The sequence below is a fragment of the Cryptomeria japonica genome, chromosome 6 (genome assembly GCF_030272615.1).
Source record: "Cryptomeria japonica chromosome 6, Sugi_1.0, whole genome shotgun sequence".
NCBI lineage: Eukaryota > Viridiplantae > Streptophyta > Pinopsida > Cupressales > Cupressaceae > Cryptomeria > Cryptomeria japonica.
In genome coordinates, this window is record NC_081410.1 from 542833791 (window position 1) to 542905879 (window position 72089).

Consider the following 72089-nt stretch of genomic DNA (forward strand, 5'->3'; position numbering starts at 1 on the left):
GAGCCATATACTGCTGTGATGATGTAAGGACCAAGCCAGTTTGGTTCAAACTTGCCCTTCTTCTCTCTGTCTTGTTGATTCTTGGGGTTTTCTCTGAGAACCAAGTCACCTACCTCAAATGTGCGAGGCTTGACCTTGTGATTGTAGCTGCGACTCATTCGTTGTTGGTAAGCCTTGAGATGATTAAAAGCAGTTTGTCTCCGTTCATCCAGTAATTCTAGTTCTTGTAAGCGAGAGACCCTGTAGTCTTCATCAGTAATGATGTTTTGCAAAGAGACCCGTAAAGAGGGTAACTCGACCTCAATAGGCAAGATGGCTTCAGAACCATAGACTAGTGAATAGGGTGTAGCTCCTGGAGGTGTACGGACGCTTGTGCGGTAGGCCCAGAGTGCAGGATTGAGTTGGATATGCCAATTACGGCCAGCGTCGTCGACTGTCTTCTTGAGGATTTTAAGGATTGTTTTATTAGACGCCTCAGCTTGGCCATTACCTTGGGGGTAATATGGTGTGGAGAAACGATGGGAAATATGGAAGCAGTCACAGAGTTCGCGAACATCCTGATTTTTGAAGGGACACCCATTATCAGTGATAATGGAAACCGGAATACCGTATCGGCAAATGATATAGTTAAGGATGAATGTAACAATTTGCTTTCCCGTAACTTGTGTGAGAGGCACGGCTTCAATCCATTTTGTAAAATACTCTATGGCAGTGATAATGAATTTATGACCATTGGAAGAAGGAGGGTGAATCTTGCCTATGAGATCGAGTCCCCACTGACAAAAGGGCCAAGGAGACGCAAGTGGTTGTAGTTCTCGTGCTGGCGCATGTATGAGGTCTCCATGAATTTGACATTGCTTACATTTCTTGACAAACTGATATGAGTCTTTTTCCATATTGGGCCAGTAATATCCAGTCCTAATGAGTTTCTTGGCCAAGGTAGGACCACTAGCATGTGGACCACATATCCCTTCATGCACTTCACGTAACGCAATCTGATCTTTGTCGCTTTCTAAACATCTAAGAAGAGTGCCATCTAGACCTCGCCGGTATAGGATATCAGCTAAAATGACATATCGAGAGGATTGGCGAATGAAGGTGTGGCGTTGGTTATTTGATAGATCAGGAGGTAAAGTATTGTCGCGTAGGTATGTGAAAATGGAACCATATAACTGAGATTCGGGACCGACAACACATATCATCTCAGTAGGCATTATCTCATATGAAGGGACTAAAAGGTTATCCACCAAGAACTCATAGCGGGTCTCGTTTGGAGGTAAATCAATCAATGAAGCAATTGTAGCCATGGCATCTGCGGCGCGATTCTGCTCTCTTGGTATCTGCTCAAAGTCTATCTTTGTAAAGTGTTGTTTCAGATTATCCACCATTTGTTTATAAGGCATTATTTTTTCATCTTTTGTTTGATAATCACCAGTTGTTTGACAGATAACAAGTTGGGAATCTCCAAAAACACGAAGTTCCTGGATCTTCCATTGAACTGCAATTCGTAATCCTGTTGTTAATGCCTCATATTCCGCTATATTGTTAGTGCAAGGAAATGATAAGCGGTACGATTTTGGTATAGAATCCCCTTGAGGAGTTATAAAGAGGATGCCAGCTCCTGCCCCATGCTGTGTGTATGAGCCATCGAAGTACAGTTGCCATGGCTTTGCATGTGACACTGTTAAAATGGATTCATCTGGAAATTCTAAATTTAAAGGAACATCATCTATCATGGGAGCATCTGCTAATTGATCTGCGATGGCTTGTCCTTTTATTGCTTTTCTGACCACATACTCGATGTCGAATTCACTCAGTATCATTACCCATTTGGCCAGTCGCCCAGTAAGTGTTGCTTTATTGAGAAGGTATTTTAATGGATCAATTCTTGCAACCAACTTAGTCTTATGAGTGAGCATGTAATGTCGTAATTTCTGTGAAGCAAAGACCACGGCGAGACATGCGTGCTCAATTGGTGTGTAGTTTAGCTCGTATCCCACCAATGTGCGACTGATATAGTATACTGCTTTTTCCTTGCCCCCAACAATTTGTTGTGCTAAGAGTGCCCCTAGTGCTGTCGGAGTAGCTGATATGTATAGTAGCAGTGGTTGATCTGGAATTGGTGGCATCAGAACTGGTGGATTTAGGAGATAGTCTTTGAGCGTCTGGAAAGCCTGTTGACAGTTGTCATCCCATTTGAATTTGATGTTTTTATGTAGCAGGTGCTGAAAAGGATTACACTTATCCGCCAGTTGTGCTATGAATCTTCGTGTGGACTGGAGTCTGCCTTGTAAGGATCGAAGTTGACTGATATTTCTTGGTGGTTGCATTTCCAAGATAGCTTTGACTTTTGCTGGATCCGCTTCAATTCCTCTTTTGGATACAATGAATCCTAGGAGTTTCCCGGAGGTTACTCCAAAGACACATTTCTTAGGGTTTAATCTAACTTTGTATTTTTCCAACCGATCAAAGGCAACTGAAAGTATGTCCAAGTGTGTATTTCTGTCTATTGATTTGACCAAGAGGTCGTCAACATAATCTTCCACAGTTACATGCATGAGATCATGAAAGATAGTAGTCATAGCTCTTTGATATGTAGCACCTGCATTTTTTAGCCCAAAGGGCATGACATTCCAACAGAAAGTTCCCCAAGGACAAGTGAATGATGTTTTGTGTTGATCCTCAGGTGCAATTCTTATCTGATTATAGCCAGAGAATCCATCCATTAATGATAGCATTTCATGACCTGCTGTGAGGTCAACGATCAAGTCAATGTTTGGTAATGGGAAGTTATCCTTTGGACAAGGTTTGTTGATGTCTCTGAAATCTGTGCAAATTCTGATGCTGTGAACTGGTTTACTGACAGGTACCAAGTTAGAGATCCATTCCGGATAATCAATTGGGCGTATGAATCCGACATCGAGTAATTTCTCAAGCTCTGCTTTGACTAGTAATGCCACTTGTGGATGCATTTTTCTTAATTTCTGTTTTACTGGTTTTGCCCCCGGCTTGACCGTCAGATGATGCATTACCAAATCCGGATCCAATCCGGGCATATCAGCGTATGACCATGCAAAGTTGATTTGTCGCTCTTTGAAGAAACTTATGAATTTTGACCTTTCGGACCCTGTCAATGATTGAGCTAGGAATATATTGTGCGGAACCTCTTCTGTACCGATATTTGTTTTGATAGTTTCTTCTACCAACATGGATGATTTTTTCTCATATGATGATGGGAGAATGTCGAGCCTTCCATCTTCAGGCGCCTCAGAGAGGTTTTCACCCTCAGATACGTCCTTTCTTTTTACTTTTTTGGAATCAGATAGCGCCACAATGTGGTTTTCGCCATAAGACCCTTGATTTGTTCTTATTTTCACATTTTTGCGACTGGAAGGTCCGACACCCTCACCAAACTATGCCACGCTATTGAGTTCTATGGTGTATCCCGCTTTATGGTCTCCAGGGGGAAGATCATCTCGTATGCCTAGATAATCAATAAAAGCTTCATCGTTTTGGAATGTATCCAACTGTGCAGGTCCTTCATTATCCCAGTCAATGAGTTGGTGATGAACAAGGGGAAGGCCGTTAATGTCTTTGAAGTTAGCGGGGCTAAGAGTGAAGATGTGGTTATATTCGGGTATGTCAAGGTAATTATCGAGGTCATCGATGGCACTCTCCTCATCAGTCTCAATCATGAACGAATCCAAATTATCATTACTAGTAGCGTATTCCGGAACAGGTGTTCTCATCCTATGTGATTTCAACCTAGAACCTTGAGACAAGGACTGTATAGACTCTTCATGGGTTGTTTCTTGACCAACTCTGAATTTGTTATAAAATTCCTCCTTTTCTGTGGGTTCATCTGGCTCTCTGAATGTCTCGGTGAGCTCATAGTCACTGGAGGATTTGTCTGAACCCCATTCCCATTCGTTGGAGTCTGTGGAATAGCGATCCTCTTGTTGAATTTTGGCAATTTTGATTTGTGATGCCTCTTCTGTCCTTTTAGCGTGGATCTTGGAAGTCAGAAAACCAAGTCCCTTCGAGCGTTCCCTTTTTATAGTCAATTCAGGTTGTAAGGGCTCCATAACGCCTTCTTTGCGTAACCCAAGAGGGCTTTTTCCATCATACCCAAATTTTTGTAGAATCTTGAAGCCTTTGCCATATTTCTCAAAGGGTATATTGATCTGATCTTGTGTGTCATCTTCAATGTCTTTGTAGAGCATTTTGTATAAGCCTTCCTCTTCCAATTCGCCCCATCTTTGAAAGGTAGTAGGGTCCCATTTGAGCGTCATGATGAATGTTTGCTTGTTAGGATGTGGCCTTCCATATTCTTTTGGAGAGTTCATGACTTGTCGTAAATACATGGTTTGATTTAAAGTGTATTCTCCCATGCCTTTGTCCTAAAATTTGCCTTTAAGTTCACCTTGTTTTGATGTCGAAGGTTTTAATGACTCGGGATCAATGTATGCCGAAGAAGAAACAGCTTCACGATTACTGGGAATGATGGTCTCAGTATGTGATCTCAAGTTATTGCAATATATGAACGGATTAGGATCGCCGTTAACTGTTACCTCGACTCCATTGTGCGGAAACTTAATGCATTGATGATATGTCGATGGGACTGCCCTCATTTCATGAATCCAAGGACATCCTAGCAATATATTATAAGTGAGATCTAAATCCAGGACTTGGCAAACCACATCCTTTGTAACTGGCCCAATTCTTAGAGGTAAGGTGACTGTGCCCTTGGATGAGCGCTCTTCATCATCATATGCCTTGATGGTGATCTGATTTTTTGAATTCATAGCTTTATCGGAATATCCCAATTGTTTAATGGTGCTCAATGTGCAGATATTTAGACCAGCTCCTCCATCTATCAGGACTCGCTTTATTCGATGTTTGTGTATGAAGGCTTCAATATGTAATGGTGCATTATGTGGCTGACTTACGGAGGCGTCATCGGCTTCTGTGAATGTAAGGGAATGTGGAATGGAAAGGTATCCCACCATGGCTTGAAACTGGTCCACGTTCAGATCAGTAGGAACGGCAGTGTCTCTCAAGATTTTGTCAAGAATAGCTTTATGAGCGGGGGATATGCGTAAGAGCTCAAGGATGGAGATGAGCGCGAGTGTCTTCCCTAACTATTCTACAAGGTCATACTCAGGTTTGGTAGATGAAGAAGTGGTGTTTTTAGTCGAAGCACCTGGCAAAGTAATTTTACCTCGACGAGTTGTAACATGACATTTAGAAGTAGGTTCGGAAGAAGATCCAACACCTCTTAGGACAATCTTGGGTCGCTGAGGAGGATTCTCAGGGTTTTTGTTCTTGATGGTAATAGTAGAGATATGATTGTCCATCGAGATATGATTGATACTTGAATCATAGTTGTAAGGCGCTCTAGTATAGTTGGCTTGATCATCTGTGACTTTAGCTTTTCCATTGTCGTGCTTTGGGAATGGTTCCTTAAACATCTCATGTTCTTGATTGGATGAGTGTCCCTCAATCTCAATGTCACCTCTATCAATGAGATCTTGCACAATGTTCTTCAGTCGATGACAATTTCCTGTCTTATGTCCCTTGCTTTTATGAAATTCACAATACTCATCATCATTCCACCAATTTGGTTTGACCTTTGGTTCATATGGCGGGAAATCTAGAATTGTGATCACTTTGTTTGCCACCAGCTTTTTGAAGACTAACTCAAGTGGTTCTCCCAAAGGAGTGTACTTCCTTCGTGACCTGGAAGTTGTTTGAGTATTCACTTGATTGTTTGTAGAACTTGATCCTGAAAAGATGACTTTGGGTCGCACTGTGTTGGCATCAACAACACCATCATTGACTGTGTTCTTGTTTTTATTCCAAAATCTTGGCTTGTCTTTTCCTTTAAAGTCATCTTTGTTTTCCTTAAATATCTTAATGACTCCTTTTTCAATTAGGACCTTTTCTGTTGCTAAGCCTTTTTCGATAACGTCCTTGAAGGTAGACAAACAAGCTTTCCTTAAGTCATAACCAATCTCTTTGTTAACATTTTGGGTGAACATCTCTACCATTTGTTTTTGTGGAATCTCACAAGAGCATCTGCTGGCTAGATTTCTCCATCTTTGTAAAAATGATGCAAAAGATTCTCCCTCTTTTTGCTTAGTGTTGCACAAAGTAGTGACTGATATGTCTGTCTCTATGTTATAGGAGAATTGTTGAATAAATGCCTCTGCTAAGTCACCCCATGACTTAATTCCAGGTGGAAGTTGGGAGAACCATTCCATAGCTTGATCGCCTAAGCTTTGTGGGAATAATCTCATCAAATATGTCTCTTCTGAAGCCACTTCAATGCAAGTTGTGAAAAATTGTCTTATGTGTGCCTTAGGATCCCCTTTTCCTCTATACTTGTCAAATTTAGGCGTCACAAAGTGTGTAGGAAATGGAGGCATTGGAATGCTCTTGTCAAATGGATAAGGACATATGTCTCTCATTGTGTATGTTGGCTTCGGTGTATTTATGTCCTCCATTTTCTTTTGTAAGTCCCTGATTTGTTGCTCCAAATTGCTCTTAGGTGGAGATCGACTTCTTGGACCATATCCTATGTTTGAGGTACCCATTGGAGGAGGCGCATGTTGCATATATGGATGATATTGATCATACACATGTTCATATGGAGGAGGTCTGTAATGATGTTGCATATATGGACCACTTGGTATAGTTTCATGTTGAGGAACACCATATCAATTTTGCGCATGTATACCATATTCTACAGGCATGTCATGTTCTATTGTGTTGCCCCCAAATTTGACATGAGGTTTCCTTGTGTCCAAATTTTGAGCATGCCTTGGAATATCCCATTGCTTTGGTGGTTGATCCTTAGCATTAGTATGTGATTGAGTATATTTTTCTCCATAAGACTTCCATAATGGTCTGCGAAGATGAGTATCATATGTTTGACCATGTGTATGTGGGACCTCTGGTTTTTGAAGCAAAGCTGATGGTGATTCAGGTACCATGTGTGGTCCTCTATTTCCTCCACTATTAGGTCTCCTTTGATCCATATTGGAGTGAGGTTGTTGCAAAGGTCTATGTTCCATTATTTGAGACATGTCAAAATCATGAGGTATCTTGGCTCCACTTTGTGCCATCATGTGTAAGAAGTATTGTCTATCCCTCCTCGTTATCTCCTCAATCAGTCGATTGAAATGGGGATTCATAATGGATTCTTCCACATCTGCTAAATGTATTGATAAGTTGTCCAAATTGTCATTGTGTGTAGCATTGTTGTTTAGAGTGTCCATGTTCTCAACATTTGGAATGTTTCTATAAGCCTCCATGTCAGGTAATGTAGTGTGATCAGTATTGAAAAATAAATCATTGTCATACTCATAAGAACTCATGTTTGCGGACTCTTGAGCCTCTTTAGTTTCTCTCCTAGATTTTTGAAGACGGGTTTCAACCATGAACTAGGTATTAACCAAGATGTGTGAGATTAGATGAAAAATGGAAAGAGTATGGAAGACCAAGAGTTGGATGGAATGTAAATGAGTCTGAAGTGTACTTGCAATGTCCAAAGTGTAAGACCAAGTATGTATGTAGTAGAGTAGGTGTGACTTCCAAAGAGAGGATAGTTTCTCTTGATGAGGTAAGCTGACCTTGACCCTAAGTAAGACCAAATGAGACCCAAAGGTAAGAAACCTTGATGAGGGACCACTTAGCAAAGTGTTGTTGTATGTAGTGTGTTGACAAAGTATGATGAGGACAAGCAAGTGACCTTTTGACTCAAGTTTAGACAAGTATGAATGTAAAATGAGATGTGAAGCAATGATGGACTATGTGAGACCCAAGGACAGGTTGAATGCTAGATGAAACCTGAAGAAACAACCTAGGAAGCTCAAGTATTCCGAAACTGATTTCTTTTGTTTGTTGGACTCTGAAATTTTCTTGCAATTTTGAACACAGACGTGACTGTATACTTCACAGACGCGGTTTTCGGACACAGACGCTACTCTATCTAACCCAAACGCGCTTCTGCGATTTTCTTGTTTATGTTTGCTGGACTGTAAAGATTTTTGCAATTCTAGACACAGACGCGACTGTATACTGCACAGACGCTGTTATCCGACACAGATGGGTTTATATTCAACACAGATGCTGTTATAAACACAGATGCTATTCTGCCCTTCACAGACGCGTTTATATGACTCAGACGCGGTTAAAACAGACACAGACGCGTTCTGTAAAATTTGTGCAATTTTTTCCAATCTGTGAAGTCGTTTTGTTGTGACCAAATCTGACTTGTTTGACTGTTTTTCGTGACAAGAGGACACAGTGTTGATGAGGACTCAATGTTTGCAAGTGTTTAGACTCCAAAATGACTCCAAGAAAAGTGTGTTGTTTGATGTAAAATTGTTTTGCATACACTTGAAGATACAAAAGACACAATGTTTTGTTGTTTGGTCTTGATTGTTTGAATGTTTAACATAAGTCAAGCACAATTCTTATGGCTGGCCAAGACAATAGTTGTTGATCCCACATGGGGTTTTACCCTCGAGGCTACGCTATTCAGAGCAGATACTTAGATGCTTGACCTCACTGGCTCCACCCTCGGCACTCACTTCTCGGGTCAGCCAAGCATCAGTCCCCATGAAAACTCCCCATGGCGAACTTTGTATCTCTACTAAGAACCGTATGTGTGTGGGCCGCTACCAGAGGTCTGACCTCCTGCCCCACCAACTAGAAGGATTTGGGCCTCTAAAACAAAATGGTGCTAGTAAGGGCATCCGCTCGTGTGGCCATACATGCGGCACTTTCAGCTCTGTAAATACAGAAGGCTCCCAGACGGTAGGGGTTACGCCCTACAAATGATCAAATAAATTTGATCAAACAGGTTTATGGGGAGACATAGTGTCGGTATGAACTAATCAGCACACGTTATCCATAGTTTTCACCATGAATACATTTGATTATAGTGGTTCGGATGAGGTGGGTTTTCCTCGCTACCACTTGGGTCATCCTCTTCTCACTAGTAGTCCTAATGACCACACGGGAAGACAGACCCTCTAAAGATTAAACAAAAAGAGCCTATTGCTCAAGACACAAAAGACAATGATTCAATTTTAGTGCACCAATGGAAGTGTTTGCTAGTCTATGAAAACAAGGCACACAATAAAAATTCAAAACCCTAGTCAAGAACCTGCAACAAAAGTTGTTAGTAGTTTGGGTTGTTTGACATAATCACCCCTTCCTGCAAACACACAAGTTAGGTACATTTTAAAAACCAAAAAAAAAAACTTTGTGACATAGGGGCCTTCAACAAAACGTTTTGCTTCCAAGACAAGCTGCACCAATTTAGTTAGCTAGATCTGAAAGTGTTAGTCCAAAAATAAACCAGATCTGAAACCCTAAGTACAAAATCCGAAAATTGAATCAATGAAAACTTCAAAATTCCGAAACAGTAAATACACAGACACTGTTACCCTAAACACAGACACGTCTGGATAACACAGACGCGGTTATGTGATGCACAGACGCGCCTAAAAATCACAGACGCTCCTTTCCGACACAGACGCGGGTATAAATAACACAGACGCGTTTCTGAAACACAGACACCCCTTTCTGAAACCTGCAAAATAAAATTTGTCTAAAACACAGACGCGATTATGTGATGCACAGACGTGCCTAAAAATCAAAGACGCTCCTTTCCGACACAGACGCAGGTATAAATAACACAGACGCGTTTCTGAAACACAGACGCCCCTTACTGAAACCTGCAAAATAAAATTTGTCGAAAACACAGACGCAATTCTAGATACCATAAACGCGCCAGAAAATCAAAGACGCGATCCGAAAGTGCACAGACGCGGGAATGTCAAAAATGTTGTCAAAAATGCCAGATCTGCAACTTCAAACACAAAATCTGCAACAAAGATGTTAATGTAAAAAGGACAAGAGTCCCACCAGGCGTGCCAAAATGTATATGGTGAAAATGGACAACAATAATAACAATATTGAAAGGCTAAATGAATTCAACCACAAAACCCTAGCCTAACAATCAACAAAGATCCACCATAACATATGAAGATTACCTAAGACAATGCAAATCAAATGAAATCACAAAGATTATACCATCACATGTCCAATAGGGTTTTGAATCTCCATCCTTCCTATCTCCATTGATCTTGCTTGATATATTTGCTCTCAGATTTTATGTGCACAAGAGCTCAACAAAGAACGGAATGTGGTTGCAAGTAGAATCGTAGTGTAGTCAAGTCCTTAAGATGATTCATTAGGGTTTGATAATGAAGAAAGCATCTTCTTAAATAGAAGACACAATATGAAATGGAGGGATAAGATTGAGAGGTGTAAAAGGAGGTCGGCTATGATTAGAGGGTAGGTAGAAGAAATAATAAAATAATGAGAGGGGTAGGTAGTGTATGAATTAAGAGATGAATGACATGTGTCATGTGTAGAAAAAGCTAATGAATTAATTAAATAAATAAAGATTTATTTAATTAATAGAAGAAGTGGGATCAATTAAATAAATAAGATATTTATTTAATTTAGGAAAATGATAATTTAAATAAATAAATGTATTTATTTAAATGAGAAATAAGGCTAGAAGAGGATAAATGAATTAATTAAATAAATAAAGATTTATTTAATTAATAGAAGAATTAAGCTTAGATAATTAAATAAATAAAATATTTATTTAATTAGACTGGACAATTTTAGGTGTCTACAATTGCTTCAAACTCTTTCAACATTTTCTGCTTTATTTTTGCTTCAACATCAGATGTATCCTTATGGGGTTGTTCAACTTTCCCCTTTTCACACCTTTCTTTAAACTGCCCTATATGCCTTCGCCAAACAAATTGCAGAAAGGCTCCTGTCTTTACAAAACTGTTATCAGCCAAAAATTCATCATTGGCCTGCTTAATGACAGGATCCAGTTCTCTACTTGCAAATTCTTCAACAGTGAGGTCCATTTTCGCACCTGTTGGCTCTTCTGGCATCCCTTCTTGCAATTCTCCATATGTACATGCAATCTCCCCTAGGCTTCCTAGTTGCAGTAATTGCTCAGCAACTGTCTGCTCATCACCTGTAAATAATGGGGATTGACTTGACTGTGCCTCTTTTTCCAACCTCTGCCTTTTTGGGGAAGCTTGTGAGTGAAGGGCATCCTCCATTGGCCTCTTTCCCTTTGACGTAGAAGGTTCATCCCTCCTAAGCATTACCACATTGCATCTTGATTTCTTATATATTACATACTCTCCAGGGGAATGACTTTGGCCAAAACAGGCTTAGTCAAGACATGCTTGGCTTTCTCAGGGTCTGCCTTCATTACAACATCCTTCTTCTCATTCAGAGTCTGCATTGCATCTTCACAGTATCCTATCAAAAAATTGATCCTCTCCTCAAATGGGTGAAATCTTTTCAAAGGATCATAATTCTTGTCAAAAAATTCGACAAAATCAAGGGTCTTCTTGTATGCCAACCATTTTTCCTTTTTTACTTCCCGCTCATCCAAATTAAATTCATTTCTTATCAGATCTTCAGGGAAGTGAAATTGATGAATTATGCCCCCACACCTAACTTTCTTCCTAAACATACCATTGAAGAAGTCTTCAAGATCAACAAACCTAGCCACTGTCGTTGACAATCTGTATGGCTGAAGGAACTTCTCAAAATGTAGCCAACCACCTTTAGTGACTACAAATTGATGTGCCATGGTGACTGTTGGGAAGATTGTCCCTATTCCTTTATTTGTCAGCTCTGCTTTTTGTAGGCCTCCAATTTGCCTCATAATCTCTGCAATACCAATCTTCAAAGGGACCTGATAGGGAAGCAAATATGGGGTTCCCCTGAAACCATATACTCTGAAAATAGTGGAAACAGGATATAAGATTATGTCACCCCAATTGTGCACAATCTTGATGCTCTCTGCAAACTCCTTAGGTCTGATGAATTCAAGGAGAACCTTTGGGATCCTAGGGTTCTCTTGACACAGAAGAATTCTAAGCTTAGATGCAAAGCATCTATCAAACTTCAGATAGCTAGCATCTTCTCTATCCCAATATAGAAATGCACTCCATAACTGAACTGGCATGTCTTCACCATCCCTTTCTCTTAGTAGGTCCATATCTTTTCCAAAATATTCCACGCCTTTAAACAAGAACATATGCATCAACATGGAATACAAGCCAAAAGGTCTATCCACTTTAGCATTATTTATCCCAATTAAACCCTCGTGAATGACAAGATAAGGTGCAAAATCATATGCTACTGCTAAGGACGGGTTCAAAATTTGTGCCATCATAAGCATATAATGAGTAGGCATGGCATTCTCTGCATCATCTCTGAAAATTTGACATAGAGACCAATATACACCCTTAGCCCTTAAAGTGAAGAAATTCATAGGGAAAGGCTCCATTGTGCTAGGGCCTACCAATGTTAGCCCTCCTATCTTTGCAAAAAATTCCTTCAATGGCCCATTCCTAAGATGATCCTTCTGGGCATCATAGACCTTCTTGAGCATTTCAAAATCAATGGGTTCTAAATAACTTGAGGCTTCATTCAACCGGAAAACCCTTTTGAGTTCATCATCAGTAATTTCAATTAGGGGGCCCCCATTTACATTCCTCATAGTCCTAGTGATAGGGTCATAACCTTTTGCAATCTGGGTCAACAAATCAATATCCATGAAAACTCCAGGGACCACCAGTTTCCCAACATCTAATTCCCATATATTATTTATAGGACCAGGTGTATTCTGTTGGCCAAACCCTACCCTGAATAGACCTAAACTTGTCATGCCTATCTGGGGATCTCTCAGCCAACATCCCTTGTCATATAAACTGTCACCAATCTGCATGTGGGGAGATTTGGGCACAAGTTCCTTTATCTTGGTTACACTATTTGTGGATTGAACCAATTGTTCCAGAAAGTCATTGCAAATAGCCCTCTCTTGGTAATCTACCTTTCCCTTAAATTCTCTTCACGGTGCCATCTTATCAATCTAAAGCTATCATCACTTCAATTGTTATTCAAATAACCCCTTCTAAATTTCTAGCACCAAACAATGTCACACAAACAGGTATTGCAAAGCACAGTTGCAGAAAAACTTACTTGTTGCCTGAGAAATCACAAAAACTGCACACCTACTCTCTGCTAATCCTCTTGAAAGATTTTTGCAATTTGAATTTCAAAACAATGTCTTATGGGGCACCTTAGCGATAACTGAGCATTAATTATCATCAATAGGGCCGCGCACTTTTGCAATTAATTCTTTAAAATTTTGGCTCCAACGGACCAAAAGGGCTTCTTCTGAGTATTTTTCCCTTCAGTCGTTGATCCGCAATGAGTAAAGGTCGAGCATCTTCCTATCGCGGTCTACCGACAACTGTTAGATCATGCGGATTCAGCGCTCCCTTTAATCACTTTAGCCTTCAAAGTGGGCCCATCATTTTGTCACTTGCCTACTCTTTGTCGTTGATCCGTGATGGGTAAAGGTCGATCATCTTCCCATTGCGGTCTAGCAACAACTGTTAGATCATGAGCTAACCGTTCGATCGTTAAGGTGCTTCGTTACTTAGTCGTCACCACTAAACCGTCACTGCTAGTTGTCTCCATTAAGTGTATGCATTAACTGTTTGACCGGCCCCGCCGCTAGTGGCTTGTCGCTAGGTCGCGATGAATATTCAACGCACAACTTTCCATTGTAGTGTCACGACAACCGTTAGATCAAAAGAAACTTATCCGGCCTTTAAGAACCTGACGCATACATAAAGGAAAATACTTAGGACTTTAGGAAACTATGAAACATTTCAAATTTAATTAAAACCTGTTCAAACCTAGAACTCGAAATGGCCCCTTTCGACGACACGATGACCCTTCCACTTAAGTGAAAAAAGCAATGGGCAAATAGAAGTGATTTGGAAATAATGCAACGCAAAGGTTTTTTTTTTAAAGATTTTCAAAGGGATCAATCCAAAATTTGGAAAATTAAGGATATCAAGAAAAACTTCCAGCAACATCCAAAACACTGATAACACCACGGAGGAATAAAAGGAGGGTGTATCGGAATAAGCTATGCCGATGTCATATAAAGGTGAAAGTAGAACCTAGCTAGGAGGCGAAGTGATCGATAAGACCTATGCCGACTGAAGGACGGGTGACACAAAATAATTGAATTTTGGGAAAAGTTATGCCGATTAGCTGTTGCGAAATCTGATTGTAAAACCCTAAACCTGCCATTATTAAATATAGAGAACGGGTAGATAGGTGTTTGCATGAGGCAAATCATAGGAGGATTTGAGTTAAGTAAATGCTTCTAATCTGTATATGAAGAGTCGGTACAAGGATTTTGCATAACAGTTTGAAGCTAACAGAGAGATTGAAGCAATATTAAACTACAGAAAAGGCAAAACTAACAACAATAGATCAATACTTCATGTGACAGAAAATTTGTATTTGTCTACATCAATACTTAACAAACATTGTGTTAAAAAATTTGCAGCATGAAGTGTAAGAAGCATTGGTTCTTTACAAATTGTAATGTCCCCCATCTGTCATCAGTACATGTAGATGAAAATGAAATCTTTAAACGTCAAAATATTGGCTACAAAATGACCATCAAAGGCACTCCATGCACCTACAATGGTGAGCCATTTCTAACAGGACTTCTAACATAGTGTCAACTAACACTTTTTCCTATTTACCATAACAAGATGTTTTATAACATAGTGGGTAAGTACCTAAAATAGTGCTACTGCTAATTTTACAAAATTATTCCTATTGTCTGCAATAGGGTCATAGAAGTGTAGTTTCAAGTGACATATGCAAAATAGGAAATTGTAGATAAACAACAAAACTAATTCACAATGTATTGGAGTATGACAACCATGTTCTCTCCAATCTCCATTACTTTGACAACGGTTGGTTCCGAGAGCTAGTTATCATCAGAGTTGAGTAGTCTGTGGAAGGGATCCAGATTCCCATTCCTCACCCCTACCCTAAACACCTCTCATGCCTCCTGGATGAAGTTCTTCCTCCTCTCCTGTGTTGCCCTTTTTTGGGAAATTTCCTCGTCTTCACTGGCTGACTCCTCCGATTCAAAGGAGATGTAGTTGGTGTGGTTAAAATAGATGTTGAGGGTGCTTACCCAACAATCAGAATCCAACTCTAGAATGGCATTTGCCAGGGCCTATCCATCAAACGGGCAGACAAAGTTGTCGATCCTCTGTATGGTCGCCTCCTTTGAATTGAATATGTCAACCATAGGGCAAATGACAGCCTCATAAACAAACCCATCATACCAATGTCGATTAGCACCCAATATACCATTAGCCACTCGCCATACAACATTCCAGAGCACATCGTTTGCTTGAAATAGCCGGCTGCATTGGGCCTGGATCAATTCCTCTCTACACAAGCAACTGACACAAAATGATGCACCATCGGTTCAGATCAATACTTCCAAGCTTAAGACTGCAATCTGAACCATTCCTTATATGAAGTTTCAGACTTTCTAGAGAAGTCTAGAGACCAAAACAGGCTCGAATTCCAATCAAGGTTCATCCAAACAACATATCTTTACTATTATGAGAATTTGTCAAGTCCCTGCTCATACGTACTTTATCTAACCGGCCTGATACCAATCTGCCAAAGCGCATGAAAAAATAGAGGTCTCCAGTTTGTCCTTCCACTAAGGTATGGCCTACCTCTAGCTAAAACGAAGCTCCCATGCTCGATCCACATTCACCGACATAAAGGGTGTTCCTTATACTAAAATAGCTTGTTCCACCAAATGGAAGAGATAGGGAAATTAAGACCATGCTAAGGAGATTCATCATACCAAGTGAGGTGTTAGGAAACTATTTACCAAGGTTTCCAAATACTATTAAATGAGTCTATCTCTAAATTTCTGTTTACATAGTCTAACATTTAATTACAATCGTAATGTATAATTTTGAATCTCCAAACCTCTTGAAATAGGTAGGTTGGACACCCATTGGTGTAGGAGCACCTAGCTTTTAACCATTTTTTATGCATTTTCCACATTTTGAGGTGATGATCCATATTTTGGATTAGGTGTTTGAATAGTGGAATACTCAAAGCACCACATGTGTGTTTGATAGTCATTTGAAGGATGATTGTCACCTAGGTTGTTACTTTTCTCAAATCTGGCCTATGAGCCCTTGTAAGCCTAAAATGGCATAAATTTGCATTATGATCTAAAATGACTTGTAAAGCCTGATTAGGCATTTAGGCATGTCAGTTTAATGTTAGGAAGGTTCAATATAATTAAAAATGCATAAAAGCCAAAAATGCACATTTTAGCAAAAGTTGTCATTGTTGCTTGACAACTTTTTGCAACTTTTTGAGAAACTTTGCAATTTTTTAGCAAATCGGTGGTTAGGCAACCGATGAAGAGTTGATTATGACCAAACTGGCATATAAAATGCTCTGAGAATGATTCTACTTGGGTTGGAACATTTGTGAGCAAGTTTGAATAGATTTTGAAGACAATTTCCAAGTTTTACCTTGTAATTTTGTCATTTTTGTAGCAGCAGTCTGTACTAAATGGATTGACCTTGCTACTGTTCTTTCATAGTGGTTTAGTGTATGTTATTTTATTGATCGGGAGGTGTTTGTAATTTCTTTTGGTGCAGGTTTGAGGTGTGTTTACAAATTTGTATTGCTCTTCGCCTGAGCAAAGGTACATGAGTAGTTTGACTAACACGCGTGTTAGTCGGGTGTTTTAAACCGTCAATTTTGCGATAAACGGCTGGGATTGACTAACACGTCGCTATCATGTTTGTACGAAAGGTCTGTTTTGGAGCCAGAATAGTCGGGTTGCGTCTATTCTAGCTCCAAAATGGACCTTCCGTACAACATGTTAGCGACAAGTTAGTCAATCGCAGCCGTTTATTGCAAAATCGACGGCGTAAAACGTGCAACTAACATGCGTGTTAGTCAATTCGCACTGCTGCAACAATGTGTCGATGAATTTTGAATTTTGGGTTTAATAATTTTGAGAACATTTGATAAAAAGCCTTCATGTCTTATTGTATCTAAAGAAAATCTGTTTGTTAGTTACCTTTTTCTCCACTTAACCGAAAGGATCTTTATGTCATTGAAAAGGGGCCATTTGAGTTTTAAGTCTAGGCAGGTTTCATCTTTTAAGTTGGATAGCTTTAATTTTCCTAAGTCTAAGTATGGTTTTCTAGTGTATGCATCGGGTTTTTAAAAGTCGGGCAGGTTTGTTTTGATCCAACGATAGTCGTGATACCGTAATGGGAAGTTGCACCTTTAATACCCATCACGACTCAGCGACAAGCCGCTAGTGGTGGGGCCGGTCAAAGATCCAGCGCTGGCAGTTAAGCACTGGCAGTTAAGTGATGAAGGGATCTTAAAGTTCGAGTAGTAAGGATTTGATCTAACAATTATCACTAGACCGCGATGAAGAGTTGTGAGTCCTTTTACTCTTCGCGGATCGGTGACTGAATGGTGGACCCAAAAAGTGTGAAGAGGAAAAAGCGCTTTAAACTGTGGTCAGGTCCAAGGAAAATCAATGGTGGTCGTGAGACCGCGATGGGAATATGCAAGTCCTTTTACCCATCGCGACTCAACGACCAACAGGGTCATCAGAGAATGTCATCCCATGCTACTCTGACACCTGATGGGCTAGACGACAAAGGCAGTATCATCGGCATAACTTACTCCTATGAGGCAATACCGAAAGGTAGAAATACTAAGTCATCGGTGAGAGGAGTTTTGGGTTACGCCGATACCCGATGAGGGAGACAAAGCTGAGAACATAAGAGGAAGATAAGGTTATCGGTTTTTTTCGACCATATATATTGAAATCCTCCAATTTCTTACCGAGCAAGAATATAAACTCAATTGTGCTACAAGAATTTAATTTAATTTGTAGCCATATATATTGAAATACTTGAGTTTGATGTTATAGGACAATTTCATGCACATACAATCAAAAACACTTGTTTTTTCACCATTTATAATGAAATGTTAACAACAATTTCTAAACAATGTCAACAATTTTTATTTTTGTCCAGTAAAGCTATATTTTATATTAATTCTGAAAATGTTTACATTCTAAAAGATAAACCTCCACGGCTAGCCGACTAGACCATCAAAGCCGGTATACATAACGGTCCATACATAACACATTCAAAAACATTTAAAAAAACAAACACAGTCCTTGCTTCAAAAAAGGTTGTATGTGCCATCTCGCTACTCTAGGTTTACAGTGACCATGCCCTCTTCCACATCCAACACTTCCATGTTCCTAACTTGGTTCATTTCTGTCTCCCTGCTGGAGCCTTCACCGAACTGTAGCACACGACTCTTCTTAGTCGTTCCTCTTCCACAAGGTTGACCTCGTCATTTTGTGCGTGCAGGATGTTAGAGTTTCAAGCAGATCCGAAGCAAATATGAACTAACAATTATATGCAGATTTAAATACAAAAGATAAATGAATAAAACAGGACACAGATAACACAAAGATTTAACATGGTTCACCCAGAATGGGTTACGTCCACCATACACAGCCGTCCAATCTTTCATATTATCCAGCAAAAATAGTACATCAACGACACAATGCCTTAAGCATCCCAGACGCTTATAACATGCATTTTTAGGGCACCAAACAAAGTCAGCCTTTTTAGGGTTTTATTACAATGTCAGTTTTCATCAACAAAAACATCCAAAAAAAAAATTTCCTCGGGGGCTGCCGCCCCCAAACCCCTTGCTGCGGGTTGTCACCAGCGTTCCCGAGGCCCGGCCCGGCCCCGGACCCCGGCGAGGATACGTGCTGAGTGTACAGTACTTTGTTGATCAGTCGCCACATATCAACAATCTCCCACTTGGAGACTGATCAAGCTCCACACCAAACACAGGAACCGTTCGTTGCACAAGTGCTTTGTATTCCGACCAAGGTCCCCATTTTGCCATCTCCACATGCTCTTGCCAGACATCGACCATCTCAAGGTATTGCACAATACCATACATTCCAGCCTGTGCTACACTTCTTTTGGCCTCTTTATCGAATGTGGTGCTCCAGAGCAAGAACGGTCGCAAGGGAGGAGTGAATTCACTCACATGAATCCACGCTCCGTCCACACTTTCAAAGTCATCCATGTCTCGTGCCAAACCTAATAAAGCTTCTATTCCGCCTAGCCATTCCTTCTTGACACACCTGTTCATGATTTCTTTGACTTTCAGAACAGGTCGGAGCTCTAGACACCATGCCATAAACAGAGACACTATGTCCGCATTCGTTCTATACCTCCATCCACCGTCTACGTACTCAGGTCCAAGGATCAACTTCACCATGGAAAGGAATGCGGTGTCTTCATAGATAAACAGGTTCATCAACCTATCATCGCTTATTCGTCCCCAAAATGTGACCTGTGTTTTGCTTGTCTCTAAAGAAAAGTTGGCCTCCATATTTGAAATCGAGATACCTGTGATTCCAAAACGGACATGCAAATCTGTCAGACTAACAACGACATCTATAAATTATTTGAATTTTTATAAACCTATGCCTTAATTTTTTAGTGCTTTCTAATAACTAAGTTCATCTACCACATGTTCCATGTTATTCTAGAATCTAAGTTTCTGCACCATAGTTTGTGGACGTTTTTGTACACTTACACATATCCATATCATGCTATCCTACGAAGACCCTGGATTCATATGATGCACACAGCTAATAAAAAGTTTCTTTGACTAACAAGGCGCGTTATGCGCTTTCGCGCATGACCGCTCCAAAACGGTAGTACGCAATGACTAACACGCCTGTTAGTCGCACGTTTTACACCGTCGATTTTGTAATCAACGGGCACCGATTGACTAACACGTCACTAACATGTTGTACGAAAGGTCCGTTTTGGAGCCAGAATAACCGCGGCCCTCCAAAGCAGACCTTTCATACAACATGTTAGCGACAGGTTAGTCAATCGCAGTTGATAATTGCAAAATCGACGGTGTAAAACGCTTTACTAACCCGCGTGTTAGTAAATCTGTACTTCATTTTCGAACCAGAATACACGCACGCTTGACTAACACGTGTGTTAGTCAATCCGTACTGTCTTTTTGGAGCCTAAATAGACGCGTTCGGCCGCAGCTCCAAAACAGACAATTTTTTGTTATTGTAGAATATTTATGTAATAAATAGTAAATCATATTAAAATAAGAAGACCAAAAAACTTGTGTAAAATTATCTACAAATTTATATGGGTATTTCTACATATTGATTTGAATCATTTGAAGATAATTTGAATATTAGTGTTATGCTATATATTTTACGTATATTATTGTCTTAGAATGAGTGGTATTAGATCTACGAGCTTGTCAACCTAATTGGGTACATTTAATTGTTAATCGTGGAAGCACTAACACACGTGTTAGTCAATCCGTATGATGGAGTCTGTATGGCCGCGACTAACACGCGTGCGACTATTCTAGTAAATCCTTAATGTGGTTTTGGAGCCAAAATAGACGAGTGTGCATCTCAGGAAGCATAATGAGAAAAGGCGCCCCCTTATGGATGGAAGAAGTTCCTACTTGATTATGGAAGTAAAAATTATAAATAATGGAAAGTTACACTATCGGGAAAAGTAACTCCGATAAAAACACGCAACAAATACTAGCTGTTGATCGGCGTATTATATATCAATAACAATGCGTGGAAATCCAAGGTCGGACATATCAGCATCACTCTCGTCGATTATATTATGAAGTCAACATCGGTTATATCAGAGAATCATATACCGATAAGGCTCATCGGTATAATGAACATAAGCAGCAAAAGCATAAAATTGTCTTGCCGATAACAGATGAGGCTATCGGTAAGACTTACTAAAAAGCGCAATAGTGGAAATGTCCATCAGTGAAGGTTGTAGCGAAAAGAAAGTCCGAATAGCTTTGCCCAGACGTGACAAACCAAATAGACGCGGGCCACCGAGCAAAAACCTAACACCAATTCTAACCCTAATGCGGCAGGCGCGTCTATTTTGGCTCCAAAACGGCAGTACAACGAGAATAACATGCGTGTTTGTCGCGCATCTTACCACGGCTTTTTAGAGCCAGCAAACACGCGTCCCGCGCAATATCTAACCCTAACGCGAATAATTTCCCACTAAAGAAAAGCAATAATAATTTCCCACTAAAGCAAAACAAGAAAATTTTCCTACTACATATAAAGCAAAACAATAAAATTTTCCCACTGCATATAAAGCAAAATAAAAAATGGAAACAAAGAATCAAAACCCAGAATATACAAACAGAAAAAAAAACGACTTGTCCACATACCTGACAACCTTAAAAAATGAAGCCTCCTTCAACAACGCAGGCTGCCCTTCAATAATAACTCGCAGCCTCCTCCTTCAAGCCCTTCTTTCCCTTCAACAATAGCAAAAGACTTCAACAATGAGGACGCCCAACAATGAGGACACTTGCTTTAATCGTGCATTAGTCCCATTAGTCCTCCTTTTTTCCACATGAGGCAGAAAATGGCGCTAGGTATTCTGAAACAGAGGTACAAGGACGCGTAGTACGTTTGACTAACACGCGTGTTAGTGGCGCATTGTACATCGTCGATTTTTCAATGAATGGTTGTGATTGACTAAGGACTAGCCACCTGTCACTAACACGTACGAGAGGTTTTAGAGGGAGCTAGCGCATTTTGGAAGTCCACGCCCTCTTTTTGTCGTTTGAACGCGGTCATCTACAGTTGCCGTCGGTTGTTTGTTTTTCATGGCTTTTAATGTGCATGTTATGCACAACACACCGTCGCGAGCCGCGACTCAGGATCCGTTGTCCTCCGACATGTCCACGTAGTTTCACGTGGGCCCCGACGTTTGAAACCGGCGAGTCCAGGACAAGTCCATGTCATTTTCTATGGGTCCGACGGCTGTGCCAAATTGACATGGTATGCATGTCTCGAACATGTATGTCGATGCATGTCGTTGGTACGACATGTCACTTTTGTGATATCTAGATTGTCCTAAATTCAACTATTCATTGATTAAAAATAAATAAATAAATTATATGGATACCCTCTAAATTTGTGGTAACTATGCTATGGACGCGGCCCGAACGTGATGATGGGAGGAGTGTGAGTGGCTCTCGATAATGTGATACAGGGAATGGTCAAGCCTTATCTGCTCCGCTGTCAATGTTGGTGGCCAAAGTAGGGACCTTTTCTAAGTCCTTTTTGCCGGTGTGCATGTTTGGTCTGAGCAGACGACACGACCAATCTGTCCACTTCGCACATCTTTCTACAAGATCACATATCTTTATTAATTTGTCGATGCAGACCCACATATTCCCGGCCCCAGTGAGCGAGAAAACCCTCGGGGAATCCGGGGTAATATATGAAAACAACGGACAAACTGAAATGTGAGCAATACCCACTTGCCACGGAGGTATTTTTTAAACGGGCAAAATATCCATCAATTCTACAGGAGCTGTAAGCTTTAAATTGACCGAGAATCCGCGTGACAACATTGAACAAGCTCACAGTACTTTGTGAATGTCGTTCAGCGCCGGAAATATGGGGTAAAAGCTAAAGTTATAAAATAGTTGGTATACGACAGAAGGATGGAATATGACGAGAGTTTGGAACACAGCTTAAAAACTGATAATAATGAACTTCTGGAAAAAAATGCGGCAGCGTGTATATCTGAATTTTGCTGCAGACATATGTTTGAAAAGGTCAACTCGCCGAATTACCGCAAATATATGAGAATTATCCTTCACTTTATTATTAGGTTTCCATTGCTACGGTTTTCATACAGTGGATTGAGATATTTTTATGAAGGAGCGTTTTACGATGAATGATAAGCACAAGGTTTTTTGTTCTATTCTTGAAGCAAAAATCACATGTGATAAACTTGTAAGCGAATTAAGGCCTATATGACTTGAGAGATTGAGGATTTTGCTCTAAAGTGCTGGGAAGGATAGGATTTGGTCATAAATGAGGCTAGAACTTAAGCAATTAAATCTTAATAAACATCGCATTATACTGTTGGTCTTGAGTATTGGTTCCCTGCTTCCTTAGGACCTTGACTTATATCAATTGATTCTTGAAAGCATCCGGAGTTTGCAATGTATGCGTTTGAATTGAGTTGCACCATCTTCATCTTAAAAAATGGTAAGTGTCATTACTTGCAATATTCAGTTATTGATTGTAAGTTGATTGGAGGACTATTTATAAGTTGATGGTTGTAACTATTTTTTAATCAAATTAAGGTCAATTGGACAGCCCCTGTGTCTAGTGGGTTTGTAGCTTGAGCACTTTTACTGCAGCTCTCGGTGCCATAGACTGCTTTGTCTCGTAAAGGCTATTAAAATCTTTCCTCTCATTTCATAACTCCACTGCTTATGCTGGTTTGATTAGTAGAAGTTTTCAAGGTAAACTTGGGTCATCTTGCACTGAAAGGTTGCTTGATGTAAGGTGTTTCGAACCTTTCCTTTGTTCACATGCATAAATCTGTTTTAGATTAAGCATTAGCTAAAATCTATGAAACTTTAGAGTACTTTAGTATGGAAGGAAATTACAAGGCCTATGATGGGTGTACATTTGCTGGTGGGTGTTCTCCCCCAAAGGTTGAAGGCGTTGCCCACGGTTGGATGAATTGACGGTCAATTGGTGGGCAAACTCTCGTTCCAGGTGAGACTACTGGACCTTTCCTGTTTGTAGGGGCTAAAGAGAGTCCTAATGCAGTTAGCATCAATCCCTTGGCCACTTAGATGACTTTTCAATGGTGAACAGTGCATGTCCTTTGCTGGAGAACTTCTCTGACGAGAGTTGTAGCTAATAAGCATTGGTTTGCATTTGAGTCCCGAGCTCAACTCAAAATCCCCAAAAATTAGCATGTGCTTTAAGGACTGTACACGCTGCACGTATATTTTGTTTGTCAGCAACTATCAAGTAATCCAACAAATTACACATATAGAGCAATAGAGCTCAACATCCAGGCCCCATACTTAGCCCAACTCAACCAGTCAGGTCAAGAGGCCATTTCACACTAGCTGCTAAATGCTCAAGCCTGCTACTGCTTCAGAACACTTCCTCACCGGGAACTTCTTAGGATGAAAAAGTTTGGGCTTAAATGATAGAGATTTCCTTCGCTACCTCCCAAATGGCTTTCAGCATCTTGTATTGGTTTACCCCAAAATAGTTCAACAGAACATAACACCCATATCCCACATATCTCCCAACTCAATCAATCAGTTTGAGAAACCATTTCTCACAGGCTGCTAAATTAAATCAAGCCTTATGTTGCATCCTAGGCTGCAATCGCTGAGGATGACTAAGTTTGGACTTAAATAATACAAAATTGCTTTGCTATCTCCCAAAGGGCTTTTGGCAATCTATCTTGGTTTACTCCGAGACAGTGCAGTAGAGCATGACACCCAAGCCCCACACCTCTCCCAACTTAAACAATTAGGTTAAGAGGCCATTTCCCATAGGCTGCTAAATTACATCAAGATTTATATTGTATTGCAGCTATTCTGCTCTGCAATTCTTGAGGATGAATTAGTTTGGACTTAAATAATAGAAACTTCCATTATTACCTCCAAAATGGCTTTTACCAATCTTATCTTGGATTTCCGAGATGTGCAATAGAGCATAACCCTTAGGCCCCACTTCTCCCAACTCAATCGATAAGGTTAAGAAGCCATTTTTCCCGATCTACTAAAATACATCAAGCCTTTTACTGCAACAGAGCTGATCCACTTCAAACATTGAGGATGAATGAGGATCGACTTAAATGATATAAATATCATTTCCAACCTCCCAAACACATGCACACATAGTTCTCTAAATATTTATTTAGGCAGTTGTAGTTTGTACTTGAATAATTTAGACCACATCCTGGAGAGCTGACCTTTTTTTTGGTTTATTTTAACTGATGAATTATTATAAAAATCCCTAAAAGCATCTTACCGTATAGGGGTATGCAATATTTTTCTAGCTCTGAGCAACATTACATGTTATTTAAACCAATCATGCAGCATCTTAGGTAGGCTTATTTCAACATATTCTTTAGGTCTAAACTCAGCAACAAAAATTAACCATTGAATGAATTTATCAAAAGAATTAGTGCATCAAAGAGATCTCAGGAGTCTGTATCTGAAGGAAAACTATCTTGCAGTGATCATATTGACAAGGAATCCAGTTGGTGCTATTCAATGTTGTAGTAATTTTCTCTAGAAATTTTGTAAGATAAATTAGCTTTTCAATCATCTTATACTAGCCTAGTCACAAGAACTTTCTCCAACTTTTCCATCTGTATTTATTGTATTCTATTTATAGTGAACTTTTTGCACACATCTTTCAAACGCTTCTTGTTTTACAGATCTATCAGAAATTGTGAAGGAGTTCTTTGCAGCTTGGGTTACGTGGAGTAGTGTTTCGTGATACTTCAAGCAAGCATGGATCTTAGAAGGTCAGAGAAATACTCAAGCAATTTTACTGTTGAGTAGAGAAATGAAAATAGGAACCAAGGCAAGGAGCTTTACAAAAATTATATTTTACAAGTATACAATGGGTTCAGAAACCAAGCAGTTCTCCAGAGACTTAATAGGACAATCTTTCAGTGAAGAAAGTGGTAGAGCTTCACAAACTGTCGTATCGATGGATTCTGCATCACAGCAATCTGGTATGACTGAACTAGAAGCAGAGCTTGAAGCAGAATTGGAGCGTATGCAATACAACTTATTTGTCGAAAGTTCTTCTGACACAGCAATTTCAGATGGTGAGGTAAATAAATGTCCCAAATTTTTCTGTAGATTTAGTCTGATGGATCTATCAAAGCAGAGCCACCTGCAGGAAATTTAGATGACATCATGACATATTCATGCAGATTCCTTCTTTGATCTGTAGTGGATGCAAAATAACATAACCAAAAAAGAATAAACAGCAGGAAAATTCATACAAGGGAACCAAATACGAAACACAACAAAAATGTCTTCATTATTCTGGGCTGAATTACATGTTCTTTCTCAACCTCTTCCTGGACAATCCCCACTGGAAACAAGAATAGAAATTTACTCTCCAAAAGAAACCCCTGAGACTCTCTTTCCTTCATCCCAACAACGCACCCCTCTAATAAACAAACTGAAAAAAAGAAAAAACAAAGCACCTAAATGACCCCAAAAATTCCAAAAATATGTAAGCGTAAGGAAACAGATGGAACTGGAGTCATCTACATTGAAGGCACTCCACATCATCCTCTCCATCTTTTAAAAAAATTTGAACCTTCCCATATTTCAAAAACAACTCGAAAGCCTAGCTGCCATGCCTGCCTTTCCACCATGTTAGGTACTGCTACAATCTTTCACATAATTTCTTTGTCTGCTTCCAGCCTGTTGTTGGACCATAAATCATCCTTATCTGCTAATTTATTCTCTTTCTATTTTTTCGAAGTTTTTGTGGGTTTAAACCCACCACCTGCCTTTACTTCTCCTCCTCCATTGAAAGCTGTTTTGATTTTTCTCATTATCTATCTTATCTTTTAAACACTGTTCCACAGGGATACCTCCCCCCGAAAAAAAAAACTGCATCTCCTCTACGGAGACGTTTCCGAGACTTGGGGACTTGGGGGAAACATCCCCTACAGCACCACCACCTCTGCCACCTCCACCAAGAATGCCGCCAGGTCACTTGCTACATGCCACATACCATCACATACTGATTACATCCTTTAACTTTGTGAAAACTAATTTGCCTTTCATGGGGCACTCACAGAGATGTTATGTTGCAGATTTTGCTTTGAAGATTTCAATTCACCTCAATTTGTATATCAGCACCGCCCCCCCACTATTGCTTTGCCCTTGTCCCCCTGCCGTCCCCAAATTTAGGCCCTTGGTGCCCCCATCCCCAGAACCCGTCCCTCTGTCCCCCCGTCAAGAAACTCCATGAAACTATGCAGTTTTAAAAGAAAAACTTTTGTTACTTTACTTTGCTGCCATCATTTTCTTCAACTTTATCCCCTTTTATATGGATGTCTACCTTTCCTACCTTTGTATAATGTCTATAAGTATTTAGTTGCTCACAAGGAAACTCTTCTTTTGCACCATCCTCCTTTATTGTTCACTCCTTTATACCTGCAACAATAGTAGAGTTAGACAATAAGCTATAGGAAACAAACCTCCCTTAATCACTTTCCTTTCCTCTCCAAGGAAGAGACAGTCTTCTCCCTTTTCATCAATTATGGGATTTTCAAGACGTCCCTCTTGTTGCTCCTTTACAATGTTTTCTGAAATCAATATGACTTCATCAAATGTGGGGCCCTAAAAGACTCCATCTCTATTGCTACTTCATCTATAATATGAATTGCACATGCTGCATTCTTCTTCATTTCAGTCTTCATCGATATTTTCCCCTTCTTTGGGGTAACACAACTCAACATCTCCATCCAACAAATTCCTCTTCATTTTCACATTTAAGGGCCTTCTATCCACTAGTAATTTTGCCAACTCCTTAAGGGGTTTAATCTTTCCTTGTTGCATACTGTCAATCATGATATCTACAGATAAAGGTAATGGAAGCTGCAAGTAAGGTAATGTGATGGGCATCCATTCACAATAAATAAATCAACACACAAACCATTAACTATAAATTGCTAGAAAATTAAAACTTAAACGCTAAGAGTCAAAAAATGCCAGAAAAGGAATCTCCCACACAACAAAGCTAAAACCACTCACGCTTCTAAGCTTGTGTATAACATGCAAGTCTAAAGATACTCCTAAGACAAAGAGGTTGGGTAGCAAATCCAGCTTAGATAATACATTGTGCAAACATTCATTTGCATTGGATAATCAACTGAAGCATAATCAACTAAACCCAATTACAAGAATCCAAGCAAGGGCCCCAAACCTCAAAACCATGTATTTATGTAGGTTTAATCATTGCATCAAAAAGGTACATCTTCAAAGGATCATAGGAAATTTTTGTGTTGGATGCTTTCCTTGTTGGGAAATACTCTCAATCAAGATTTCCTGAAGTAGAAAATGGCTGTAGCATCTCTTGTATTTGTTTTTTTGGCTATTTTCTTAAAAACTATGGGGTCTGTGAGACTCACAGAACCAATACAACAAGAGAAAAAAAAAATTGTAATTTGTGTTTGAAATACGAGAGAAAAGAAAAAAAAGAAATTTTGTAATTTGTGTTTGAAATTTGAATCCAACCCTGTATGGATCTGACTGGAGATCGAAAAATAAGGGGGTCTTTTCTTCTGTGGAAGGTTTGTTTATCCTCAGTCTTTGTTACTTACCAGTGTGCATCTTGCTGGATTAGTGTGCCAGCAAGTATGGCAGGCAAAGTATTTGAAGTAATCCGAGGAATAGATGTAGCAGTGCATGTTTTTTTTTTCAGACATTAAAGCTATGTTCCTCTGAAATTTCATCACAGTTTCAACATAAATTGAGAATATTTTCCTGATCGAACAGTTGTAAGTTGACTGAAAAAAAAGCATTCAAATCAACCTCGTCAGTATCAAATCACTACTTACTGCATTACTAACTACATGTTCTCCAGCATTTTCTTCTACTATTGAACACTTTCCAGTAGAAAGGACATAAATCGACATAGAACCTCTGCATTTTCACTGTAAATATAAATCAACTCAAAATTTTACTCTCAATTTTTTTTAAGAACAATATATAAATCATATATTTGGACTTGAAAAATATAAAAACAAGCACAAAAAATTACCTTCTTAGTTTTAAAGCTATGTTTCCTGGAGCTAACCACAAGCTCTCCAACATTTTCTTCCATACATCAATTGCAAAATAAAACAAAACTAAGAAATTATGAAAGTACTGGAATCAAGCACATCCTCCACATTTCAAATCCATTGACCTTCTTAATTTAAAAACAAACAGATGAAACAAGTATTCGGATTACCACAATTATAATTAAGAAAAGATAAGGGCAAATCCTCTATATTTTCACACTTAAATATACACAAATCAAAAAAAATTCAGGGGTCAAAATGTTATTAATTAATTGGACATTAAAATACCATAGAAAATCAGTAATCTATATTTAAATTCCTTCTTGGATTTTACTTACTACAGCCGTTCAGCATTTTCTTCTAGCTTTCAAATTGAAATAAATAAACACACAATTAGATTAATGTTAACAAAATGTCTTTTCCTTTGATCATTTTGTAGACATTTCCACAGAGTTGACCTACATTCTTAAATTTAGCAGTATAATATAATTTGTTGACTAAATTTTTAAGGAAAATAGATAACAATAACAGAAAAATGTTTTTGAAATGTGCTTTCCTTTCTGGGAACTGCCTAAGAGGCCTTCCAAACTTGGGAAATGTTTGTGCTGGATGCTTTCCTTGTAGGGAAATACCTCTATCAAGATTTCATGAGGTAGAAAATGGATGTAACATCTCTTATATTTGTTTTCTTCTATTTTCTTTAAAACTATGGGGTCTGTGAGACCCACAGGACCAATCCCATGAAAAATAAATAAAAAATTGTAATTTGTGTATGAATCCAATCCTTAAATGCATCTGACTGAAGATCACAAAAATAAGGGGGGGCTTTTCTTCTGTAGAAGGTTTGTTACTCCTTGGTTTTTGTTACTTAACAGTGTGCATCTTGCTGGAGTAGTGTGCCAGTAAGTAAGGCAGCCAAATTATTTCAAGTAATCCAAGGAATAGATGTAGCAGCTTTTTCCAAGGACTTCATCTTGCATGTTTTTCTTCCAAAAAGGACACACATTCCTAATGGGTTCCTACTGACATGTTATTTGTTACTTTATATGTTATGGCATGGCTTTGTGATTATAAGCTTGTAAATCTCTTGCATTTCACTTGGGGCTGAGGAGTGTATAGTCTTTCCATTGTGACTGTGAGATGAGTTCAACCCTCATAATTTGAAATTTCTAGCTCCCACGCTTTGAAAGATGAACTTTTCTAAGATATAAAAAGAAAAAAGTAGAGCATCCAACACTATTATTTCATTCTTTTGACAAATATTTCGCACTGTTTTTTCAATAATTGGCCAGGGAACATAGTTTGTTGATATGTGTAATTCTGGAAAGAAGCAACTTGCATTAAATTGAAGTTTACTTCTGTATGTTTTTTATTTTCCTTCTGCTAATTCTGCCTTTTTGTATATTTTCTAGCCAAGGGAGGTATTCAAAGCAAATGAAATAGAACAAATTTAAGATCTTGAAGATTTATTAACTTCCATTTGAGTTTTCTTTCTTGCATTACAAGCTATGTTCTGCAGCAATGCATCCCCACTGCTTTATGCATCTTCCCGTCCATTTTATCTCAATGCTATTTTAGTATTCAAATAGTGTTCCCTTTATCATTTTCCTGTGCTATCTTGCTTCTCCTAAAAAGGAACTTGGTGGAACGTAGATTGTGATATTCTTGCTTTTACAGTATTCAACTTTCCTGTTTGTTATTTGTAATCCAAGGCTTGCATATCTGTTTTGAATATTCCAAACCTTATATTGATTAAAGGAACTTGGTGGAACGTAGATTGTGATATTCTTGCTTTTGCAGTATTAAACTTTCCTGTTTGTTATTTGTAATCCAAGGCTTGTATCTCTGTTTTGAATATTCCAAACCTTATATTGATTTATGAAATGATGTTTCCTACACAGAGTAGGATGCAAATATGCATGATTGCATTGGTATGCCACTCTGTACTACATCACTTTTCATGGTTCAGTTTATTTGAGTCTGTTACTTTCCTCTGAATTGTAGAGGTTTCAATTAGGCTTTTATTGATTGTTTATTGTCCCTTGCATGCCTATTGAAAATTTCTGAGGCAGATCTGTGTAATTTGGAAATCATCTTGGTCCTTGATCTACTTTGCTGCAATTTAGTAATGGTTAAACTTAAAAAGGTTTACATAAGATATGGTGATGCTAGATGTTGGAATGAGTTTTAAAAGATAGAAGCATAATTCAGTCCGTAAAGTACTTGTAGATTTAGACATTTGGGAGGCAGTTTTTATTTGTAATTTTCAACCATTGGTAAGTTCAACCTTTTGTGCAAAACACATGCACTGATATTTAAATCATTGAAAATATGTTTTTAAATAATGACCCAACTTTAGAAATGGAAAATCTAGGATTTCAAAATTTCTTAAAATGTACGTTTCATCAAAAGTCCCTGGCTTAATGTTTGTCATACAGAATCACCATGCAATTGTTTTATTCCAATCATGATTTCTGTGAAGTCTAATACCAAAACTGATAGAATTTGGCTGAAAATGTCACCCAAATGACAATTAAAAACACCCACCAGAGGAAAAATGGTTTTTTTTTAAACACATTTATGGCCCAAGTCATATTGGGAATCACCCAGCTCAGGACATACAAAATGGCAGATTTTTTGTAGTTTTTCTCCCCTTCCCTGCTTTGTTCTATGGTCTTCTTCCCTAAAATGCCTGTGAAGTGCACTTACATACTAAACATACTTATTTGAATAGTTGTTGCTTCTATTGTAGATAATTTAATAAACAGACTATCCCCATCGCTGCAAATAAACTTCAGTGAAGAGGGTTTTTCTGTTTTGAAATGACTGTGCAACATTTTGTACACCATTAATTGGAGCCAATCTTAGGCACTCTAATTCACTTGTCAGTGTCAACACACAAATGTTCTAAAATGAAATAAACAACAAAAAATGATCCGTCCATGTACAGATTCCCAAAAAAACATTCATTGAAACCATGACAAGTGACTTACCTCAAGATTCCGTACAATTGTGGCATGCTATCAATGATGCCGATGCGAAAAATGGGAATAGTTTGCAGGAAAAATATTATGGAACCCTACCAAAGCAGAAGTTTATCTGGCTACGTACAGATTACCAAAAAAAACATTTATTGAAACCATGGCAAGTGACTTACCTCAAGATTCTGCACAATTGTGTCATGCTGTCAACGATGCTGATAAGAAAAAATTGGCAGAGTTTGCAGAAAAAATATTTTGGATCCCTACCAAAGCAAAAATTTCTTTTAAATGAGAAGAACCAAAACCAATCTCCTTCAATCTATTTACAAGGGAAAAGTACATCTGAAAATATCACAGTTTTAGAGCTGCTTGATCCTTGAGTTGGATACAAGATATTTGCAGCCTTTTAAACGAAAATATTGGTTGGGAGTTAAAATTTGATATGATTTAATTTGCAGATCCAATTTGATTGAGAGATCCAAACTAGTCTTATTTGTTCGCCAACTGAAAACCAGTGCAGTTTAATGACAACTGAGCACAGTTAATTGGCAACTCAATGCAGTTTGATAGTGTGAGACTTGTTTCCAGTGAAAAGTTAACGCATAATATAGCCTATCGGCTAATAAGAATTGGATGTAATATGCCAAACAAATCCCTAGTCTGGATCCAAGGCTATAAATGACATGAAATTTCAAACACATGAAACATATGCAACTACAGGTATTCAAGTGCCAAGGTGAAGAATTGGTATATGTTCTAAATTACAAGCATAATTCATAGCAGAGGTCGTCTAGATGACAACGCATCATGAACGGGTGTATCTGATGCCAAAATAGGAATGCCGAGAGTAAATTCCCTATTTTTCATTTGCTTCTTTGTGTTTAGAGAGTAAGTTGCTGGCATTATAACCTGAGACAAGAGTTCAGAATTGTTGCTTCCTTGGGATCATCAAGAACTTTAACAACAGTATGTCCAGAAGATCGTGCACATAAGCAGCAGTTATCTCAGGTCCATCTCAACCGTAGTTTTAAAATTCGTGGACTCGCCACGGACTCGCGAGTCCATGGGAGCCACGAGTCGACTCGCCAAGGACTCACGAGGCGAGTCCTGGCGAGTCCATCTGAAAGACTCGTGAGTCTTTTGCAAGGACTCGCGCGAGTCTTTTGCCTGGACTCGCGAGTCTTTCAGATGGACTCGCGCAACCCAAAAAAAAAAGTCATGCAAGCTTTAAAATTGAGTTTAACATGTGAAAAAATTTGGTCTCTCCGTCAGGATTCATATATGGAATATAACATTTAAGTATAAGTTCTTATACTTTAAGTTATATTCCATATATACTGTCAGGATGTTTGAGAGTGGTTTCGGACCTCCAGGAGTTATAATGCAAAATCTAGTTTTTGGAGGATTCTTCAATTTTCCAGACTTAGTCAAATTTCAGGATCCTTCAACGATGCCCCTTGACCCCAACTTGGGGGTGCTGCCCCCAAACCCCCGTCGAAAAATATAGGGGGAAATTGCGCCGATGGAAGTAGGGAAAATTTAACCTCTGAGTCTGATTAGGCTCCATATAAAAGCATAATTAGCATTGAAGAAATCTTGGTATTATACATTTTAGAGTTGAAAGTTTGAAACTATGAGTATGTGACATGTGTAATGTTTCAATTATGGCTCTTATGTTCTCTAAATTCATTAATTTCTTTATGTTTTTTTGTAAAACTACTGTTTTTTTTTTGCTGAGTCCTTGCCGAGTCTTTCACGAGTCTTTCACGAGTCCGAGTCCGAGTCCAAATTTTTGGTTTGCCGAGTCCGTGGCGAGTCCGAGTTTTTCAACTATGATCTCAACAAACTTACTCTAGCCTTGATAAATGACATGATAATTTTGACTTTTGTTTCAGACTATTCAGTATTTCTCTCACACTTAATGACAACATATACCTGAAAGTTTGAAAGTTTGAAACCCATCAAGCTTATTATCATCTATGAATCCTATATCCAAAGAATGTGTTCTTTTAGGAAAACTGCTAGAAAATTTCAAGTTGCACATTCAAAAAAAAAACCTGGTAAGTGAATTGCAATGATAAAACCAAAAGGAGACAACTGCATATCTTTGAAAAAGGACGTGGGGCACAAAGAGCCTTCTTGTTGCTTTATTATGAGAAGAATCAGAAACAATTAACAGAAGTAGAGAATGTAATCATAGAACTCTCAGTTACTAGAAAACGTGAACATTATTTCACGATTAGTTTACTCAGATGAATAAAAATATTAGCCCTATGATAAATTTCTATAGAATTAATCATCAATACAACAGATTTCCCCAGATAGTTCAGTCAAATGAAATGATAGGTTTTAAGCATTAACAAAACATGTAGTCACTTTGAGAAGCTGAAAGCACCAAGACAGCAGTCACAAAGGTCAGGCTAAAGCTAGCAAGATAACGTGTTTGTATTTGATCAAATGTCAAATGCACTCTTACATTAATTGAAAATATTCATTGACAATAAATAAACCAGATATCAGTTGAACTCTGCATTACAATATATAACTTATGTAAAAGCTATTAAAATCCAAATCTAAAGATCAGACAGCTTGTATTGTTACTTTAAGTACTCTTAATATCAACGATTTTAAAGTGGAAGAAAAACAACAAATGAATGAACAAAATGAAACAACACAGCTCTGCTCACAAAGTCAATTAAGAACTCTTCCTCTAGCATGGGTTGTCACACGTAAAGTTCATATTATTTCAACTATATTGAAAGAAAATCGATGGCTAGGGTAACTCAGCTATCATAACTCATGAAGCATGAAAACCACCATGTGTAATGTGGGGTGCCTTTAATGCAGATCTTTTCCACTCCACTCAGTTTCCTCATGCTTAGATATTTTTAGAATTTTGGTTGTTACTGTCATTTGTGGCTGCTGTAGTGGCTATTTAGGTGATTTTTTAATTGATTTTCAGTTTTGTTTATTTGGGCTTGCTGGAATGAAGTAATGAGAGTTTTAGGGTTTTTTTTCTCAAAAGTAGTTTTCTGTCCTTTTTCTGGGTGAGGATTGGCCATGAAGAGGTTGAGTACATATAATTGGCCTAGAATAATAGAGAATTTTTTTTATGTTGGAAAATTAGTTCCCTTAGTTGTTATCTACTATTAATTTTCCTGCTGTTTGTCGTTTTTTGGTTCTGTTATTTGCTGCCTTGTAATCACTGGCATCCACTTCAGAACAAAGAAAGAATCATCATTGTTTAGTATTAGCATCTAAAGATACTGGAAGGGAGTAGAGAATATGTAGGATAGCCTTGATTTTGGAAAGAGTTCTTGCATAGTTCAGGAGAGTTGTGGTTATGGCTGTGGATGTAAAGGTGGAGTTGCTTTATAATGTGAAAAAGTGGATAAGCAAGTTGGAATAAAAAATCAAACAAATGAAGAGACAAACGCAAACAAAAGATAAGTAAAGGATGTTGCAAAAGTTAGAGTTTGAGTTGGAGGAATTATGGTGGATGTTGGAGCAATGTGAGGCAAACGATAATGAGAAAACAAATAAAAGGAAAGCTGAAGGTGAAATGATTGGTGGGAATGAATACTTTCCTTGTGAGCAAGAGCTATTTTTCAAAGAAGAAAGCCATAGAAGTCTAGGAGGATTGGTTAGGGGATAGAACTGCTAATAACAAGGTGTGGGAACTATTTTACAAAATATCCTAAAAGGAAGAAAATGTAAAATAAAACGAATTGCGGAAGTATAATTTTTAACTCAAAAGGCCAATATATGATTGAACAACTTGGTCTATAAATACAACATACATGCTTTTGTAATAATAGGTATATATGAATTATGTATATATATCTATTTATCTTTTTCTTTAAAATAATGGTATAAAATCAATAGATTGAGTCATTTACATATAGGTTTGGATGCAATTTTTAAAACATATGCAACAGAGGGAAACATAAGGGTATTCATGATGGCTTGGTAAAGGTGCCCCAAGTTGGATCAACTTTCAGGTTGTTAGAAAATTTATTTGATACCGACATGATTGTTTGGTATTCCATTATAGTTGCTTGCATAAAATATCAGGACTCTAAAATTCCACATTTATGAGCTTTAGTATTGATCAACCATGTCATGTGCAACTCAATTTCCCATCTACTCAAGTTGTTTGGTGGCCCTTCTAAGAATGGTATGTTATTAGTGCATTTAAAGACAATGGTGGATAGATCTCAATTCTAAAGCATGTCTTCAAATCAGTCCATTGATGTTCTTTTATTATAAGTAGATTGGGCTTAGAAATGGAATGAATGATTACACAATTTGGAGAGAGACATCGAAGTGGTCAGGCCTCTGCCGTGTAATCTTGCCCAAAACATCCTTTTAGAATAGGAATCCTTCTAAGATGGTTGAACAAGTTGCCATCTTTGTGTATTGTGCATGTATTGTTAAAATTCTATTCCAAACAAAATTGAAGTTGTTAAAAAACCTTCCTTCAAATGATTATAAAAAAAATGTATACAAGGATTTTTCAAATAGCACCTTTGGACGTATGTTTCTCTTTATTATTGATGTAATCTACAAAATAGAAGTATTTTCTATCTACAAATCAAACTGTACCCTTTTACATATTAACCTACAAATATTTTTCTATTGGCTTCATCATTGCACCTCCTTTTGGTGCAAGTGCTAGTATTTAATTGATTTTGGTGAGAACTTTGAGGTTTTAGTTTAACTGGAATGAATCACTTATATTTAGTTTCTGACAAATTAAGTTTGACAATAGGTTCCACTCTGGCAAATGAGTGGTGAAAGTGTAACAGGGGAATCATGTTGTCTTCAAACTAAAGAACATTAATATTTCTTTTGACACATATGTGCTTGTGTATTCAAGTGAAATACCAACCAGGGAAAGAGACTGCACTCTTTAAACAATTTTTGTTTTCAGAATTTAGAAATGGTAAAATTAGAAATTTTCATTTGGAAATCTGACACCAGTTTGAATCTTCTGACAAGTATGCTTGTGTATTTAAGTGAAATACAAACCAGAGAAAGAAACTGCAGCTTTGAACAGTTTTTGTTTTCACAATTAAGAAAATAGAGTTAAATTAGATTTTTCGTTTGGAAATCTGTTACCAGTTTTAATATTCTGACATGCATTTTCTCATACAATAGGAGACATTTCATTTCTTGACACAGATGATTGATGAAGATACTACAATAGATATTGTGTATGGGGATTTAAATGTTAGTGGCATTCCTGGCAAGACAGACGACAATGTTGAAAGAGAGGTTCCTTTTCCAAATTATGCTGTTTCACCAATTGAATTGGAGAGGCGCCTGCATGAACTTTTGGAGAGTAGACAAAAAGAGCAGATAGAAGAGCTGAAGGTTAAACTGAAAAGTGCAGAAGAAAAACTTCTTGCAAAAGAAATGGAACTCTCTTGGTGGAAGAAGCATGCTCATCAACTTTCAAAGACATCTGTCGCACTTAACAATATGCCAGGCAATTTTCTCCTCTTCCAGATTCAAGTTACAATCTTGGTTTTGAAAATTTTGGAAATAACTATAAATTTCAGATTTCATTGTAAGCACTGTGTATTTACCAGTTTTAAAGTTACAATCTTCCATATTAAAGGCAAGGGAATATTCTTCTCTTTTTACAATATATAAGATTCTATAGTGCTCCTTTGATATTTCCTTATCCTACATACGTTAGTCCAGAGAGTAAGTAAATTTATGCTCAAGCCTTTCCATCTACACTTCTCATTTATTTGCCTGCCACGTTTTAATAAATCTTCTATTCGTAGTGACATTATCATTTTACATGTTCTCCTTACCATTTAAAGTGTATTCCAATTCTGCTTTCTAGTTATCGATGTGCTCCTATTAGGTTTTGTTTTCTTTGAAGAATATATGGTTTTTTATTTTCTTATCCCCAATCCTTAAAATTTGTTGAAGTATGTTAAAGAGTTGTATTTCTAGAAACTTTCTCTTTATCTATTCATCTCACAGACCAACATTTCATAGGATTTGAAATGTTTATGCTCTAGGCTTCCTCATTCTAGTTTATGATGTATAATTTTTTGATTTAGAAAATAGAACTGAAAAAACTGTACAATATGCTCTGAAGTTGAAAAGGAGCGGAAGTTCAAACTTCTCCGAAATCGAGTTTTTTGTTTGTGTTTCTTTTTTACCATGAATTTGAGCATTTGAAATATGCTTTAATAAGTGTCTCCATTTGATTGTAGCTAGCTCTTGATTTCATGTTCTGGAATTTGATATCCTAGATACCATTTGCAGATTTAGCTGTGTAGAACTTTTTCATCATTTCTGGATTTAGCTGTATAGAATTTTTTCATCATTTCTGGACTTGCTGATGAAAAAATTCTGCAAAATTAAATCTAGTAATATATCAAGCTAACATTATGGACTGGAAATTTCATGACTTAAATCCTAGATACCTTCACTACTAGTGTTTAATTCCTTTTATGCTCAAAGTTCTTTTCTTTACCAAAGAGCTACATTAACATAGTCCAGAGTTTGCTTAAAAAGACATTTTCTATATATCCAAGAAGGATTTCCTCCCAAAAAAATCTAAACACACAAGGGAATAGCTTTAGACTGTCTCTTCTCATCTGCTACGACAAAATTGCCTAAAGATTTACTGATGAATTTAGATGTCTGTTCAACGCACAATTACAAGAACAGTTTACAGGAACAAACTATCTAGGGGAAAAATGCTCCTCGATAGTGTGAGCTGCATGTGATAGAGGGTTAACATTGTAATAAAAAACATGAAAGTGTAAAAGTAATGGAAGGCAAGAATAATCATGAAATATTGTCTTACATTTTATTAGTATGTTGTTTGTTGGCAAAATAAAAATTGATTAAATAGCAGGTAAATTTGAACAGTCAGTCACAACCAACTTAGAGATGTAAATATGTATTTATGCTTGCAAAGACAAAGGTTAACGAGTTTTTTGAAAATAAAGGTTTTCAGAATTCTCCGTATTCGATTTATTTGTTTCTTCATGAAAGGAAGTCTTCCTCTTCTTCCATCCGTGTGCCATTTATTTGTTTGCCATTTTTAGTCAATTGAAATGCATAAACTTTTTCTATTTTCTATGTTATTTCCATATAATGGAAAAATATTATAACCCTACTGTAACTTCCTTAGTCCGAATTTGACTGTGGTAGAATGACCAAGGTAGAACTAATGACGGTTCTATTATTGGTCAAACAAACAGTGGTTCAATGCCATAATTGAGATCCTTCCAAGCCAAAAGGAGTTGGAAACTTGGTTTGATGAGATAGAAGAGTTTGATTGTATGAAGCAAGGAAGAAAAGATAAAGGCACTTTTGATTTAATTGCATTCATGGAAACATTTGTGAATTCTTCAGGTGCAAAATTCAGGGGTTTTGTTCTTTAGCCAGTATCATGAAATTTGTTTGTGTGCAGAGGTTGAAGCCGTTGCAGAACTTGATAATTTGTGACTAGAGCAGCAGATCATTGGATATGAACCATGAGAGATATAAATTTTTTGGTATGCCATACCATTAGTTCTTTGCAAGTTTTTGAGGGAATTTGCTCCGAAGGCTGTTGTTCCATATCAAGATGTTGGGTAAGGAGAAGTGAATTGTACCCATTTGAGAAGCCACTGAGCGGTTAGTGTTGGCAGAAGTGGAATTGATAAGTGGACAGAAGGGGATTGAGTGAAAATAAAAATGATGTTTGGCAAGGAAAACATAGGGAAAGCTGGGACAACCACAATAAGTATAAACTTAACAAAAGAAGATCTAACTGAGCTGCAAAGATTGTATAAGGAGGAGAATATTAGATTTCAAGAGCTGTGAAACGATTAGAAAAATGTTGGAACATGTAGAAAGATAGTGAAGATTAGCTTGAGAATTTGAAACTAGTAATAGTGTAAGAGGTCGCGTGGATAAGAGAAAAGCAGTCAAGCCATACAAAAGAAGCAAGCAAAGATTGGTAATTAGTTGTGAGAAGATTCAATGAAAGGCCCACTCAAATCCACAAAAAATAAGGATTAAGGCCCTAGAGAATTGTAAATGGAGGCATTATCCTCAATGCTATTAAAAAACTAGTGAAAATTTTACAATACAAGGAAATTTCAAATATTCACATGATACATTGATAAGGCATTCATTATATATATTAAAGAACTGTAATACATAACATTAGACTTGGATTGAGATTTCATGAGACTTGACAAACAAATTAACAAAATTTAATTGTTTTCATTGTCAATGTGCATATATATTATTTAAAAGTTATAGCAAAATGCACAAAGGCTGCAAGTGTCAACTATATGTCACTGTCCCTAATTAACATCTAATAATACTACATCAAAATCGGAATCTGAATTTGAGTCACTGGCATTAAGAGGGGCTGCCTCATTTAATGAAAACCCAATCAATCCCTCGTGTTGCCTCCTCATCAACCTATGGGATCTTCGGGACTAACATCTCAACATGTGGCTAGAATTTGACAACACTCAAGGGTTGCCTGATCCTGAAGCCACAAAGCACCATGCACAGCCACCAACTTCTCTACTCATTGAGGGGTAAGCATATTACTCTTGATTGACTGAATGAAGATATGTGTTGACCAGTTTCTGTCTACAGCAAAGGAATTAGCAACCTATGAAAAGAGGTGAGTGGCACAAGTATAATCAACTGTAGTGCATCCTTTGCATGCTACATCGAACATCCTCTTGTGGGGATTGGATTCCATAATTTATCTTGCTTCTCTTGGGCATAGCAGATAACAAGTGACAATGCTGAAATTCTAAATGTGTCTCCTACTTTACATAATCTGTGCATAGAGGAATGGCACTTGTGATAAAGAATTGCATGCTATTGTTCAGACATTGAAACAGTGGAAGCACTATTTATTGCTTAGGAATTGGTTTTTTTGAGTGACAAATAAGCATTGAAATATATCAATTCTCAAGCTAAATTATCCCATAAGGATGCCAAATGGTTCTCCTTTCTCCAAAGTTATACATTTGCAGTGCAGAATGTGAGTAGCAAAAACTAATGTGGTGGTTGACGCTTTCAGTAGGAGGCATCACCTTCTTGTCTCAATGACCAATTAGATTGTCAGGTTTGAAGAAATGAAGGGAGAATATGCAGTTGATCCCTTTCTCAGCAAAATTGTAGATGCTCTCAACAATCCTAACGTTGTAAGCAATTAGTTCTCTAATAAATAATTTTTAGCAATCAGTTTTTATTTAAAGGACTCCAACTTCGTATTCCCACAAGGTCTAGTAGGGAAAGCTGATAAGGAAAGTACATTCAAATGTTTTAGAGGGACACTTTGGAAGGGACAAACTTACAAATTGGTAAGAGAAAAAAAATTGGCCTCAACTAAGAAAATATGTAAATAAGTTAGTTTTTACATTTAAATTTTAAGTTTCTAAAAGTGGACAGCAGAATACAGATTTGTCCAAACCTTTACTAGTACCTAAGGGACCATAGATCAACATTTCCATAGATTTTTGTGTAGGGGCTGCCTCATACTCAAAAAAGTAATGATTCTATTTTTGTTGTTGTGGGTCCAGGGATGGCCAGCCGTCGCCCTTTTCCCAGGACATTTAAAAATAAAAAACTAAAAGACTCAAATGCTTTAAAAAAAAAACATTTCTTTATTTCTTTTTGTGGTCCCCACACCTCAGCAATAGTACATTTTTGGGACAGGGGATTTACTGTATTTTGATAGTGAAATATTGATGGTTGATAGTTTTGTTCAGTTTGTTTTAGTAAATAAGTTATTACATATTTGAATTTATTGATTGCCCACATTTTGCAAGGCATGTTGCATTATATTTACTGATCAGACATTTAATAAATTTTTCGGAGGCAAATTTTGATTGGGTAATTTTGTTATATTGCTTCCTCAACAATAAATATTGTTGATACAGGAAATGCTTACAGTCAAAGGTGTTTATTCGGATTTAAATTTGAAGTACTGCAACCTATATTCTGTACTCCTTTACAACCCTTACATCCTAAATGTTAAAGTGGAAAGTTCATCGCAGCCTTGTAAGGCCATGATGTTGGAGACTGATTTTCTTGGAATCCTTGCATTTGCCATGATTTCAAAAGCTTATGTTTATACTTTGTTTTTGGGTATTTTGAAAATGAAACTATATGGCAGCAGTGTAGCTTTTGGGCATTTTGTATTTTAGTTTTTTAATATCACATGCATATTGACAATGAATTCTAATTTCTGAATAATTAATGCAAATTGTATTACTGAGTATTGACAATGAATTTTGAACACAAATGTTGCATGTTAAAACTTAAGGTTCTATAATGTTTTCATATGCATGCTATATCCATGTTTTCATATGAATATAATGTATATATCAAAGTTACAAGACTCGGACTCGGCTTGGAATCGACAACCTGATTTTTGACTCGTACTTGGACTCGGCGCCCGGACTCAGCCAAGACTCAGCAAATTGAAAAACCTAAGAAATTCAAAGATTTTTAACAAATTTAAACTTCTTTCATGCATTTTTTATTAAATAAACCTCAAAGACACAATAATCTCATCAAATAGAAACTACTTTTAACACATACACAAGTTTACATTCATCACATAAGTATAAATGCAAATTTTAGGCTTGAGCTGAAGGAAATAAGCTAAACTAAATAACACATTATAAATATAAATAATGTCAAATGTCTACAAAATTCATGGAATATGAAATCCATGACATCAAAAGTTCAAAACATATATCAACATAAAAGCTAAAGCCTAGAAGTCTAAGGCTCAGAGGAGCCAATATCAGTGATCACTTGACCCCGCAACTGTCCTACGTGTGCGCCTAAGAAAGGTCCTGGAACGTTCTGCAACCATGATATTTACCTGTCTTAGGCTTAGCCTCAGTGACATCAACATCCTCATCCACATCATCCTCGAACTCAGGGTTCTCCAATGGGTCTCCTCGTGCTCTAGCCTCCTCTGCCATCGCTACTGCCTCGCCTCGATCCACCTGATCAACCCATTCCAAGTCTTCATCGCTGAAGACATGATCATCAACCTCAGTGTTCCACTCTGCCTGTGGATCAACCTCCTCTAAAGTGATAGGACATGTGTCAGTGACCAAGATATGTTTGTGATGGAGGCAAAGGTTGTAATGAACATACACAAGATCATTCAACCTTTGCACCGCCAACCTCTTGCGCTTTTTGGAGTGAATATGCTCGAACATGCTCCAATTACGCTCACATCCTGAAGCACTACATGGCTGGCTCAAGATACGAACTACAATCTTCTGTAGATTTGGCACCTTATTGCCAAACATCTCCCACCATGCATCTAAAACAAAAAAAATAAAAATCATTTCTCTTCTATATCTTTGAGTTTACGATAATGGTAATAGAATCATAGATAGACAAGTTTAAGATTTAAATTTTAAACTATGCCTTGAATAGATTTTTACCTGGCATCATTTGTGTCTGATTTTGTTTGCATATGTCTCGTGAGAAGAAGTCTCCTTGTGCATTCCTAAACATCTCTATCTCACGGACTATGTATGCTCCAACTGATGAATCAGGTGACATTTGCTCAACTTCGTAGAGCCCACTCGACACCTCATCATCGGCCTTGAAATCCGGGCAAAATGGGAATGCCAAATTAAGGTAGTAGGCAGTTGCATGTATAGGCCTGAGTAGCAGATTGTGCCATCGTCGACCAATGAACTCCCATATGGGACCATACTTAGCCTAATTCCCTGAATAAATGGCTTTAATGGCCTCCTTCACCCTGTCCATGTCCTCATAAATGTAGCCCATTGCGGGCTTCTCTCCATCAACAACTTGTAGGAGAACAACAAGAGGCTCTCTGAACTGTGAATTTGATCACGAGTTGAAACATTAAGCTTTAAATTTCACATAAACAAGTGTGAATAAAAATAAGGAAATGAAATGGAAATGAGAACAAAAATATAATAGATAGTTACCCGCACAATCTCCGTGGCCGGTTTCCAAAAGCTATGCTCATCAAAAACCCGATCAGCCATCTCAATCCCTGCAGTGATCTTTGCATATGATGATGCGGTCCACTTTTCACTTACAAACATGAGTTTCAATCTGGCCTTGGATTGAAGCAAAGATTTCAACGTGATAAAATTTGTTGCAAATCGGGTAATTCCTGGACAAGCCAACTCTTTCGTATTTGTGAAATTTCTCATAAGGTTGAGGACCCAAGTAGGATTATAAATGTATTTACAAATATTCCTTCCATTAGCTACACATGTTTTGATCCATGGGATTTTGCTAAGATCCTCCAATATGAGGTCAATGCAATGAGCAGCACAAGGGGTCCAAAACAAGGTGGAGTGCCTCTCCATAAGAAGTTTACCTACAGCAACATAATTTGCTGCATTATCTGTCACTATTTGCACCACATTCTCCTCACCCACGTCCTCCAACACCCCACAAAGATATTCAACATTTTTTATATTCCGTGAAACATCAATTGACTTAAAGAACACTGTGCTACCTAAGAAAGAAAAAAAAAACAATTTAGTAAAATAAAAATTAAAAAAATTAATCACTAAATCAATAATAAATATACTTTACGAAATACAAAGTACAATTACCTAATGAGGAGACAAGAAAATTCAACAATGTTCTAGTTTTTTTATTGGTCCAATCATCAATCATGATGGTGCAACCCTTCCTCTTCCATATGTCACGTTTCTCGGCAATTTTGGCTTTAACATCAGCCACCTTTTGAGTCAAAATAGGGCCTTTTATGTCCTCATCATTAGGGGCTTTGAACCCCTTACCACAAATAGTAATGGCATCTACCATAATTTGTCAGTATGGAAACCTAAAACGAATTAAATAAACAATTATTTACTATTAACTATTAAGTTTTACTTGTTACTTTAAAAATTAAAATAATGAATGTGGCATACTCTTAAATTCTCAATTTCTCAAAAGAAAAAAAATTAAGACAGAAATCAAAATACTAATAAATACCCCACTATATGAAATGGAACGTTGTTGTAGAACCAAGTCTCCAATTGCAATTTTCACAGTATCATGCTTCTCCTTATTCCAACCCATGCTCTCTAGCGATGGTTGGGCACTTGGAGTCATGCATGGAACAGAAAGTGACTCTAATGTGGATTTATTTTTACGAATATGAGGCCCAATGCTCACACTTGCACTACCACTACTTCCAGATGCAGGAAATGGAGGTCGAGGATTTGAAGAAGCTTCTCCACCAATGGCTGCCATTTCTTCCATTTGCTTCCTTTTTAATTATTTTTTCTCTTCAAATTCCTCTAATTGAGCTTACACTTCACGTATAGCCTCAAGGGGTGCTCTTTTGCATGGTTTTGCATCATGGCATTCTATTTGTGCAATGTGATGTTTCAACCAGTTAATACCTCCCCCATTATATTTTGTTTTGCAATGAATACATGTTACTTCTCCTTTTTTTGAACCGGGGATGCCATGTTTCCAAGCCTTATCCTTTATAACTAGGGCTTCCTTTGGGGCACCACTTCCACTAGGCTGAGACATTATGCTGCAATATATTATAAATGAAAAAAATCAGCATAATGTCTCTTATTCTAAATAAGTTAAAACTTAAAAATAAATAATAGAAAGAAAAAACAAAGCTAGGGTTTCAACTTTCATATTTTTTCCATCAATATAAAATAAAACAAAAACAAAACAAACGTACAAAAAAATGGAAATATGAAAGTAAGAAAATAAAAAAATAACAAAAAAATGTAACCTCTTTAAATTTGCTAGAAACCTCTTCCAAATCCTTCTTTAACACCTTTAAATGCTTGAATGCAAGCTACTAACTTGCACAAACAATCAACAATTGCAATTTCCTCTTCAATCTATCTGCTGGTCTGCTCTTCAGTGCCTCTATTTTTTTGCTCAAAACCCTCTTTTTCTCTCCTCGTGTTTGCAAACAAGAAAAATTACTTTTTAGGGCAAAAGAGAAAAGCTATGCACCTTTTATTGCACTTAAAACTAAGACTTTTTTTTCGCTTTTTGCTTTTTGTCATGTGTTAGCGCGGCAAAGTCTAGGGCTCAAGACTCAGCGAGTCTGTGCAAACCTGGCCAAACTCGGCCGAGTCTGAGTCCAGGGTCCTCTGGCCTCAGCGGAGGTAACCCACCTCGGGACTCGTCGAGTCTGGGCCAGACTTTGTGAGTCTTGTAACTATGGTATATATGCATGCTTTATCCATGTCTTCATATCAACATTTAAAATTTCCCTACATATTTTATATTTTTCCTATATTTTATATAGCTGTCCCCTTTGCCATCCCCTTGTCATCTCCAAAATTGGGGGAAAAAATGTCGTCCTAGACCCTCGTACCCCCCGTCCCCGTTTCAGAAACTCGGGGTAACATAGGTAACAATTCAAGACAATGGGATCTGGTTTTGACAGAAGCTGAGTTTGTCTTCAAATCTAGCATTAACAGGTCTACCAGTAAATCGCCTTTCCGAGTTGTTTTTGCAAACAGGTTGATCTCATTTACCTTCCTAAAGGGAGATGGATTAGCCAAGATACGATGGACTTTGTGAGGCATATCCAGGATGTGCAACACCAGGTGAAGCACCTGTTGCAACCAACCAATGAACAGTATGAAAGAAGCGCAGACTTGCATTGGAGAAGAAGGTGTATCAAGAGGGTGAGCAAATCATGTTTTACTTGCGTAAAGAGAGATTTCCTCAAGGAAAATATAATAAATTGAAGCCAAAGAAAATTGGCCCTTACAAAATACAAAACTAAATTAGTGAGAATGCCTATTTGATAGATTTACCTGAAGATTTTTATATCAGTCCTATATTTAATGTCTATAATCTTGAGCCCTACCTTTCAGGTTGTGAAGAAGTTCAAGATCAGAACATTCTAGGAGATTTGACCAGTCGATCATCAAAAATAGGTAACAGATTGAAAAGATAGTTGACACTGAGGTTGCTGCTACAAGATCCAAGAATTGTAAGATGTATCTAGCGAAATGGCTTGGTTTATCTGACTCCAAAAGCACTTGGATCACGGAAGAAGAACTCACAAAGTCTACCAAATCAGGCTCAATTGATGTAACTGACCTTAAGTACGGCAGCTTACGCCAGTCTGTGTTCATTCAGGATTAGATACTTTTGGGGGGTTTTATTTGTAACTGTCCTTTTTAGCTGTCATAATGATTCTTTAGTGTTGTTCCCTGTTTGTTAGTCTTTCAGTTTTGTTTTATGTGGGATGTGTGCATTGCCGTTAGAGTGATTTTACCTGCTTTTATTTGAAAGCCCAGTATACTAAAAAGAGGGGATGGATTAGCTATGTTTCATATGTTTCCTGGTGGACTGAATAAATGGCGAGTGCCTGTTTGTTAGTCTTTCAGTTTTGTTTTATATGGGATGTGTGCATTGCTGTTAGAGTGATTTTACCTGCTTTTATTTGAAAGTCCAGTATACTAAAAAGAGGGGATGGATTAGCCATGTTTCATATGTTTCCTGGTGGACTGAATAAACGGTGAGTCCTGTGAATTCATATAGTATATTTTTCTATAGCTGTGCTGTGTCATTTTTGCCCTTTTTTCACTGATTGTCAGTTTGAATAGAGCTTGCTGCACAGCCCACTTCAGGGGTTGGTTGCCTCATTTTCAAAAAGACTATGAGTAATAATGATGCAGGGATGATTAACACATAACCCCTAAGTCATACAACTTTATTCAAACAAAATAAAATACATTGGTAATGCAACAAATCAGATTTAAAAATCTGCTACATGAACACTAGATTGTTCATTCAAAACCTCTTGCAAACATTACTATATTCACTCTGAATTGAGATTACAAATGATGTAGTCTCATGGGTCAATAATAACAGTCTCAAATCTGATATAAAACTGAAGTACAACAGTAGAATAATCTAAAGACAACAACAGAATTCATCCCTTCAAATCTTCTACCAAAAACTGTGAAACAAGCTCATCAAAAACTTGCAATCTTCAACACAAAATCTGCAACAACTCAATCATGGATTCCAAAATTCATTTGTTGCTATACCTTCACCTCCAAACCTGCAACAACATGCCTCCAAACTGATTTTTTCTTCTCCATTCCCCCCCTCACTTCCCGTCCAAAACTTCCCTTTAAATAAATGAAAACTTGCCATGTCATATTACCACTCCATAATGAAATATCCTTCATTTGTCTTTTTAAAATGCAACGCCTACCTTCGTGAATGTCATTCAAATGTAATTTGAATTTGCATTTCATGCTCAATGAATGTTCTCTTACACCTTACAATTTGCTAGAATTGGCCATCCTTGTCATAGCACTAGATTCTTCGGGTTGACTCCGAGATTTGCAAAACCCGGGCCCCTACTTTGCATGTGCATTTTGTAACTCCAAGATTCTCTGTCATAATGCCTTTAATGTTTGTCAGATGCTCCTGCATCAAATAATCCCATTGTTTTGTTCTGTTTGTTCTAGTTTAACATTTGAATTATGAGTTGTAGGATCAGAGGATCCAGATTTGTGTGTTAAATCTGCGTCATAATTGTTTTTGGCGACAAACTGAAGCATTTATCTGAGGGATTAAAAAAATTAGGATTTACTTCATCAATAATGTCCTGAAGTTTTGTTGCTCCACTTATTGTGCAGCTTCAATTGCTGGAGAAATCTTGGGTAGAACCGCTTGCCAAATATTGGTTGAATAGGGTCACCGTGGAAATTGCTCCGAAGTTAGAATTGGGCTGAAAATACGTTTTTTTAGTGATCTTTCTTGGTGTGTCAACTGTCAATATGGGTCACTAACGGTAGCTACACTCTTGAGTAGAAACAGTAGCTACACTCTTGAGTAGATGTAAGTCATTCCCATCTAGCAAAGCTTGTTAGGAAGTCAAAAAAGGCCACCTCTTAGCTCAGAAAGCTCTTACGCAATTATCAACTATGAGAAGAAGATGATCATGTAGAGTCTGTTGTTACCCATGCTTTCTCCAATGTTTCAGATATTTCTCTCCTTGAACCCTTTGCCAACAGACAAAAAATGGAAATTTTGATGAGCATATTTGAAGTAATAACCTATTTCTCCTACCTCAAAACCTTAAGAAAGGGTTAAATCCCTAAAATGAGAAGAAAAAAATAAATAATCAAACTGAGAGAACCAAAATCTTTGAAACCAATAATATATTTGTTTGATATAATCTTTGCCCGTTCCCAAATTCAAGAAAACTTTAAAATCTGTTAGAAATTATGTGCATATGCATGATGTAGCTTCTTTCCTGGAATAAAAGTCAAAGATTTTTTTATTTGGAAAAAAAGAATAGTTCAAATTGATTTAGCTGAACCTGGAAGATGACAAGTTCAAATTTCTGCCTGTTCTATCATAATCTCTGTAAAATTATCTAAGGCATGCATCCATTAGTTATGTTTATGATAAAGGCGTGCATCCATTGATTCTGTTTATAACAAAGGCATGCATCCATTGATTCTGTTTACAACAATTTCTGAATTGTTAGATATATAGTTGGCATTTTATATCACATTCATTAATGGGTTCTTTGTATAATTACAGGGAATAAGTCCAATGCTTCTATCACTAGCGATGGGGATCCAATGAAAAATTTATATGGTTCCATGTCTTTCCAAGAAAATGGAGTTCAGGAAATAAGCATTGTATGTGACGCAGATTCTTTGAGTTCAAGCATCAATCATGCTGACAACTTTATAGACATGAAATGTAGCCGTCAAGGATTTGTGGATGTGGAAAAATGTGATAGAAAAACTTTTTTTAACAAAGATTGCAAGCCAGTCAATAATTTCGAAAGCACTGGAGAAATTTGGCATGCTAATTGGGATCTTGAGCTCAGTCAATCTCCCACATGTAGCAAGACACATCAATTGCAGCCTGCTCACTATAGTAATGTCTTTGAAGAAGGTAAACCGTCTGAAAGAAAGGAGAGTCCTTCATTACTCACAAGGAGAAAGGTTGGCTTCTTGAATGAGATTAAAACAGAATCCTCAGCATGGCATCCTGAATCAAGTAAGGGTAATAATGTTTCTCATCATAGTAGAAGACTTCCTTCTCATCCTTGTTTCAGCACACCCATTGGAAGCTGCAAAGAAAACAGAAAAACTCTTAAAAGAAATTCCAAAATTCTGCAGATTATGTCACACAATGAAATATGTGAGGTCCCTGTAGCTAATGAGGTGCCCTTGTCTCCGGTTCTGAGTAAGATACAACAGTGGGAAGCTCTATCAAGAGGTGAATCTTGTGTACTACCATCTTTTAATTTGGATGACGAAAGCATTGCAACCAATAACGATCATGCTATGCTTTCTGTGAAAAAAAATGGACAGAGACAGAACCATCATTTAGAAACAAGCAATCCCAATTACTTCAAAGAAAAGGCACTGGATCATGCTAATAAGAGTAGCAGTAGTAATCCACATGATAGTCTCAATTGCTTTAAAGGAAAGTCACTAGATCATGCTAATAAGAGAAGTGATAGTCCACATGTTAATACCAATTTTTTTAAGGGAATGTCACTGGATAATGTCAATGAGCGGAGTCATAATGTTCGACTAAGTCTTGTGTGTAATAAACCTGAGACTTTTATGGTGGTTTGAACACTGCTTCTAGAAACAAGAATGTAAAGAGTTAGACTATACATTACAATGTACTTGAACGGAATTACTTTTTCTAAATTTTGGGGACTGTTCAAGGGATTGAAATGTTGGTGAATCATCGGCTAAAAATGAAATTAATGAAGAAGGAAACTATGATCGTGTAGGACGTTTTGAATCTGATTATAAAAACTCGTTGAACATAAAATTTATTCAACTGGTTATGTTTTGCACAGAAGGCATATGCAGATTAGGTGGGCTGTAAATTGTGGTACCTTCTGGCACGAAACATGATGTATCATAAATCCATAACTAGAAGCAGTTTGGAGTCTGTTCTTTTGAGAAAGTAAAATGATGTTTCTTCCCACTCTATGCCCAGTGCTGAAGTGCATATGGTATTGCAAATGAACTGGTAAGAGTTTGTGTAGCTTTCAGTAGTTTCAAGTTTCTGTGCCTCATGTGCTTGTAGCTTGCATATGGCCCAGTATTTTAAAGGTTATCAAAATTTCAGCTTGATTGTACATCAATGCATGCAACTTCGCATTATTTATCCATCCCTCTGCTGAATTGTCAATATTAATAATAGGTTAAACAAGTCATATTTGTTTTACGGTTTACCATTCAATGAATATTTGTTTTAATGCTCTCTTCCATCTTAAGATGTGAAGGAATGTGGTGTTCCAGGACACTTTGATTTCTCATATGTCATTGTTAGAATTATGTTGTATATTTTACATGTTATATAGTGGAAAGTTATAGAATTTCATTTTTCTATTACAGAAAATTGTTCTAGGATTTTTTTGGGTTCTTGCATGGGTTTTCTATTTTGGCTTATGATTATAAAGTATTCTGGAAAACCTTTCTTTGACTGGTCCATTAATATTAATTCACACATAAGGGTTCACTATATTATGAACAATAGTAAAAGATGTTATTGTGCTAGATTTTGTATTATGAATAATAGTAAATTGTGTTATTGTGCTAGATTTTTAATCTATTTTTTTTTTCCTAAATAACATATAATATACTCTCTCTTTTTAATTCAGTTATTTACTTAAAGTTTTATATATACTATTTTTATTATATAAAATTATCCCACTTCTTTTTCTTACAATAATTTTAATATAATTAAATAAATCTAAATCTTACAATAACATTTTTTAGTGTCATTTTTCTAAATCCTACAATAACTTCTTTATTCTAGCTCCTACAATAATATTTTTTGGTGTCATTTTTTGAAGTGCATGCTTTTTCTTGTATTTGTAGTGGTGTGATCATATTGATCTCATTCTCTATTAAAAGTGGACTTCAAGTTTGTGGCCAAATTTGGCATATGCATGTACTAAGATTAAGTCTAACCTATTACTTTTACCATCTAGCACCTATGATTGCACTAAGCATAAGTGGATGGTTGATTACATCTTTTGCTTACTATCTATTCGTGTAATGGAGAAATCTCAACTCGAACTCCTAACTTGATGCAATTATGCTTAATGGAGACAATCAATATGGAAACATCTCATAGAAAAGAGTTTTCTTTGCTATCTAAAATAAGTCATTCATAAATCTATTGATGCTAAAAAATGGTGATATGGGAAACCGAAAATGAGAAAATACCTGGATGCACATATGTTCATTAGTTTTTTTAATTTACAACTTCATTTGAATCATGTAAAACATCTAAAGAGGCTTGGGGGACTTTAGAAAAGTTGTATGAGAAAACTAATAAGATTAGATAATATGATAATGTTTTGATAAATCTTAATCCAAAGGTTTTGACCCTATCCAAAACTATTGATGTGAACAAGAGGGTTTTTCCTATCCATTTTTAACCTTTGTAATGTGTATGAGGCACATTTTTAACTAGTTCCTAGTTAAAACCTTTTCTCTTGCATTTACATGTTAAATTTACTTAATGAATTAGGAATCTTTTCAAAAGTCTCTTGTAGACATTTTGTCTTATCCCCTAGTTGTCACATGATGTAGGATTTAGGTACTGCCATCAGTTTAGTTAGTCCTATCTCTCAATCTATCTATATAAACAAGGTGTCATGTGAACATTTCATTGTATTGTAGAGATGCGTGCACATCATAAATCATATTTGTAAATCAATAATATGGGAGATTGAATGTAAGAAAACACTTGGATGCATATGCTCATTAGTATTTTTAATGTACAATTTCCTTTTAATCATGCGAAACACCCAAGGAGGCTTGGGTGACTTTTGAAAAATTATATGAGAAAATTATTAAGATTAAAGGATATCAAATTGATATTGATTTGATAAATCTTGATCCAAAAGTTTTTGTTTCTATCCAAAACAACTTGTGTGAACAATATCCATTTTCACCCTTTGTAGTGTGAATAAGGTACATTATTTAACTAGTTCAAAGTTAAACCTTTTCACACATGTTTGCATGTAAATTTTACTCAACGAATTAGGAATCTTTCCAGAAGTCTCCTGTAGACGTGATCTTATCCCCTAGTTGTCACATGTTGTAGGATTTAGACACTTGCCATCCTTTTAATCAGTCTCATCTCTCAACCTATCAATATAAACAAGGTCTCCTGTGTACATTTCATTGTATTACATAGATGGCACATGAACATAGTTGATCATATTTGATAAAAAAAAAAAACATCCATTATTGCAAATTTATGCTCTTGCTTTACTCTCTTGTAAAAAGATTATTTTGGTTTTTGTAGGTGACCTTGGGAGCTTGAATCCTTGAGTGACTCTAATATGAGCTTTAAATTTGCAAATTCTTCTCTCAAATTTGAGAGTAATTTATGTTTGAGCTTTTTTAAGGTTGCAAATCTTGGCAAATCTTAAAAAGTTGAGTATGTACTCATCTTTTGCCATATGCTAACCTAGAAAAAAAAAAAAAAACTTGATAGAAATACCAAATTTGAGGTTTTTTATTTGCAGCTTTGCATTGTAGGTTTATTTTGGAGCTTTTTGGTGTAAATATGAGTTCACCGTTGAATTCAAGGCGTCCAAGAAAGTCAGGTTTTGTCTTTTGTTTTGTCCAAATTGAATGTATGAAGCCATATCTAAAAAGGTTTGAAGTTGAGATTTGAAGCTCAAATTTAGTGAAAAACTTTTTTATTGGAGCATTTTCAAGCCCTATTTTGATAAATAATACATATTTTTTGTGACAAAAAGTTTTTAGGATTTTCGTGAAACAATCTTAAATTTGATGGGCAAACGACTGTCATGGATACCATCTTAAATATGGTAGCCAAATGATCATCAATGAACATATCTTAGATTTTGTGGCCAAATGACCATCAACAAAAACTATGTTAGATTTGATTGCCAAGTGATCATCAACAAGTCACCCCAATTTGCCCCTCCCCTCTCCATCAACAGTTTTGATTTTGTAATTCAACTTCAAACAGTCATATCTCAATCATCCTTTTTCGAGAATTTTTTTATTTGGAGTAGATTTTTATATTTTTGATAGTGGTGTAATAAAAGTTTAATTTTGGTGTCTATTTTTTCCAAGAATTTCAAACTCATAGCTATTTTTGTGTGGTTCTCATTTTCAAAACAAGGCTCCTTTCTTACTCCTACAATAACATTTTTGGTTGCTATTTTTTTTTAAAGTGTGATTTTTTTTTACATTGTAATGGTATATGATTAGATTGATCTCATTTAATGTAAAAACTATACTTTGAAATTGTGACCAAATTTGGCATCTGTGTGTATTACGAATAAGTCTGGCTCATAGTTTTTTGGGATCTAGCATTTGTAATTACACTAAGTATAAAGTGTCAAGCTCATGTATTGTTGGGGGTTCTTATGATTGGGTGATTTGGGGGGGTCTCTTGTACTTTTGTTGGATTGAGTCTCTTGATTTGTCTATTATGTGATAAAGCTGAGGATTTTATCATGGCTATCACAATGCATCCAAATGTAATTGAATTGAAAGTTGAGAACTATAATGTTTAATGAGATGGTATGATGAAGCATTTCAAATGGCTTAACCTCTTGCCTTACTTTTTAGAAATGGTTTATCAACCACCAAATGATAAGGAGAACAAAGATAGCATTTTAAGACTAGTTATATTCTTGAAATTAGGTGTCTTGATGTTGCCACCAATATAAGGAATATCCTCTCATATTTTAAATCTCGTATTTCTTCTTGGATGAAAATTTGGAGCATGTCAAGAGATCTAAATGAAAATACCTTTTCAAATGATCCTATTTTGGATATGTCAATTTCTTTTGATGGTTGTGATAATATTTCATATGATAAAGATACATTAGAAGTATTTAACTATTGGAAAAGTATTGAACATATAAAAGGGTCACCAAATCTTGTATTTATCATTCAAAGGCTTCATGCACTCCAACATTAGCTAATACATCGCATGTTCACGCTCAAGACTCTTGTGTGGGTACAACATCACTTAGAGATGATAAAAGTAGTTAAATGGTATGTATTAAGATCTCATTTCCTTTATTCGTTGTTGCATTTGATGATACTTGTGTTGCTACAATCATGGCTATTGTGATTCAATACAACAAGATATATATTATCTTCCTAATGTGGCTACTTGGGATGACTACTTGACATACATTGTGTTGAATTGGTTGAAGGGACCAAAATACTAAGAGGGGGGTGAATCAATATTCCCACATATTCTAAAACTTTCTCCCAAACCTTTTTACTGATATATCAATTTCATCAATTAAGAACATCAATATGAAACAACAAATGCATAGTAAAGAGATAACACAACCATAAACAAAAAACTAGATTTTATATGTGGAAAAACCAAGTGGGAAAAACCACAGAGAGTGTTAGCTCTCAAGATAATATAACCAGTTATATGGTGTTTACAAAAGGGGTGGCTCACTGCCAGAATACAAAAGCAGTTCACTGTCAGAATGCTCACTGCAATAGAATATAGTGAATTGAGGAAAATTGCATCTCCAAATGCATGAAATCAGTTCCAAGATAAGCTCAAATAACTACTCACAAAAGACTCACAACCGATCTAGTAAAGGATCAATGTACCACTGCTTGCGGCCAATCCGGTAAAGGATTACTATACCACCAACCACAACTTTGCACGCTCCTTACATTGTCACACAACACATACTTCATTGATTCACACTCTACACTTCTTCAATCTTGCTTCCACACTCATTTTGCTTACATACATCTTCTATATATATACCAGAAAGCTTATACACCAGGATAATATGTCAGCGAAGCACAAATAATGTGTTGCTCAGATCAACACGTTATCTAATAAAGCCTTAACCAAAAACATGATAACAAAGTCAACCTCCACATGATCTCCTACACACTTCATTTACTCTTTTCATTTATCGATGCATACTCCTTAATTATCGAGACAAAATAGTCGTCAACTGGACCCACAAATACAAACTCATAAGCACAAAACTCCAAGCATAGCAACTCCTAACTCCAAGATACAGATGCCATAGATTTCCTTGATTTTACAATAGCACAACATATACAACTAATATGACTAATACCAATGATACTGAAACATGCATAATTGAAACCGAGACTGGATACAAACCAAAATAAGCACACCTCGGGATTTCGGAGATGAGGATCTTCCAGAAATAAATCCAATAGATCAACTATGCCTCATATCACATACATACCTATCTTCCACTGATACTCGACAAGCAATACCAAAATTGCTTCCAATAGCATACACCATCTAGTCCAAACTGGATAATCAGATTTGACATCAATGATAACAATGACAAGTCTAACAATCTCCCCCTTTATCATTGATGGCAAACCATCTCAAAGAAAAAAAAGAATAATGCATGAAACTCAAAACTCCCCCTTACTTATATGACTGATATCTTTGATACTCTACCTATCTCTATATCTTCATTTCTTTCCATTCGTGTTTCTCTCCCCCTTCGACAACAATGACAAAGGATGCCTTCAATTCGAGACAATCAAAAAAAGAAAATGTCGAAAAATAATTCTCAACTGCTCTTCTTCTGAAATATTTGCTTGTACTTTTCCTTCAGTTTTGGAAAAAGAATGAACAACCAGTTTAATGCTAACTGATAAACTTTTACACTCCACCAACAAGTCAACAACATGAGAGAAGTTGTTCGGAGCAGACAGATTCTGCTCATACTCAACCACACTACTAAGCAATGTTGAGAGTTGTTCTAATTTTGCTTCAAAAATATCCTTAACCTTCCAGATTACACTCACATAATCTTCTCTTTGCCTTTGCAACATTAACAATTTAGCCTGAAGAGAATTCACCTTTTTCCTCTGCTTTCCATCCTTGTCACTCAAAAAATCAAATGATTTGCCCAAGGAAAATAATTCTTCTTCAACAACATCAATTTTAGCCTTATGCTTCACTGCAGCAGTTGGCCATGAAATATAGTATCTGTACACCTTGCTCGCATTGCCTATACAAACTCTCATTTCTTCTATGCATTCAAATAAGGCCCTTTGTGCATCATTGCACTTCTCCAGTATACTCTGCATATCATCATATCCCTCTTTTGAATCTTCTACCTTAACAAGTGCTCAATTAATTTCTCTTTAACAATCTCTGACAAGGATTTCGAAAGCATATCAAAAACATCTTCAAGCTTGATATTGTTTCGGAGCAAATGATCTATCAGGACACTCTCAATCCTATCTACATCAACAAAAGTAAGCCACATCTTTCCAATCTTCCTCATTCTATCTGTACTGTCAATGATTTCTAGCAAGTTAGATTCGTCAATAGATTTGGATGCCTTTTCTCTCAAGTTAGATTCATCAACAGATTTAGATTCCTTTGCTCTCTACTCTACCATAACAATTTCTCCCTTGGCCACAAGAGATTTCGGATCCTCAATTATAACAATGTCATTCTCCTTCTAATCCTTCTTTTGCTTCTTGGATTATGAGGCAAAATATGGGTCAACAAGACCCATAGATATGCTCCAAGCACAACAACTCCTAACTCCAAGATACATATGCCACATATTTCCATGAATGTACAACAACACAACAGATATCATTAATACCGAAACACACACAGCTGAAATCAGGACGGGATACAAACCAAAATAAGCACACCTCAAGATTCTAAAGACAAGGATCTTCAAGAAATAACTTCAGCATATCAAGTATGCCTCATATCACATACATACCTATCTTCCATTAATACTCGACTAGCAATACCAAAACACCATCCAGTCCAAACCAAATAACCAGATTTGACATCAATGACAATAATGACAAGTCTAACATATTGTCAGTTTGTTTATGGAGTCTCACATTTTAAATTTGGGAGACATCGTTGATGATATATATCTTCTCTTTGATGAAAATGGTTCATCTTCAGTAATTGTAAGAGAAGGTTCTAACTCTCTTGTTCATTCTCTACATGATCATTCCTCACAGTTTGATATAAGTGTGGATACTTTTGAGAAGTATTTGGAGGATGTCTATGTTTCTCGTCAAAGGAGATACCTTGGTCTTTGTATTTTGTTCTACATACATATCCACCAAACTTTGAATTGTCATTTCTAATAGTGTGGCCTAGAATGCTTGATTTGGAAGGGGCAACTTTCATCATTGACATGGAAACACTTGAGTATTTTTCAGAGACTCCATATATCTTTCTTCCTACATATTCCTTTCATAAATGGGAATATATAATCCATACGCATTTGGTTTTATTTCCTCCTAAGGAAAGGAAAGTTGTTTGACAATTGTGGGTCGTCTTCTATATTCAATTTCAAGCATTTGGGTCATCTCATAATAATGGTTCCCACTTTCACCCACGAAGGAAAAATGTGGATGGGGTAAAACAAATTTTGAGGGTGTTTGTTCATACTATGGGTGTTCAAGCGAACCCCCCACTTTGATCATACATGTGACATCGCTAGGGTTAGCTTGAACCCCCTTTTTATTAATATTTTATGGGGTTCACTCACCCCCCCCCCCCCCCCCCCACAACCTTTGAGCAAACCCATTTTTAACTATTTTTTAACCATTATAAAATCAACCTAGGGGGGTTCATTTGAACCCCCTTTCTATGCTTCTCCCCCCCAAACTTTTCAAATTTCTGCAAAATTTTGGCCTTCACACCTTTGGTTGAAGGCTCAAATGGAACAATCTTGATAACCCAAAATGTAGGATGGTAGTCGTCGAAGAAAGCTTTTCCAACCACTATAATGTTATTACATTGTGAATTTATTATGATCTTGTTAATTAAATTTTACCAAATATAGATTTTTGACCGAACATGAACTTCTATGTTCAATGCATTGGGAAAAATAGTAAACTAATTCAAAAAAAATCTAAAAAATATCTATGCCCTACATATTGATGTCTTATTTCTAACAAAGAAAAAAAAAGAATTTTGATCTATATAGATTAATTCATGTGTTCAAACGTACACCTATGTCTAAATTATAATTAGTTGGACTTGAAAACTTAATAAAATAAAAAATATTCAACATATCACTATCAAACCAATTCCATTCCCTGGATATTGATGTTACAAACCAAAATTATAAAGAATTGAGTTTTTATCATTTATAGAAAAAAAAAATTATTCATTTCAGGAGGCACGTCACTCTTAAAAAATGTTGTTTGCTGTAAAAAACTACTTTTCAAGGGAGATGGAAAAATAAATAAAAAATTCTTCAAAAAAAAACTGAGAAAATGTATTTAGCATCTGCAGACAAGATGTTACAAATCACTAATTTACATCACCTTCAAATTCTTAATGGTTTAAAATTTATACGTTTTGGAAAGTGAAGATTATTTTAAAAATGTTAATCTTAGTGTCAAAGTTGGCAAAAAACTGGGAACCATTATTGTGAGTTCGCTTGTCTACCATTTGTATAGATCTTAAATTAAGGGGGTTTCCATGTTCTCTCCTCTTCTCTCTTTTGAGGAGTAATTTACCCTCACATGGAGTATTTTCCTTCACATTTTGAGAGTGTTTATCTTTTTTTTTCTCTGTTGGGGGGGAGTTTTATCCTACTAGATTTTTTCTTTTTTCTTTGTTTGTCAGAGATTGCATTTGTACATGGGTACCCAACATGGCCTAGTAGCCAAGACCTATCTTTGCATCTTTAAATCATTTGTGTTTGTTCATTATTCTCATTGAGTTTCACTTAAGGGGGTGTTGGTGAGAGTAGGGGTGTTTCCTATCCATTTTCACAATTTTTAGTGTGAACAAGATACATTAATCTAACTAGTTACTAGTTAGGATTTTTTCACACATGTTCACATGTTAAGTTTACTTTAGTGAATTAGTATTTTTTGAAATTTCTCTTGTAGACATGTCATATTATCCCCTAATCATCACATGGCATAGGATTAAGACACTTGACATCATCCTAGTGTTATATGATAAAAGAGATCATAAACTAATTAATACATTAACCTAGATCAATATTTCTCTTGTAAAACATTTAGAACATGGATTACCAAAGCTTTAAAGCTTGGTTATTATCCCCCCAAAAGAGTCAAGTTGTTTAAGAGATCTATTCCTTTGTTGTCAAGATCGATCCTATAATGGTGGACAAATGGGGTTCACTAGTCTAAATATGCAAACTAGGAATCAAACCCATTCACAACAACATCACATTAAGGTGAATGAAATTTGATTGGCCCAACTTCAATCTAATTGGGAAGAAGAGTTGGGAACAGATGAGTTTCACCACCTTTTTGTTGAATTATTGTAATTGGATAAATTACAATGATTATATGCAAGAATTAGGGCTAATGATGCAAAATCAAAAGTAATCAACATAAACAAAAAGTTTCAGAACAAATATGTAGACTTTGAGTACAAATATCAAAATGAGAGTCAAAGACGAAATTGTGTCTACAATTTGAGCCTAAAAGTGTTGGACTATGTGGCTAGGTGACCTAGTCCTGCAAGTGTCTACTATGAATATTGAAAATAGATTCAAGATCAAGATGTCGCTCCAAATATCTCCCTAAAATTTTGTTGGAAAAGTGTCAGACTATGTGGCTATGCCACAATGTCTGGGTTTTTCTTCTTCTTTAAAATCTAGTTCTCTTTGTCTCAGTCTATGCATTCTGGATTTGTATTTCTTCTCTTCTAAACCTCTAACTTGCAGACATAAGAGAGGAAAAATGTTGTTGGGTTGATAGGGGTTTTCCTAGGTCAAACCCCAGGTTTTGAATTAACCCTATCATGAATGAAATAGAAAAGTGAGCTTACCCTTATAGGTCAGAGGTTAGATCTAGAAATAAATGTTGAATTGAAATGTTATACCTTCTTTATGAATCTCATGTGTATTGAAGTCTCCATAAAAAGGTTGATGTTGTCATGTAGAACTCATGCATATCTTCATATAGATTTGATCATGGATGCCATCTTGAATGTTTGGAAATATAAATACTTGATATCTCCTTCACTACTCTAATGACGCTTGATTGCTTGCCCGCTTGAATTTGAAATTTTAAAGTATAGTAATTGGGAGATGTTTCAAATGAGGGGATAAGACTTGCTTTTATACCTATCCTAACATGCTAAAAATTACAAAGAATATATCAACATCAAAAATCATTTCCTGCTCAACAGTTTTTTATTGTTAGAGGAGTCAAATTTGGGAACTTTTGGTTGTCCAAGAGGACAAGGTCTCTAAGCACCCTAGTCTAGTCTATCTACGATGAAATGAGGTCTTGAATTCAAAGTAGAGAATATAGATCATATATTTGTCATTGGTGTGAGTAGAATCTAGCATAATCATGGCATAGAGGGCATAAATGCCAAAGTGAGGCTCAAGTGAGTATGAAATTTTATAAGGATATAGTTTATAACACTACATTTAACTCCCACGAGTATGAACTTACAATCATACCCTTGGTAAATTATATAATAACATTAAAAGACTTTCAGCAAGATATTAAAGAGATAAGAAACACCAAGCCCCCAAGGACTTAGGATCTCATCAGTCTAGAACATCAAGAGAAAAGGAGAAATGCATGGAGAAAGAGGATAAGAAAGATAGAAAAGACATGACTTCTTGGTCTAGAAATGATCTTCTTATTATGAGTCATATTAGCACAAAGAAAGATTACAAAGAAAAGGATCAGTTTGCTAAATAATCTAACAAACATTCGACTATATTTTGGGTGTTGCAGTGTGCATCAAGCACAAAGATTACAAAACAAAGCTTTGAGTTACAAAGTAATTTGAACAAATATTGACTACAAAATGGGTGTTACAACATGCACCAAACATGTCATGGTGTGTGATTAAAGTGTACAAACCAAACCTCATTGGTGTGTGCACAAAGTGTAACATAGAGTAGAGTGTATGTCCCCGCATTAAGACAATTGTGTATGCCTTACCTGGATCAATTGCTTTAAGGTAGAATTCATGTATTCAAAATACAAGCACATCATAACAATGACATGCCCCCAAGCATAGGAAAATCAAAGGAAATGGTCACAAAACACAACAAAAGAGCACATAAGGGATCCACTAATTGGGGTCCATATGCACATCAGATAAATCATGTATATAAAATATGATTGTAATGAATTGACTTCACACCCCAGAGATAGTGGAATTACAAGCACAATGGAAGAAGAGAACAAAAGATTAACAAGAAATGTCTTTTTGGGTCAACATGGAAGAGACGAAAAAGAGAGATTCCAACACTTTGCATCGTCCCCAAGTAGACAACATAAAAGCACATTTACAACAATAACACATTTATGACACAACATGAATACGACATAAAGAAGAATTGAGATACAAATAGAGGAATGCCACAACAAGTTCGGCCCCTTTGTTACCTTGCACAAATGGAGCAACAAGGGTCATCCAAGGAGAGCTTAACATAACACAAAGACACATCAAGCGTCACATCTCAAGGAACACGTCATGTGCAAGCAAACACAAAAGAATCCACTACACAAGTGAAGCTAGTCTAGAAAATATTTTGCCTCCCAATATTTGCTTCATTATTTAGAGATGGTAGACAACATGCAATAGGAGCTACAACAACTACAGTAGATGGCGTAATCGCAAGTTCCAAGCAAAGACCATGCTCTAATGATGATTCATTGTGTTCATCACTAGGAGCTTGGATTAAACTTTTGAAAATCTCATAGTTATCTCGTGATTAATCTCAATAACGTCACACATATCATCAAACTCATTAGTATCCACAATATTATCATCCAAATTAATCACAATAGGAGATCTAATGCATGAAGGATATGAATAAGAATCATTTTGCATATATAATTTTGTTTTTTGACGTGGTTGATTAAGATAAAGCTCCTCCCTAGGATCAAGTGAAGGTCGGATAAATGGGACCAAGTCAACATTTGATAACTTATAGGAGGAAACACTTTGGGAAGCAGGCTCATGAGCCTTGGCAAGGTGTCTTCATTAGCATTCTCTTACACTGTGATTTATCTTGTTATGACGTGAAGCTTGGGAAGGTTGGGGATCAATTAGAATAGGCTTCTTTTCTTCCTTTGTAGAAGGAGGAATGAAAGAAACCTCACTAGGTTGAGAGATACAAGATTTTGGTCACTTTTCTCTTTGACTTATATAGGATGTAGGAGGTGGAATTGCAACATATATAGGAGGAATAGGAGAGGTAGGAAGAAGTCTAGGTATGAGATGCAGAGGCAAAATATCCATATCCATAGGTAAAGAATCATTAGGCTTACTTAAGTCCGATATCCTTTCATGTTTGAACTTTCAATAAGATAAGAAAAGGACAACCTTACAATGTTGCAAAGGTTCAAGTTTATGAGGCCAAAAGAAATCAAGGATGAAGTTTTTGAATCTTACTAAGGGTTGGTAAAGGCTATGATTGATCATTATAACATGCTCGTTGTGAGGGAACTTCAAACACTTATGATTGGTAGAAGGTATATCTTTCATGGAATCAAGCCAACGGTGTCCCTACTCTACACAAAATTGGTTGGAGGTAGGGATAATATCAAAGGTAACATCCAAGCACTTAGTACCAACCTCTAGGAGAAGGGTGATGGAACCTATAGTGGGACCAAGTGAAACCATCATGCACCTTAATGATAACATCAGATTTATCATATGTATCTTGATATAATTGTTGTGTATAGAGATGTTCTTTCATGATAACATTCACCATGCGTACTAGACCAATCAGCACTCCTCATGAGAGATTTCTTTTAATCTTTGCAGTAATATATAACGGTCCATTAAGTTTTCTAATAATAGCTCTTATGTCAAAGATGATGCTAGGATCACACCTAGGCTTAGGCTTCTCAATAAAGTTAACAAGATTGTTGGCTTTTGTAGACACATCAATAGTGACTATAAAGCTTGGATCATGGTCAACAACATTTGTGGAATGAGAAGGCAAAGAATTGGTAAAGATTTGAAAGTTTTGATTATGAGGTGCCGCACATTTATTTCCCTTATCATTCATACCATCCACAACTATAGTTTTAAAATAAAAAAGATCTTGAATTACATGCTTCAATTATAGCACTTCTTAATGTATCATGATCGATTTGATGATGGTATTAGCAATACGCTATAGGATCAAAAGAAGGTGACAAAGGCTTGGAAGTATCTAGAGGATGGATGGGAGGAAGCTTCGTCACATTAGAATTAATCAATGTAAGTATGACGTTATTTAATGATTTAGAAAGAGTAGTAAAATTGCAATGTTTATACTTTGATAAAAATGAAGCTACAACGGGTGTTGTGGCTACCACTTGAGAATCAATATTATTGGAATTGTTATTATTAGGATTGATCTTGATGAAATTCTTCTGTTTTTGAAAATTTTGAAATTTTTGATGAGCATCCTCATTCTTATTAGCCAGATTCAATGATCAACAAGATTCAATTTGACTCACTTGAAGCTGATAATTATGATGTGCTAAGCATAATTGTGTGAAAGATGCATAATTAGATAATAAAAGTTTATCTCTAATATCCTTTTGTAAATTATTAATGAAAATTATTTGAACATCACCATTAGGCATAAGATAAGTAATTTGTGAATGATAATATTTATTTCTACCAATGAAATCAGTCACTTTTTCCTTAACTCCTTGTTTACAATGCAATCAATGTAATTTGAGGACTAATATTGTTTTGAAAATGTTTCACAAATGTATTAGACAATTTTTGAAAAGAATCAAACTTAAAGAGGAGGCAAGTAGCAAAAACATTGCAATGCTTTTTCTCTTAAGGTATGAGTGAATAGTTTTGCCATGAGTTTGTGGTCATGTGAGAAGCCACTACACAAAGTTTGAAATGTTTTCACATGGGGTCACTCTGCCCATTATATTTCTCCAAACGAGGAATCTCAATATGTTGGAGGACATGTTTACAAGGGATTGTTGAATATCTAGGCAACTGAGAGGGGGGGTGAATCAGTTGATAACTTAAAATAATTTATTTTATCTTTTTCACATCTGGATCCAAACCAACAGAATTAATTCATACATATATAGCATGAAAATATAAACATACAACAGATCACACAATGAACACCAAATATGACATGGAAAACCCAAGAAGGGAAAAAACACAGAGAATATTAGTTCTCAATATAAAACATTGGTTAAGGTGACACTGGTTAAGTGATTTTTACAAAGGGTGGCTCGTTGCCAGAATGCTCACTGTGGGTGGGCTCACTACTGAAGAAAGAGAGAAAGAAAGAATCCACCGTTGAAACACAATCTGCATAAACCAGATTGCTTTCGATGCGTCAATACCATCACACTCACTCACATCACCAATAGTGAGGTCTTTCCTTTCCAATCTCGCATATCTTCGAAACAATGTCACACTTTTCTATGTCTAACTCAATTAGATTAGTCTCATATATACTATCTTTCGAGAAGCATAATCTTCCAAGTCAGCCAAGACAAAGATCTGAAAAAAAAGGTCAACACCAAACATTCTGGTGGTGGGAAGGAATGAGTAGTAGACCATACCACAACACACATCAACAGTCAAATCAACACGTTACAATCATTGCAAATTCTGGACCCAAAAGCCATGATACACACACTGTTGCACACCCTCTAATTTTGGACTTAATCGGGACCCAAACATCATTTCCCAAAGCAACAAAAATAAGGATAGAACCAAGATACACATGAATACCATCGATCAACACCATATCCAATAACTTGAAATATCTGGATCACTATCTTTCGGAGCACCAAAGATTTCGGGAATACATATTTTGGATCAACACCAAGAACAATAGAGACATCAATGCCAACCAATGTGTTGATGTCAATTACAACATCACCATCACATCCACAACAATCACATTTGCAACAAGGATGTCATTGGAAAGTGGGCTAGTGATATCACATGTAGGAAGATTGAATTTAGATTGGGTTATGGAAGCCAAATAATGTCCCAAAGATGAAACATTTTGGAGAAAATGGTTTATAGTGGCTTTGGTGCATGAATTTGAGTGGGAAATGTTATTATACTGTGATGGAGGTGTAGCATTGTGATAGGTAGGTGGGACATTTTGATAGGTAGATAGAAGATTATGATAGGTGGATACAGGAGATGGTTGGGAAGCAAATAGAAGGCTTGTGGAAGGAGGTATGTAGGAGTATTGATTGATATAATTACCCCCATTACTAACATTTGTAGCATTAACATTTTTTGTAGAGGTAGTCGTAATGGAAGATGTATATGTAGGCAAGTTAGGCAAGGATGTAGGAATGGAAGACTCGATATGATTCATGGGATTTGAATGATCAAGTACCTTGACACAACTTTTCATTGGCATAACATAATTATCTACAATATGAGTAATACTAAACAACACATTTACACCATGTTCATCACTTGGAATCATTCTCCTTAAACCCTCAATCAAGGGGATTGTCTCTCTACCCAAGTTCTCTTGACTCGTATATTGTTAAAAAAAATTGAGTTTTTTGTCAAGTTCCCCCAATTGTTCATTAGTCACTTAAGTTAAAGAGTCATTCTCATCATGAGAAGCGTGAAGGGAATGGTTCTCCACAATGTTAGGTATGTCTTGTGTAGGAAGTATTTTAGAAAAGGGTAATAAAACTCATATGCAAAGAGGTCAAAGTTAATAAAATAGATTTGTATTCACAACGCCTCTTATACAATAGATAATGCAAACAATTATAACAAAAGAAGTTATTAAACAATGCAATTTCCCAATCGGATGATCAGTTAACCACTTAATTAAGTATGATGCACTATAGAAATAATAGATTTGAACAATTAATATTTCTAAATCTAAAAATATAATGCAATAAAAATTAGATCTAAACATTGTAATGGTGTAAATTTGGAATTAGGGTTTCAACAAATAAAACCACTAACTAACCAAATTAATCATACATTGAAAGAAGGGGGTAAATCCAATAGATCTAGCCACAATTTGATTAGAAAAGGGGTTGATTATACTTATCAGATTTACTAATATTGTGTATGGGTCTCCTTCTTTCTTAGTTGAAAATTGAATGATATTTATAAAAGTAGGGTAAAAGTATAAATAATTGAAGTCAACTATCGAAAACAAATTGCTACAAATATCCCACGAAGCCAGCAGTCAGCTTTCTGACTCTCATTCTCATTTGCGAAGCTAACGACATATTTTCACTTTTTTGGCAAAGTGGCCCCATAAATGCTTGGTGGGTAGTTACCCATTCGAAACTCAAACTCGTTTCGGCGTGATTCCCGACTCCCCACCACATATCACATCTGTGGAGAATTCAAACTATTATACAGGTTGATGAGTTGAAATAATAGTTCTTTTTGTGTCCATTTCTGTTATGTTTTTCATGATTTAAGTTGTGTAATCAAACAATGTGGAGGTCATAGGGTGTATTGGAGTTTTGACTGTGTGCATATTATTGAATATTAACCAAACCTGTTGAACCTTGTATTATTTTGGCTAAATATTCATGTAGCTATGCGAATTACTATGATAATTTTATGTATGGATGCATAAATGTTATGGTTGATAGAAAATGGATATGTATGTGTTTGCGTGCACTAACCCTTGGTGCAAGAATAAATAAGTAGCTGCAGAAGTGATCAAGTTGTGCCAGTTGGAGGATCGCGCCATGCAAGCTGTTAGAGATATTATAAGGCAGTTGAGAGAATTAAAGATAATAAGAGAGATAGTGTTCAAGTGGAGCAGTTGAAGAATAGTGAGGCAGTACCATATTTATTTATGATTGTCTTTAGCAGGCGACAATCTAGTGAAAATCGTCATGCTATATTCCTGGTCATGTAACGATGAAAGTCCCACAGTCTTTGTGGTTGACTTCTTCCTTGTCGTAATAAAAATTTTCTGCCTATTCTCTTGGGCGTGATCTAGTTAGTTAAGAGTTTGTTATAATCTTCTTATAAATAAAGTTTTGAACCTCTTCGTAGAGGTTAGACAGAGTTTTCAGAGCTAAGTAGTGTTTTCCCTATTTTATGTATTGTAACAACTTTTGGAGATAATGAATAAAGTTATGTTATTCTGAGAAAATATAAGCATTTAAAATTTGGGTACATTCATCCAAGGGGTCCCACTTGGTGATTAATCTTGTGTAATTATTGAATTAAGTTTTCTTTTGCTGTGGTATTTTTTCTGGCAATTGATTGTTCCTGCAGCCACTGGAACCAGATCCAATGACTGTTGTTGCAGCCAAGGCAGACAGTGTAATTCCTGCTTGCTAGCTTTGAACGTAGATAACAGTTATTCATTTAAAAGCATCTTTCAATGTTAAGATTTCCTGTAGTCATTTATTCGTTGCATCTGTGTATGTTTATTTCAATAAATTCATTTATTGCAGTAGGATGGAATGGCTTTTAGTAGAACTTAGTGCACAAACAGTGTCGGCCCATTTCAAGTAATATGGCCCTAGGTTGACAAGTAAATGAACCTCATCCATAGGAATGATAGCTATTTGGAATGGATTTCCAATGTCTGAATTAAGGCTTCAAGTCAAGTTATTATCCCAATTGGCAAGGCAGACATTTTTGGCGTCGTTGTCAGGGATGGTGCGAAACTAAGAACCTGTCATAGTCATGAGTTTTCAAGTTTTTAGTTAGAACTGTTTTTTGGTAGTTAAGATAAGTTGTTAAGTATTTTTTTGAATCTACATGCATAGAAGAAAAAGAGATTCCCGTGGCAGATTCATTCCTAATCATCCTAATCATAGAGTCCACTCAATCCATATGAAGTACCAGATGTAAATCCTTTTGCTGCACTTTATCAAGCCCCAGATAATTCGAACTATTCTGCATTTGAACTTTCAAAAAATGGCCTTCATTTTCTTTTTGGACCACCTAAATAGGACCATTACCCTTTAGTTTTTCACCAAGGACCAATGGCGAGACATGGAGGAGGAGCTAATCCACCAAGGGGTGGAGGTAATCCACCACCTCCAGGTGGCGACAATCCACCTGTTAACCCAATATTTGAATTTCCCATTTCTGATCTGCGTGATAATGCTAACCTCAAGAACATCCCAGCTTCTTCTTTGCCTAAATTTTATGGGCTAGTCACAAAGGACCCAAATACTTTCTTGTTTGAATTTGATGTCCTTTGTAGGAGCTATGATTACACTACAAATCCCATAGACTTAAAATATTCCCTGCTACTTTGAAAGAGGTCGCCTTGAGATGGTTTATGAATTTAGGGAATAGTTCAATCAATACATGGGATGAAATGAAATAATTGTTTCTTGAGAAATATAAAGATTATTGTGTGGGAGTTGACCGCCATGGAGATTATATCTTCAGAATGACTCAGAAGGAGGATGAGAGTCTAGAAGACTATCTTGAGAGATTTCTATTTTGTGTTAAGAAGTGTAAACACGGTACTCTAAATGAAGAATCTCTCAAGCTTATATTTCTGAGAGGAAACAATGAAGAATGCACGGATTCCCTAGACCTTATGGGGGGTGGAGGTATAATTCAATCATCATGGAATGATATTGGCCAAATCTGCCAAAAGTATTTCAAGGCCACTACTAAGAAGGATGGGCGTTATAAGCCTAGAATGTCTTCATCAACATCAAGCAGTGGAGTTTCCCAAATGGAATTATGCCATATTCTAAAATATTTTAAGGAGGATATCATAAATAATATGGCCACTTGAAGTTGGACACACTTCAAGCCAAGAAAAAGAAGAACGAGGAAGTTGAAGCAATGCTTGCAGAATTTTATCCACATTGTAGGCAGAAGAAGAAGGATTGCAAATGTAAGTTGGTTGCAAATCTTGATGTTCTTGAGTTTAAGCCAGTACATGGTGATGATGAACAACTCTTCTATGTTGCTCAAAGAAGGCCATGGCCCCCAAGACAAGGTATGCCTCCCGATCCATTATCTTTTGCTAGTTATAATGTGAATTCTTATGCACAAAATAGTCAGTGGCAACCTCCATATGTTCAAAATTTTGGGAACTTTCCACCTCAAAACTGGTATAATCCTCAAAGTTCATGGCCAAATTTCTCAAATCCATCTTCATAGTGGCAGCAGCCGTAAGGAAATCAGTCTCAATCTCGGGGAACATGGCATCCATCGCAAGGGAGTTGGCAACCCACTCTTCAATGGAGAGGAGGCCAACAGTGGTCAAATCAATCTTTTTGATACTAGCAACCACTACAACAACCTCAACAACTTTCTATAATGCCACCCCTCGATCCTAATGCTACTCCATCCAAATCTACCCAGCTATCAGCTCAACCTATGCCAAATCCTAATAGTAAGCCCCAACAGCAGCAACAAGTATATTTTGTCGATCCTAATCAATATCCTGCATATTCTCTCAATATAAGTAACATTCATCTTAGATCTGGGACAAACTTGCCTAATCCATCTCCTTCGGTTATAACTGAAATGCCACAGGAAAAGGAAGTATTGAATCCAACAACCCAAGATCCCTAGGTTCAGCAGCCTATTAGCTCATCTCTAGCTAATAACAATGCCTCCATTCCCTTAAAGGTTGCAAACCGGGGAGACTAAACAACATGAGGATGCAACCTGTGATCTTATTGATCAGCTGAAACACGTATGTGTTAAGATTCCATTATTCCAATCTATTAAGGATGTTCCCATCTATAGTAGAGCAATTAAGGAAGCATGTTTGAAGAAACCTAGTTGGAAGAAAAAAGACCCACAAACAGTCCATATAATGGGTCAACTGGTTGAAATTATGTTGGCCAAGGTTACAATACCTAAATACTTTGATACTGGTAGCCCTATTGTGAAAATAGTCTTTAATGGCACTTAGATAAAGAATGCTCTAATAGATTTAGGAGCAGTCATAAATGTTAAGACTAAGGATATCATGCAACAACTTAACATAACTAGTCTCAGACCCACTCCTACAGTCCTGCAGCTTGTTGACAGTTCCACAGTCCGACCTGATGGTATGATTAAAGATGTTATGGTTACTCTGGATTTTTGGGAATATCCAGCAAACTTCATGATATTATCTCCCAAAACTACATTGGGAGGATATCCTGCCATTTTAGGGAGACCTTGGCTTGCTATAGCTGATTCATACACTGGGTGTCGGTCAGGGGACATGTCTATTTTCGATGGGAATTATACTAAAACTATTGCTTTGTATTCACATGTGCAACCTCAGCTTGATCAAGAGCAAGTTGTTTGGCCTGACGCAGGAGAAGAATTAGGAGAAGAGGTCAACTTTGTTCGTCATCTCATGATGATTAATAGGGAGTCATTTATACAACTTCAAGATGAAGATTGTGTGCTTTCTAAAATTATGGAAAATCAATATGGCTTGGAGCAGCAATCACATGAGCTAATGTCATGTGTCATGGCATTGGAACTTCTTGCAGCCATAGACATAATGCATACTTTGTTACTGCAGGAAGTCTACACTTCTTATCTCTCTGAAGTGGCTCAAATAGATCTTACCATCAAGGTAGAAGTTGCTCTGAATAAATATTTGAATATTATAATCAGCTTATAGAAGCCCAAAAGACAACTTTGGTTGACCTACTTAAATATCATAAGCAAGCTTTTGCATGGGACTATAGAGATATGAAGGGAATAGATCCTAAGCTTTGTACAAATTGAATTTATATCAAAGAGGAATGCAGACCAATTAGACAGCCACAAAGAAGAATCAATCATGCATTAAGAGAGATAGTTAAAGAAGAATTGCAGAAATTATTAAATGTTGGATTTATCTATCCTATATCGGATAGCCAGTGGGTGTCACCTTTAGTCATAGTTCCTAAAAAAGAAAGGGGCATGTCTGTGTGGACTACATGGCACACAACTCAACATCTGAGAAGGATCATTTTCCATTACCATTTCTGGATCAAGTGTTAGATTCTTTGGTAGGAAAACAATACTTTTTGTTCTTCGATGGATTCAGTGATTACAATCAGATTCAAATTTCCCCAGAAGATCAAGAAAAGACAACCTTTACTTGTCCTTTGGGGACATATGCTTATTTTGTTCTTCCCTTTGGACTATGTAATGCCTCGGCTACCTTTCATAGAGCTTTCATTATCATATCCTCAAACATTTGAAATGACTGCATGGAGATATATATGGATGATTTTACTACTTATGGTTCAGAGTTTGAGGAGGCATTGGGTAATTTGAATAAATTCCTACACAGTTGTGAAGATTACAATTTATCCATGAATAGTGAAAAATGCTTCATGATGATGCAGGAGGGAATAGTCCTTGGATCACATTTCTA

General features: G+C 36.7%; 1 protein-coding gene across 5 annotated transcripts; it reads left to right on the top strand.

Annotated features, from left to right (window-relative positions):
• Nucleotides 1-22109: 22109 nt before the first annotated feature.
• Nucleotides 22110-50910, top strand: LOC131073010 (uncharacterized). 5 transcript variants are annotated; one of them, XM_058009343.2, is made up of 4 exons: nucleotides 22110-23161; nucleotides 25374-25777; nucleotides 36896-37226; nucleotides 49313-50910. In XM_058009343.2, the coding sequence occupies exons 2-4, from the start codon at nucleotides 25505-25507 to the stop codon at nucleotides 50365-50367; spliced, it is 1659 nt and encodes a 552-aa protein (XP_057865326.2). In that variant the 5' UTR covers nucleotides 22110-23161; nucleotides 25374-25504; the 3' UTR covers nucleotides 50368-50910. The 5 variants fall into 5 exon arrangements, with proteins under 5 accessions (XP_057865326.2, XP_057865329.2, XP_057865330.2 ...); XM_058009346.2 differs by having other exon boundaries at nucleotides 25374-25772; XM_058009347.2 differs by having other exon boundaries at nucleotides 25374-25772; nucleotides 36920-37226.
• Nucleotides 50911-72089: the final 21179 nt, after the last annotated feature.

What these genes read in the sequence shown, in the direction of transcription:
- LOC131073010 (XM_058009343.2), top strand. Translation starts at nt 25,505, where the DNA reads ATGAAAATAGGAACCAAGGCAAGGAGCTTTACAAAAATTATATTTTAC. An exon ending in CAGCAATTTCAGATGGTGAG is followed by an intron (nt 25,778 to 36,895) that starts GTAAATAAATGT and finishes CTCATACAATAG; the next exon opens with GAGACATTTCATTTCTTGAC. An exon ending in CGCACTTAACAATATGCCAG is followed by an intron (nt 37,227 to 49,312) that starts GCAATTTTCTCC and finishes GTATAATTACAG; the next exon opens with GGAATAAGTCCAATGCTTCT.